At 42.6% G+C, this 72,089-nt stretch overlaps 1 long non-coding RNA gene across 1 annotated transcript; it reads right to left on the reverse strand.

Moving 5' to 3' along the window:
• Positions 1–20,907: 20,907 nt before the first annotated feature.
• On the reverse strand, positions 20,908–60,309 carry LOC137657116 (uncharacterized). The gene is made up of 3 exons (XR_011047113.1): positions 60,180–60,309; positions 37,496–37,619; positions 20,908–21,913 (listed from the first exon to the last, which is right to left on the reverse strand). It is a non-coding gene; the product is annotated as an uncharacterized lncRNA (long non-coding RNA).
• Positions 60,310–72,089: the final 11,780 nt, after the last annotated feature.

Consider the following 72,089-nt stretch of genomic DNA (forward strand, 5'->3'; position numbering starts at 1 on the left):
AGGCTACAAATAAATCTGCAAACGAGTGAATACCAAAAACTGGTAATTCAAATAAAGTTCCTCAAATATCTTATGGAATCAAGAAACTCCTCAAATATCCGCATAGATACACGTGTCCAGGATTACATCATAGATTAACTAGTATCCAAAATAACCCTTTAAAATGTGTAGAGCCTGAATTTCTCCTCAATCCATGGCTAAGTAGTTCCTTAAATAACGCCATAGAGAAAAGTGTGCTACGAAAGAAGTTTTAAACAAATCGGAACTAAGGAGTATGATAATGAAAGCTTGGCAAAGCAAGGGATTACCCAAAAGCCAAACTTTGTCCAGAGAAAATTAATAAAATAAGGGAAACTCTGCAAGAAATTTTCAAAGTGCCCCAAAGCAGCCTGAACACTAAATAAAACCCTTTATACCAGATGTGACTGAATATATATCTTTAAAACAGAATTATCTAAAAAAAAACTGTAAACAAAAATTGCTAGCAAACAACTCTATAGAATAAGGAATGGCCAAACTTAACCGATCCAAAAACAAATAAACGGGATATCAGAATTTACTAAGGAGATACACTAAACTTGGCCGTATCACTCCCTCGGAATAAAAATCAAGGACAAATTTTAAATCTCTTAAAACCAAGCTGGTTCTTTCAAAATTGTCAGCTAAAGTGGCATAAAAATTTCCTTAAGGCAAGCATAATCCTGAAACTTAGAAAAGTCTTGAAAAAAATTTGCAAACCTACAGTAAGTATGAAGGAAATATTTTGAATTGATATAGGAAGACCCTACCTGTCTACATCCCTTTCTTTAAAAAGTTTACTAGTAACAATACGAGTCCCAAACAAGAAAGACAAATATACAGGTGTCCTTAGGATAAATATCACTGGAAACCAGTATAAGAAATTATCATTATTAAGAACTATTTATTGGCTGCTGTGGATTTTACCAAATCATTTAATTCTCTGGATATCCAGGAATATTCTAAATTCCTATTCAATTTCAATACTTTCTTCCAGCAACTATTGACGCATAACGAATTCAACTACTCCTTAAAGAGGAGACAAACAGGAAACCTTTGGAAAGACTTGAGATCTAAAGGGATCTACAGTCTGTGAAATCGTCATTACATCTCTGAATGAGATCCATATTTTCCATACACAGAACTCAATAAACCTATCATGAAGAGAAAAATCAATTCTAAGTCTAAATTATCCCGTTTCAGGACTTAGGAATAAATTTCCGAGCTAGATAACCTTAGAATCTCGCAGGAAGCTTTAAGTCCTTAAAATGTTATAATTTCCAACTAATCAAGCAATCAACAATTAACCAAAGATAAAATATCAGCCTTAAGCAAGATACATGAAAAGAGCCTTCAGAAACTTTTGTTAAAAGTATCCGACCACAGATTCTACTAGAGAATATCTTTCTGGACAGATCCTACATATATAATCAGATACTAAAAACATAAATTTGATAGCTTAGGAAAGCTTACCATCTAACGTTCAAACCAGTCAATCATCATAATGTAAGAATTTTAATTTAACTAAATAATGTATATCATGTGCATTTCTCCAGATTATTCAAAATCATGAGTAGGCTTCACATGAAGGAGGGTTGAAAAGTGAAACTAGATTATTGCTGCTGAAACTGGGTTATTAAAAAAACAGCACCTAGACAGAGAACTGAAAAAAAGCATAAGCAAACGTCATAGGTCTCATGTCAACAAGGTGCATATTATAATTATTATTGCTACAACCTTAGTTGGAAAATCAGGATGCTATAAGCCCATGGGCTCCGACAGGAGCCTAGTGAGGAAAGGAAATAAGGAAACAGACAGAATAGCGTGCCTGAGAGGTCCTGAGTGTACCCTCAAACAAGACAACTGCAACCAAAGACAATGGAAGACCATGGTACAAAGGCTAAGGCACTACACAAGACCAGCGAACAATGGTTTGATTTTGGAGGATCCTAGAAGAACTGCTTACCATAGCTATAGAGACTCCTCTTCCCTTAACATATGGAAAGTAGCCACTGTACAATTGCAGTGCAATGGGTAACATCTTGAGCGAAGAATAATTTTACGGTTATCTGAAGTGTTGTCAGGTGTATGAAGAAAGAGGAGCATGTATAAAGAATAGGGCAGACTACAGTATCTGGAATATTTGTAGGCAAAGGAAAATTTAGCCGTAACCTGAGAGGAGTCCAATGTAGTACTATCCGTCCACTCAATGGGCTCAATAACTCTCTGATGGTAGTACCTCAACAGATTGCTGGTGCCTTGGTGAACCTATTACCTACAAAACTTGCAGTTGGAGAGACCCACTTTAAAGAAGCCATTGACGAGAGTGGTTCCATCTGATTCTTCATACTATCTACTGATCTATCCCAGTACTGGTTGAAATAAAGTGAAAAGGCCTTATTCTGAATTCTGCATGAGGAATGAACATCTCCAAAGATGCCTTAGTTCCTAAGAAACTCATCTGTTTGTGTGTGGAGAGATCTTTTGTTTTCTTGAACTCTGACCATAGGGAGAAAATAATTCTGTTTTCCAATGCAGAAGCCCAAATAAAGAACCCTATAAAAAGGAATCAACTCGAATTCTTGAAATTTACTAAGATTCCCAGTCTTAATAACAAATTCCATAGAACTTTTGATATTGAATTAGGGATTCCAGATTGCTGTTGAGGTCTAACCAATATCATTATCATTACTAGATAAGCTACAACCCTAGTTAGAAAACCAGGATGTTATAAGCCCAAGGGCTTTAACAGAGTTAAAAAAAAAAAAAAAAAAAAAAAAAACAGCGAGAGAACTCTAACCTAAGACATTGGAAGACCATGGTATAGAGAAGATATGGCAATACCCAAGACCAAAGAACAATGACTTTATTTCAGCCACGTCCTTCAAGAAGAGCTGCGTACTATAGATATAGAGACTCCTCTACCCATTACTAGGTGAAAAATAGCCACTGAAGAATTACAATGCAGTAGTTAACCCGTTAAGTGAAGAAGAAATTTTCGAATATATTAGTGTTGTAAAGTGTATGAGGAAAGAAGAGAATGTGTAAATAGTATATCAGACTATTCGGTGCATGTGTAGGCAAATAAAAAATGAGCCATAACCAGAGAGGGTTCCAATGTAGTACTATCTGGCCAGTCAATGACCCAAAAACTTTCTAGTGGTAGTATCTCAACGGTTGGTTTATGCCTTGGCTAACTTACTACCTACAATACGCTATGTTCCAATTAAAGGCAAAGCTTCATAACCAAAAATATTTACAGAATAGGAGGGCCTAATGGAAAGTAAGGATAAAAACAAAACCTTATAATGTTATAAGCTAAAGCACAGTAAAACCCCAGAATTATTGGGCAGCTTTCCAATCTATCAGCCTCAGTTCAAAATCCTCAGGTGCCACCAAGAGAACGGTATCACAGAAATGCAATGAACAACAGAAACTGCTGTATAAAAGAAAGAAAAAGATCTTCCCCTAGTAGGATCTCACCTGACTGAGAAACAGGTCAACAGTTCAACTTTAGGTACAAAATATATTAAGATTAAATATATGGACTTGTGGTAATATATGGCTTTAAAATAATGAATTATATCATAAAATCGGACTGAATATTTTCTGTCATTTCCATGGAAATAGAAAAAATTACCAATTAATACCACAATGCTTGTGTGTGAAAAATAAAAAATTTAATAATTATTAGTACCAAAAGTTTTAGCTAATATGTTTTCTGGTTTATGATAGAACTTCCATGAAGTTTTTGTATCACTTCAAATGCTATACTGAGATTATAGTTATTAATTATCCAAAAGCACAAATTAAGGTAGCATAAAATCGTTATCCCAAATGCGCTTAGAAAAATGGCAAAAATACAAGCATTATGGTCAAATCAAATTAGAATTACGCGATACACAACTAAAAATCATGTAACCGTTTTCTATAGTCCTGATACAATAACATATTACCAACATTCTTATACCTCGTATAAATACCAAAAAAAAAAAAAAATATTTCAAGTAAAATTTTCAATTGATGACAATACGTTAGTAAGAGGGAGATAATATTGAGGCTTCAAGTAAATTTAGTATGACACAAGATAGCAAAAGACAGATGGTGATCAAAGTGTGTTGAAATGGTGATTCAGTGATATTTCAAGTTGTAAATAAAGTAAAACTTTGTTTTTTGTTGAAATTTTTGAATAAAAAATGACGTTAATGTTTACGATAGTTAAAATTTAAGCAATATAATTTAAAAAAGAAAACTATATATTGCACAGATAGAAACAGATATTAGGATTTGCATAGAACTATAAGCTTTGCAGTCGAATTGTAACGGCTAACTTTAACAAACTGATTTGGCAATATCAAGGTACTTAGAGCCTCACTGTAAACGTATTTACACAAGAATTTGGAAAATTGTTAAATCTCCCCACACCTAAAACCGTGGAGTATTTTTTTTTTCTTGAGGTCACAAATCCTAAATTCCACTTTCTCAGTAGAACAGTAGTTTTCTTGTAATTATGGACATCATCATTATATCTGATGTCAGTCATTTGTTAATTTCAAACAATCGACCAGCTGTATCCTGAAATACAAAAAGATATTAAATACTTCTCTTACAGTTTAGGACAAATAAGTCGCTTTGATAGGCGAACTAAAACATACTGGTATAATAAGATGTCATTTGAAAACAGATATTGGGTGAGATTATGTCAACATATTTTCGCTTTTCATAGCTATTCTTTCTTGAAAATCAGTAGAAACAGGCACACTACGTTTAATTGATTCATTTATATAAAAAAAATATTTATCATGCGACCTAAATTAATGATTTAGTGTTTTCATAGACAATGTAGACTTGATTCACGCGTTTGCTAAAAACAGTGTTCTTAAATAAGGGTAGGAAAGAAGAAGATGGAAACTAGCTTTAAATGAAAACAGGAATAAGGTAAGATTATGGCAAGAAAATATTTTCGCTTTTCATATTGATTCTTTCATGAATATCAATAGAAACAAGCACACATGCATTCAATCGATTCAGTTTATATATAAAAAATATATATTATGTGACCTAAATGAATAATTTAGAGTTTACACAAACAAAACAGATTTGAATCATGAATTTGCTAAAAACAGAGTTCTTAGATAAGGGAAATTCGTTTATCAATTGCTATGCACAAAATTGTCTATGAATTATAAAGAACGTTTCAAATAATTAAAGGAGTAGCAATTAGAATATAAAATTCGAGACATCAATATGGAAGTAATTGATTTATTGATATAAATTAATGAACGATTATATCCGTTATTGTTTTATTTTGAAATTGACTTACTTACATGAACTGGTAAAATGTTCACTATACAAAAAATCTAAGTCACACAAGCGTTAAATTTCAATATTCAACTGATTTGTTTATGTAACTTTTATGTACATAAAAACTTGCAAACTTCACAATTCTCAATAACTTGCAAGAATTTCTTCAAGGTATGTCTCATTTATTCCCGTTTTCAAATCATAACAAAAGTGACCGTGAATAAATATACGCTTTATCTAGAAGGGTTGTTTACTTCTATAAAATATTTTAAAGAAATTACAACTCGTATATACAACCGATAGCTGGATTATTAACACACACACACACACACACATATATATATATATATATATATATATATATATATATATATATATATATATATATATATATATATATATATATATACTCAACAGTAATTGCAGCCGTTTCTAGTCCACTGTGGAACAAGTTCTTAGGCATGGTCCCTTATTTATGTCTAGGGATTGGTGATGGTGAGAGACTTTTGTCTGATTGCTCACAGCAAATCGACCTAGTTTGTTTGGCCCCGACTAGTACAGCTTTGCTGATCATGACAATACACAAACATTTTGATCACATTCAGGTATTCTCTCTCAAAAAGCGTTTCATAGTTTCCCTAATAATGTCCTCTTTTGACTAATATTACATATATTTAACTATTCCTAAACAATGTTTGTCATTTATTACTCGACGAGATATTTTCAGAGATTACAAAGCAGTTCAAAAGGTGATATTCTAGTCATTCTTTTGAACGAATCTTCAAAACATTCAGCATAGAAACCCTAAACATACCTATAAAAGGACAAATTTGGAGATAATTTGTATTTTTCCGAATTATACAAACCTTAGCTATTTAATATGGGTATTACTTTCGGCGTAGCTGAAATGACGAGCCATTAGAATTTTAACGAGGGTTTACTACCCCCATCGCTAGTTAGCGGGGGGGGGGGGGGGTAGGGATGGGTAGCTTGCTAGCCCCCCTGCCCCCCTCACACACCTGTGTGGTGAGCTCACTTTGCTTAGAGGTAGGACTTCACGGTGGATAGGGTTGGCGGGCAAGTTTGATTAAATAGCTAAGGTTTGTATAGTTAGGAAAAATACAAATTATCTACGAATTTGTCATTTGTTCCGTAACTGGAATACAAACCACGCTATTTGATATGGGTGACTCAACCCTTAGGAAGGGTGGAAAAGTCCCAGCCATACTGGCTTTTGGCTTTGCTCGGGGACTCATTATCTGAGTTTGTCAGCACTCAACAATAAAGAGTCCATGCACCTCGCTCGCACCTTGCTATGCAAGGGCTGCGGCCTACATAAGCTGTGTTTGAAGGATTATGTGTGACTTGTCCTAGGAAGTTGTCCCGAAGTTCTTAGATGGAAAACTTTAGGCTAGGACTTTCCTAATACCACCTCGTCAGGGTATGGGGACGTGACAGTATTAACTTAATACTAGGAACACAAGGAAACATGGTTTACCTGCAGTGGTTTGAGGTCAGCTGTGCAGAGAACCCAGGATGCTGCTTTCCCCAAGAGAGGAGAGGATGAAGAAAAGAATATGGGCTAGGCATACCTTTTCTTTCATGCAGAATAAAACCGGGTAACAATGCCCTCAACCCTCTGCTACTTGTCCATTAAGGAGCCTGAGGTTTAAACCAGCTGTTGTGCAGCCACCACAGGGCCGATAGAGAACGTATCGAGCCTCCTGTGGGTCACGTCTTGCAGGTAGTGGGCTGTGAAGGTCATCTGACGCTTCCACACCCCTGCTTGTAGAACCTGCGTCACTAAGAAGTTCTTCTTGAAGGCCAGGGGCGTAGCTACGCCCGACATCATGCGCTTTAAGGCGACATGATGGAGGAGGGTCAGGATTCAGGGACAGATGGATCATCATACGAATCCAAGCCGAGATGGTATTCTTGGTGACCCTACTCTTCGTTCTCCCAGTGCTCACAAACAAAGCTTGCACTTGGGGACAAATACAGCCGTTCTTTGAGATATAACCTCAGACTCCTTACTGGACACAGTAGGGGATGGTCTGGGTCATCTGTTACAGAACACAGACTCGAAATCCGGAAAGAGTTGAATCGAGGATCCGGCACTCCCGGATTTTGTGTTTTAGCCACAAACTCAGAGACGAATCTGAACGTTACCTCCCCTCATCCCATTGCATGGGCGATGTCATACGAGAGACCATGAAGTTCACTGACTCGCTTGGCCGAGGCCAAAGCTAGTAGGAACACCGCCTTCCAAGCTAGGTAGCGATCTGAAGACTGCGTAATGGTTCGTAGGGAGGTTCCATGGAGGAGGTCTCACTTCCGACTGAGGGCAGGTAAGATCTTATTTTCGTATGAGTAGGGAAAGTTCTAGCGAGGAAAAAATGTCCACTCCTTTGAGCCTGAAGGCTAGACTTAAGGCTGAGCGATAGCCTTTCATTGCCGAGACTGAAAGGCACATTCTTCCCGCCAATATACGAAGAACTCTGCTATCGCTGGAATAGTGGTATCGAGTGGAGAGATACCCCTTCACGACTCCAACCACAGAAAACTCGCCACTTTGCCGGGTAGACCCCTGCGGATGACCTATGCAGGTGTCCAGACATCCTGTTCGCAACTTGTTGCGACCATCCTCTCTTAGTGAGGAGATGCTGGATAGTCTCCAGTCGTGAGGTCGAAGCGAAGCTACGGCTTTGTGAAAAATGTTGGCAGTGGTTGTCTGAGTAGATTCTGTCATGGAGAGAGCACTCTCGGTAACTCTGATAGGAGTTGCGGAAGGTCCGGAAACCATTCTGCGTGATGCCATAGCGTAGCTATAAAGGGTCATCAAAAGATTGACTGATATTCTGGTCTTGTTGAGCACCTTCCTCATCAGACAGAATGGGGGAAAAGCGTACATATCGGTGCTGTCCCACCGTTGTTGGAAGGCCTCTTGCCAGAGTGCCTTGGGATCTGGGATTAGGGGGCAATACAGCGGGAGCTTGAAGTTCAGCGCTGCAGCGAACCGATCCACAGTCGGGTAACCCCACAAAGTCAGGACTTTGTTGGCTACTGAATGATCCAAGGACCACTCGGTACTCATTATCTGAGACGCTCTGCTCTGACTGTCAGCGAGCACATTCCCTTTGTCTGGAATGAAGCGAGCCGATAGAGGAATCGAGTGGACTTCGGTCTATCTCAGTATCTCTACTGATAGATGGGATAGCTGCTTTGAAAAGGTACCTCCTTGCTTGTTGATGTAAGCTACTACTGTGGTGTTGTAGCTCATCACACCACAGAATGATCCACCAGGTCTTTGTTGGAACTGTTGAAAGGCCAGGAAGACGGCCTTCATCTCTAGCAGATTCATATGGAGACACTTTTCCGATTCTGACCACAGGCCTGAGGTACTGTGGTACAGAACGTGCCCCCCCCCCCCCTTCTTTTGTGGTGTCCGAAAACAGCATCCAATCCATGGGAAGGAAACGAGAAGATCCATTCTTCTTCGTAGGTTCTCACCTGTCACCCACCACTGGCGGTTCGCCTGTTCCGCAGGATCCATAGGGATCATGATGTCCGGGGAATCGCAGTCTTGATTCCACTAGGACCTGAGTCGCCCCTGGAGAAACCTCATCCTGAGGCGACCGTTGAGAACTAGACGAGCCAAGGGTGAAAGGTGACCGAGGAGACGTAACCACGATTGGGTTGGAAACTCTTCTCGCCTGAGGAAAGGGCTTGTGACTCTTCTCAGCCTTGCTATCCTGTCGTCTGATGGAAGGCCTTATGGAGATTGGTGTCTATAATCATGCCTAGGTGAACCAGTCTCTGATTGGGCAGCAGAGCGGACTTCTCGAGAGTTACCCTGACCCTTAGGTCCTGGCAAAGTCCTAGAAGTTTGTCTCGGTGTCAAAGAGGGAGTGACTCCGAGTCTGCTAGGATCAGGCCGTCATCCAGATAATGGAGGCGACGGAAGTCGATCCTGAGTGCCCACAAAGATATTAGGGTAAAAACTCCGGTGAAAACCTGTGGTGCTGTGGAGAGACTAAAACACAGCACCTTGAACTGGTACTCCTTGTTGTTTATGCTGAATCCTAAGTACTTCTTTGAAGACGGATGGACTGGGATCTGGAAGTACGCGTCCTTCAGATCCAGTATACACAAGAAGTCTTGCGGTTTACTGCAAGACTGACTGTGCCTGCAGTCTTCATGCTGACCGGAGTTTGCTTTAATCTGGGCCTCTGCCCACAGAGTTCGCCCCTTTGCTGATCCCATGGCAAGGGTGCTAAATGACACCGGATTCGTCCTCAGGGGAGGTAGAGGTGTTGTGAACAGGACGCGATATCCCTGACTGATTGCGGAAATCGTCCAGGAAACGGCCCTGAGTTGCCGCAACCTGCCTGCGCAACCTTGTAGGTATCCCGCCACTGGTGGACATGCAGGGGAACTGGCAATCCTAGCATTTGCGGCCTCGGCTGCTCCTTCTAGGATTCTTCCCTCCCCTGGGGGACTAATTGCCTTTCTTGTCCTTGACCGGAAAGAGCTTAGACCCCACTGTCTTAGCTGCCGTTGTTTTGGTGGGACGTGGTTGCTGAGGTGCTGGAGGTTTATAGGGCTTGAATGTCAAAGCCCCATATAGGAGGGAGTCTTGGTGACTTCCTACACCTCTCTGCCGCCTGCTTCACGTCCTTAGGCTCAAACAGATTTGTTCCCATAACGAAAGAATGTCTGAGCCTGTAGATCTTGTTGCTAGGGGACTCCCATTACTGTCTTGGAGTCCTTTGACTCCTTCCCAGGAGGATGCAGGACTCCAACCACGACGGAGGCAGGCTCTTCTTCACCCCTACTTGAGAAGACTTTACCGTGCAAGGTGGGGTTTCCCTTAATGGTGTGATTGGGGAACGTCTCACCTCCCGTGACTCTCCTGAGGGTGGGAAAACTTCATCCAAAGGTGAGGGAGAAAAGTCTGAGGGGGGAGAGTGCCTGCCTCGAAGACTTACGAGGAGACAGCTACGTCCTCGTAGAAGTTACCTCGTCCGAAACTCCTCTTTTCCTCCTCGGGGGAGTGGATGTAGCCAAGCATTTGTGGCTCAAATGAGAGAGAACAGCTTAAAAGCCTGTGCTACCGCTCTAATTAAGAGTCCCAAACCAGGCTGCCGGCTGCGCTGTCAGACACTTCCTCTGGAGGGGAAGTCCCCTGTAAAAAGATAAGGAAGGCATGTCCCTGGGCCTTTCTGGAACCTTCCCCCCCACCCGCAAGCGTGCTGTTCTGTGCTTGGGGTGGGGGGGGATGTGGCAATGGCGCCCTTACCGCGCGATGTCCGGCAGCCTTGCGCGGGGGAGGGTATTGGTGAATGCGTTAGGGAGCGCGCTGGCGCGGTGGGGAATACCCAGGGGTCGCGCACGAGAGACTGTCGAAGCGCTGATGCGGGCGCGCGGGAATACCCTGGGCTCGCGCGCGGGAATACCCTGGGCTCGCGCGCGGGAATACCCTGGGCTCGCGCGCGGGAATACCCCGGGCTCGCGCGCGGGAATACCCCGGGCTCGCGCGCGGGAATACCCCGGGCTCGCGCGCGGGAATACCCCGGGCTCGCGCGCGGGAATACCCCGGGCTCGCGCGCGGGAATACCCCGGGCTCGCGCGCGGGAATACCCCGGGCTCGCGCGCGGGAATACCCCGGGCTCGCGCGCGGGAATACCCCGGGCTCGCGCGCGGGAATACCCCGGGCTCGCGCGCGGGAATACCCCGGGCTCGCGCGCGGGAATACCCCGGGCTCGCGCGCGGGAATACCCCGGGCTCGCGCGCGGGAATACCCCGGGCTCGCGCGCGGGAATACCCCGGGCTCGCGCGCGGGAATACCCCGGGCTCGCGCGCGGGAATACCCCGGGCTCGCGCGCGGGAATACCCCGGGCTCGCGCGCGGGAATACCCCGGGCTCGCGCGCGGGAATACCCCGGGCTCGCGCGCGGGAATACCCCGGGCTCGCGCGCGGGAATACCCCGGGCTCGCGCGCGGGAATACCCCGGGCTCGCGCGCGGGAATACCCCGGGCTCGCGCGCGGGAATACCCCGGGCTCGCGCGCGGGAATACCCCGGGCTCGCGCGCGGGAATACCCCGGGCTCGCGCGCGGGAATACCCCGGGCTCGCGCGCGGGAATACCCCGGGCTCGCGCGCGGGAATACCCCGGGCTCGCGCGCGGGAATACCCCGGGCTCGCGCGCGGGAATACCCCGGGCTCGCGCGCGGGAATACCCCGGGCTCGCGCGCGGGAATACCCCGGGCTCGCGCGCGGGAATACCCCGGGCTCGCGCGCGGGAATACCCTGGGCTCGCGCGCGGGAAACTGCTAAAAACACTCGCGCGCGGGCGAGACTTCACAGAGTCCGCAGGAATCATATTGATATGCAGGATGAGAATGAAGAGCCCGTGTGGACCAGAATGTTGGAGCGTGCTGCAGCGCGTAGGAGTTTGTTGGCGCGCACGCGGTAGACAATCGGCGCGCACGTGGAAGACAATCGGCACGCGCACGGAAGACAATCGGTGCGCGCGGGCGCACAAGACTATTGGCGCGCGTGCGGGAGACCATCGGTACCCGCCTGTGAAAAAGATCGTTTGCGCTAGAAGATCGTCGGCACTCGTGCGAGTTAGAAGATCGGCGAGCACGCGCGGGAAACCATCGGTTCCCACACGCAGACGATCGTCGGCGCTTACGCGCGTAGGAAGGTCGTTAGTGCTTGCGCGCGAAAGAAGATCGTCGGTGCTTGAAGATTGTCGGCGCTGGCGCGTAAGAAGATCGTCGGCGCTGGCGCGTAAGAAGATCGTCGGCGCTGGCGCGTAAGAAGATCGTCGGCGCTTGCGCGCGCGAAAGAAAATCGTCAGCGCTTGTGTGCGAAGGGAGATTGTCGGCGCTTGCGCGCGTACGAAGATCGTTGGCATAAGAAGATCATCGGCGAGCACGCGCGCGCGTGCTAGTGCGCTAGGATGCAGGGTCAGCTGACAGGACGATCAGGAACTGGGATGTGTCCTTAAAAAGGGCGGTCATCCCCCAATGATGACCGTGGGCAGGACTGCTTCAGAGTCCAGAGCCGAAGTCCTTCGTTGCAGTACATTGTTAAGCTGGTAGATCGGTAGGTCAGCTGACTCAACACTGGAAGATCTGCTTGATACTCCGAGGAAGTGTCTCTCTGAGAGACCTTTCCCGCAAATGGGAGAGGTGCCCTTCGTAGAAGAGACTAGGAGACACTCGCAGGCTGAATCATTGGTGAGCGCCTGTGCGCTATCTCAGGAAACTCCAACGATGTGTGCTGATGCGCAGGTGAATGTTGGCGTGCAGTCCCTGGAACAGGATGTCTCTGGATGGCAGTATCAGGAACAGCAGGCGAGCGCTTGCGCGCAGGAGAACGTTGGCGCGCAGGCAATACCTGGCACTTAAGGGACTTACTCACAATGTGAGAAAGCCCCTTTTGCCCCGAAGGGACCAGTGCCCGTTGGATAACGGGGTGCGTGGGCGCCCACAGCGTCAGCAGCCAGGAACGGAGACGGCAGGTCAACAGGTCTAGGAGATGGCTGGTCTAATCAGGAACAATCCTCCGAAGAGGGGTCTCTATGAGTGGCCTCTCTCGCGAATGAGAGAGGTGAACACTTCGTAGAAGAGACTTGAAGACACAGGTGATGGCGCCCCTTAGGGCCGTTGGATCAGCAAGCTGACCTATAAGGAGCAATCCTCCGAAGAGGAGTCCTTAAGGCTTGCCTCCCTCGCGAACGAGAGAGGTCATAAGACTGATCCTGCAGCTGCTCAGCCCCTTGAGCATAGCTGCAGGTGCGACCGCTCAGCCCCAAGAGCATAGCCACCTGAAGTTTTCATGCGCCCAGCCTTGCAACCGCTCAGCTCCTTGAGCATGGTTACAAGTGCGGTCACTCAGCACCAAGAGCATAACCGCCTGAGGACCAGGAAAACCCATCCAGAATTATTAAGGTATGAGAAGTTCCCCCTCTGCAGGGGGAAGCTCTCACACCTGGAAAGGGAACCTCCCTCGGAAGGGAAGTTACCTATCCCTGGAGGCGAACCTCCTTAGCATTCTAAGATGAACTGAAGAGCTGACAGTTGTCACGGGAGGACTTCTAAGAGAAGGGATAACGCCCATGACGAAGTCCTAGAGAGACGGCAGCGACAGCAGACTCCCCTGGCACAAACACGACAGCTCTGCTTCGTTGGCACACTTTAGTCAAACGAAGAAAAACTAAATAGTTAACTGGGAAAATAGAGTTAAATAATTATTTAACAGGAATTCCCCCGGGAGGAACTCCGAAGAGTAACCCCGAGGGAATAGCAAAACATAAGAATTAAAAATTAAGTATGCGCCCTCCTCCCCCACTGACATTCACGGGAGAAGGGGGAGGGCGGAGAACTGTAAAAAAAAAACAGAATTATAACAGAATTATGATTAAGTAATTCATCTAAGAATGATCACAAATAGTAAGAACCACTGACCCCCGAAGAGAAGTGTTCTCCACAGAGAAGCTGAAAAGTTAAAAATACAATTAGATTTCATTAAAATTAATTGAGACAAATAAACAGAATAGCAACCCAACCCGCAACCGGAAAGAAGCTTCCGTAATAGTACGTAGTAATAGTAAGGGGTGAACGACCTGAAGTAGAGAGAGAGACCGTAGTCAATCTAAACCCTCACATTCCCTTCGCTGAGAATCCAAGTTCCCCGTAGGAAAGGAGGAATAGTGAAGATAATAGATGAATGAAGAAAGTCCAGCGATGACGATTCCCCAACGGCAGCCGAGTTAACGGAAAGCCGAAGGAACGACCGAAGGACCAAGAGGGAGACGTCGCACCCCATGACGTGAAACTGCGGTGGCCTAGCACTACGCCGGTGACGTTGTCGTACACTACACACACAGCACAAACACTGAAAAGAAAACTTACTACATTTCTAGACACAAATATATATACATAAACATAAAGAATGTTTATATACAGTATATATTACAAGTAAAAAGACAAAAAGCATTAATGGCTGTCAAAGAGGCGAGGGTGAAAGCGGACAAGTCCGATCACCACCCGAGCCAAAGTAAAAGTGAGCTCACCACCAGGGCTGCCACTCACTTATTTTACTTTTCCCCTACAGGTGGAGTCCATTTTCCCCTACTTTCCCCAACACAATAAATTTAAACACCCTGTATATTTTTTTTTACTTTTTATTGCATTTTTGGGCCACTCACAACTCAGTATATATATATATATACATATATATATATATATATATATATATATATATATATATATATATATATATATATATATATATATCCTCCAAATACACAGTTATATACTAGTATGTCTACTATTTAGAAATAAATACATTAGTTGTTTTTCTTTGGTATATTTATTAATGAAATAATCTTTGGCAGTATATCTAAGAACCTCATAGAAAATAAAAAGTGAGAAATGAGAAATGAATGAAAAGAAAAGTACTTTGGTCAGGAGGTAAATAACAGAAGCTCTGCATTTTTTACAGGAAGTCTTTAGAACTGTCATCAGCCTCAGCATGGATTCTATCAGTTTCAATATATTTTTCCATATACTTTTTTCTAGCATTAGTTTACAGTTGTTAGCCTTTGAGTTACAGCAACTTAAGCAGGGAATGTTTCTGAAGTCCTAATTATTGCTTCTAATATGCGCACAGCCAAGGAACTCCTTAGATTTGTTTTATTAGCATTCAGTTTTGAGAAAGTTCTCTCTACTTCTGCCGTGCTTTGCGGCAAAGAGGTAATTTGAAGTATGAAAATGGCAATATCTTTTTACTCTTCAAGGCTTCCCATACCTTGCCAAAACTCTTCAGTACTATTTTTCTCCCATCCTCCTTTTTTACATGATCATCTATTAGAAGAGACCGCCATTGTCGATCGATAGTATGGATATTAGAAGTGATTTTTGGGAAACCTCTACCAAGAACTGATCCTGATTTGATATCAGCAATGCCATCAAGTATCTCCACATGATTCACTTCTTTCAGTGCATGGAGAGTTGGGTCAGAAATATCAATCCTTTGAACAATTTGTCGTACAGCTTCCCTACACCAATCCCTACAACTGGTCAGAAAACTCTCCTTCTCATACGGAAGCATGGTCTTAACGGATTCAAGTGCCATCGTGCCTGGATAAACTTCGTCAACTGGTAGCCATTGGGATTCATCATCAACATTAATATTGGATAGGCACTGAATTGGTTTTCTGAAGTTATGACACAGCATCTTCACAGTACGTTCAACTTCTGTCACAAGACGATGGAGCTGAAATTCATTTGACTGGAAAATGACATTTAGTCCTGTCAAGTCTCCAAGATCTTAATCACAGAACTCTAATGTTGCCTTGACGTAGGCAGTTCTTGAAGCTTATATATTCTCTATACTTGAAGAGTTGAGCTTTTGTCATTTACCTCTGCAGTGAAGAAGAGAACAAGGGCTGGCCATTGTTCTAGAATTTGACTAACACATCGTGCCACAGATAACCATCGTGTTTGGCATGGCATCAGGATCTGGTAAACATCAACATTCACAAACTTCTGGAATTCAGCATAACTTTTTTGCTTATTGGCAAAATTTTTAAAGTAATTGTAAATATCGTGTATTAATTGATCAGCTTTCTTTGACAGAAATTTACTTGCATGCTCTGCAACAAGATGAAATGTATAACAATAGCATTTAAGAACAATCAAACCAGGTGCAGCCTTTTCCATTCTTGTTAAGAGTTGTTTCCTCCTTACATAAGATTTTCTCCATCGGATGCATAGCCAATAACTTTGTCCTAGTGAAGATTATCTTGCTTCAGAGCACCCTCCAGGGATGCAGAGTCCAGCAGCATCGCCTTCTTTCACAGCAATAAGACTGTAGAATCATTTTACTGGATCTTCATTCGCATTCAGGAAACTGACATTAATACAGAAGACTTTGTTCATTGTGATGTCTGTAGCTTTGTCACTGTTAGAATTATCTAACTCAAATCAATATTAGGCAAGTCTATTTTTCAACTTACCTGCACTAGATTCCAGGAACGGACGTCTTGGTTTTTTCGAACTTTTTGAATTCACTTTTAAAGGCAGAAAGAACACTCGTTCTAAAGATGCGGCGACTGTTTGGTACCTCTAACAGTGAGGCATTTGTTGATCGAATGCTTCAATTATTAGGGAATAGATATTTATTTGAGGCTCGAGGGGAGGGTGGCAGGTTCATCCTTGCCAAGATTCTTGGACATGATGTGTCCTACTGTGCAAGTGGCATTTTTAGATTTATTTCAGAAGCAGATCTTCTGGATACTATTTAACTTTTACAATGACATTAAACTTTTAGGGTTTTAATTGAATATTCTTTTACTTTTATATATATATATATATATATATATATATATATATATATATATATATATATATATATATATATATATATAGACTAAATTATATCGGCGTCAATGATCTTAGATGTCAGGATGCCTGAAAACTTTAAATCAATCAATCATTCTAAAGATGCGGCCGGTACTGTAATTCTGCATTGTGTGAGACTCCAAGTCGGACTCAAACATATCATCAACTCCGTTTTCTTTTCCCTTGTCCGAAACTCTCGAATAACTGTTGAAAAATAAAGACGGGAAAACAAAACTGTTTCCTTATAAGGAATACATTTAACATTAAATTAATTAATTCAATTAGAATACAAAAAGGGGAAAGTTGGAAATTTACATTTAATATTAACAAATGGCAATCATTCAGTTTACTTTGCGTCCATAAACAAACACCAAAAATAAGAACGAAAAGTAAGAACGAACTAACTAGTCAATTCGACTATTTTCCCACGAATGCAATTACTATTCTCCAATCAACTATTTCTACATCATACAATATGGAAAATCCTCTTGATGTTTTCAATTCTTCAACAAGCTTCTCGTGGGCATATTGAGACAAGCACTCAGTAAGTAGATATGTACCTTTGGTACGTTTGCAACTCATCTCCTTAATGGCCTTGGAGTCATCTGCAATATTATGTAATGTTGCTACGAGAGAATCTAAGAAGTTGAGAGAGATGTTTTTTCTTGCAATAAGACCTACAGTGTTCAGTTCTGCCTTGATAACGGAAGAATTGCTGGTGACGACAATAGATGCTAGGGAACGATTTTCTTGGCATGTCTTGGCTTGTATATGAATTTTCGTTTTTGAGAAGTTCAGATTTTCCTAGTTATAGATCTTTATCACAATATGAGCAATATCCCTTTCTTGGATAGTGTTTTGATGCAGAAAGCCATCCCTTTGCCCAACTCTCTTTTTCCCAGTTAGGGCGATAGTTTTGAAGCCGATATTTTTGGCAGCTTCCTTTGGCATGCTGCTCGTTAAAAAGAAAAAAAGTTATAGGAGTATAGATAAATAATTGGATAGATGACATGTAGCCTTTAGCTGCATGTATCAATAACGTTAAAGTAAATTAACGTAGGCACTGCTTGAGTTTGATGAAACTCATAAATAGCCTTTAGGCCTAGTAGCAAAACATATGCACTATTGCTAAGCGCCACTTAGGTTTTGTCTTTACTTTGTTTATGAATAATATTTGAATTGAGAAATATGGCAAAATCCATCCCTAATTACAGAAAATAATATACGAACAATCACAAAAAAAAAAAAAAAATTATATGCACTAAGTTCTAGTGATATCTGACGTTATAAATGGGAAAAGAAAATTATGAAATCACTTACAGTCCAGGTCACAGTCGATAAATGAACAGGTTGAAGAATTGTAGATTCGTCTGTCTTGTCTCGTCTCTTAGAAAACCCTTCATCTTGTTAAGAGCAGCAATTACAGTGTACACTTCTCCTTGGAGGATTACGATTAATAAAGGCCAATGCGAACGGAAAAGTAGCAGAGTTGGAAAGGCAGGAAATAATATCACGTAGATATGCATATTATGTGTTTGTTAGGATGCACAAAATCATCGATAGAGAAGACAGCAATTGATGAAATAAAATTTAATTAGTACCAAACAGAAGATCATGAAGTGTTTGATGCATTTATGCAAATAAAACATAACTTTAATTCTGTTTTGAAGAGGAAATTCCAAATATATAGGAAAATTATCTCCCTAACAGGATGTCCTATTGTTTTCTGTGATAGCATACTATCTAGAGTCCGAATAAAAGCTTCATTAATCCTACTGTAGACCGAAACAATCCCTTGCTTTACCAAATATATAGTTAGGATTTTTACTTTCTAATCCGGGCCTAGGGGGCCAAACATCCTTCTTTAGGAAGGACAGTCCTGTTTCTGAGCATTCTGCCCTTTCCTTTGTCCTGCTTCACCTTGGGAAGGACGCTAATTTGTCATACTTTTTGAGTCAAAGTAAATTAATACTAAAATATAAATAATTACAAATAAATTTACCGTTTTTTGGCTTTGCAATAAACACCAAGCTTAGCCAACTTACACCAGATTTGTCGATGAATTGTAAAACAGACTTCATTGCTTTCTATGAAAGAGTTCTAAAGTAATTAAGTGAAAGGTATGGCTTCTCTGAAGACTTTCATAGAAAAGTGTCACAATTGGGTCTAACAAGAGCAATCAATACCAGTCGAAGGATTTTGCGATATAATCAAGGCTTATAATAATAAAAAAATTAACATTGTTCAATTATATTAAGTATGGGATTGTGGAGGTATTTATCAATACTCCTGAGAAGATAGATAGCCACATTGACGAACGTTATTGCAAGCTATTCAGTAAATGTATAGGTCCCCATATCAAATATGAAGAAGGCGAGTGCTTATATTTTCTCTATTCCATGCAGCAATGTTCACACATCATGTATCTTCAGCTTGTACAAATGAGAGAAACCGTTTGCAAGTAAACTCAGTCAAAGCAGAGCTCCAAATTTGTAACAGTCTTTTAGAAGTTTGCCCAGCCATGTTTAAAATACTTTAGATAACAGAAAATCATAAGAGATGGCAAGGCAAGGGGCGAAATGCAAACATTAGATTGCCAATTCCTTTAGTTTCGGAAATAATAACCTTTTTCACCCCAGTTATGTACTAAATTGATCCAACATGGCTAAAATTTAACTTATTAGTTAATTCAAGTTCTTTATTCATTCATTATTTGACATTTAAAAACTAGCTATATATATATATATATATATATATATATATATATATATATATATATATATATATATATGTGTGTGTGAATTTTGTATTTCACATCCTCAATAATCATGTTTCTAGGTTAACAATTGGTGTGGGAAAAAGTGGTCCTTCTTTTTAGGAATTTAGAAATGGCCACCCTACGACCCAAGTCTTCTGTACATGATTAAGATTTAGGATCTTCACTGACTGAACCCATCTTTAGATTTTATCTCACTGTACTTGATAAAGCCTACATTATTTCCGTTTTTTTTTATTTCTTGGTCCACCGTCAATGTCCCTACAAATTTTAATTTTACCCCTACATTTTATCATTTTTCCCGTAGAGATTCCCTACGCCCTACATTTGTCTAAAATCACCTACGGTGGGTATTTTCCCCTACGAGTGGCAGCCCTGCTCACCACACAGGTGTGTGAGGGGGAGGGGGGTGTAAGCAAGCTACCCCTCCCTACCCCTCCCTACCCCCCCCCCCCCCCCCCGCTAGCTAGCGATGGGGTAGTAAACCCTCGTTAAAATTCTAATGGCTCGTCATTTCAGCTACGCCGAAAGTAATACCCATATTAAATAGCGTGGTTTGTATTTCAGTTACGGAACAAACAGATTTAATAAAATAGAATTTTTTTTCCATTGAGGATGATTCTATTCTAAGAAACCCCTTATGTTTATTCTATTCCTTGTGGATATTTTGATTTATTTATCTTGAAAATTACAAGCTTAGTACGGTCTTGTCAGTAAAACTGTACTCGATCTCATATTTACCAATATTTACCACGATTACTGTTTGTAGAACTCATGAAGATCTTTTTGCGTCCTTCACTTTTTTTTTTTTATAGAAAAAAGCATCTTATGTCATTAAATTACCGAAGAGGAAAAGCCCGTGTAAACCTTTATTTCCTGTGCATCATAATGTTTACCTTACCCAACTCCATGTAACATAAAACCTACTCGAATCAAAAAATAACAATGCCTTAGGAATCAAACTTAATCTAAATAATTTCCCATCAATATAAACTATTAGGATCCGTTTTATGAACTACTTTTTAAACACCTGCTATTGAGTCTATTTTAGAAAACTGTAGCATCCTTACTCAAGTACCATTTTTATTTAATATATCCTTCTTCTCTTATGAAAGCAATAAATTAGTATAAAGATGGTTGACTCCAGATTAAGATAGGCCTGATTCTAAGAAAATCACTTCGCTAAAATAAAATTCTTGTGATAATTGATAATTACTAATACCTTCTAATTAGAAAAAAGAAGAAGTGCATATTTCCCAATTAAAGTTATATTTGTATGAACATAACGTGAAATACAATTCCATTCTATCCTGAAGATTTTTTTTTTTTTTGCAAGAATAAAATCCATATTTGACGTAGGCACGTAACACAGGAAATTTCCCTTAGAGATTATATATTAAAGATGAAGTAAACTTGTAAATTTAAAACCTTAACTAGAGACTAAATTTTTCTTTAAACCTGTTCCATATCATAAAACATGCTAACATTCCTTGGTTATGTACGAAGTCACATAAAAATGATTTGGTACCTTAATTGGCTTGTGTATTTTCCATTGAATCTGGAAGCCTAGGCCTATTGACAAAAATAGTTATAGTTCAGTGCTGGAAGAAAAATGGTAATATCAATTAAATATACCCTGGCCTTGCCAAGGTCAAATAAGTTTATGAATAACATTTGGGAGTATGGGAAGTGAAATACTAGACATAAAAATAACCTATCCTTCATTTTCACTAAAAGTTTATGAATTTCACGGCAATACTACAATTATTAATTATTCATCAAGTATCATACAACAGATTTAAGAAATATAGCATTTTATGCCCCTAAGGCAATGCTTAAAATCTATGACATGAACGTATACTACCTAATCGTACATCAGTGATACGACTTTTTGAGAATTATACTCATGAGATACATTTGTATATCTAAAATGATCCGATAGCATATAGACAAAAGGCTAATAATGTATAGTTATGACAAAATCTATAACCATCTGACCAATGATAATTTGACAACTATATTAATTCAATAAAATTTCTGCGATACTGGACTTTTTCAGATAGGGTATACTTAACACTATATTATACTCTGTACATAAGCTATCTTCCAAAGCTATTTATTACCTACTCTGTAACCTAAATTATTTGTAAACTTCTGAAAAAAAAAACTTTAAATGAAAATTTTAACTTATCTTTAAACTGATGTCAGTTAAATCTTATAGCCTCCTCCCCTATTATCATCTTTGATTTCGATATGAATAATATGATCTTGTTCCATTATAGTTCCTTTAGCTTCAATTTCCTTCCCATATTATTAAGGGAATAGAGTTGCTTTCTAGAGAGTTGCTGTTCACCGGCTTCGGCCTTTTGGATTTCAAATGTATACGTAAACAAAAGCATCTGAAAGCAAAGAATAATATTTTTACTGTGAATTTTCTTTACCTTCAAGTCATAACCTGACTCTTGATAGCTGATCTGATACAGAAAGAGTAACTTTTTTATGATTATACATTAGAATTACTGCCATATTCAATTTCATTTTTAGAGATCAATATAACATTCACTTGTGAACTTTAAACTTGATTATGCTGAGATTAAGGTCTGAGATGTTCTTAGCAACAACATCTGAAAGGTGATCAGTGGTAATAACCAGAACTCTTGAAAAAAAAAAAGAAAAAAAAAGACAAAGCCAACATAATATGAGATTGGTACTTTCATATCAACCATGTTCTTTAAACAATGGTTTTATGAATTCTAATCTTGATAATGTTGCCAGTATCATTATTGCATTGGCAAAATTGTATGTGAAGCATTAAGAAGTGAATAACATTAGAATATGACAAACTGTTAAAAGTCTATCTATATACTAAGGCACTTCCCCCAATTTTGGGGAGCTGCCGCCATAAAAGAAAAAGGAAAAAAGGGGGACCTTTCCTCTCTAAGCTCCTCCCAGCCTGACGAGGGACTCAACAGAGTTCGGCTTGTACTGCTAGGGTACCACAGCCCATCCTCCCCCGTTATCCACCTCAGATGAAGCTTCATAACGCTGAATCCCCTACTGCCACTACGCAGGTGACCGGAAGGAGCAGCTAGGCCTACCAGAACTGCGTCACAATCGCTTGCCATTCATTCCTATTTCTAGCACGCTCTCTTACCTCTCTTACATCTATCCTCCGATCACCCAGAGCTTCCTTCACTCCATCCACCCACCCAAACCTTAGCCTTCCCCTTGTACTTCTCCAATCAACTCTTGCATTCATCACCTTCTTCAGCAGACAGCCACTTTCCATTCTCTCAATATGACCAAACCCCCTCAACACATTCATATCCACTCTAGCTGCTAAATTATTTTTTACACCCGTTTTCACATTCACTACTTAGTTCCTAACTGTATTTACTCGAGATACACCAGCCATACTCCTCAGACACTTCATCTCAGACATTCAATTTCTGTCTCTGTCACTTTCATTCCCCACAACTTTGATCCTTACCTCACAGTTGGTACAATCACTTTCTCATACAGAACTCTCTTAACATTCATGCCTAACCTCTTCTTTACCACTCCCTTCACTGCCCCCAACATTTTGCATCCTTCATTCACTCTCTGGCGTACATCTGCTTCCACTCCGCCGTTTGCTGCAACAACAGACCCTAAGTACTTAAACTGATCTACTTCAAGTAACTCTCCATTCAACATGACATTCAATCTCGCACCACCTTCCATTCTTGTACATCTCATAACCTTACTCTTACCCACATTAACTCTCAACTTCCTTCTCTCACATACCCTTCCAAATTCTGTTACTAATCAGTCAAGCTCCTCTTCCAAGTCTGCAACCAGTACCCTATCATCTGCAAACAACAACTGATTTACCTCCCATTCATGATCATTCTCGTCTATCAGATTCAATCCTCGTCCATGCACTCGAGCATTCATCTCTCTCACCACTCCATTAACATATAAGTTAAACAACCATGGCGACATCACACATCCCTGTCTAAGCCCCACTCTCACTGAAAACCAATTGCTCACTTCATCTCCTATGCCCCATGTGGCAGCGAGGCCATAATAACAAATGGAATAATGCCAACGTATCCCTGGGTGTCGTAAGAGGCGACTAAAAGGGACGGGACGAAGGGGCTGGGAACCTCCTCTCCTGTCCTGTGAGACATTGAAGAGGTGGAGCTGTTAAAAGTAATTTGTATTTTTCTAAACTATACAAACTACACTCCTTTATATAGGAGAATGATAACAGCAAACCTAGGATATGGCTGTTAGAAATTATGATAGCGAAAATGAGGCCTATGTATATTAATGAGTTTGTTGGTTTCAACCACGTGGCAAGTGTATACTAATAAGTTTGCCGGGTTCCCACCATGTGGCCTATGTATATTAATGGGTTTGTCTAGTTACTACACAGTACCCCTAGTAATAAATGTGAGCAATGCTGCTTCTATATTACATTATAGAACCACTGAATGGCTTACCTGCAGTCAAATCAACTCCAGCTGACGGGGTTTAAGATGATGCGCTCCAAGAGAGGGGAAGATTGAAACGAAAAGAAAGGCCAGTCATTCTTCACTTCCATCCTCGATCCGATGCTAATAGTCCTATAAGAAGAACCGAGATAGATATACCATCTACTGTGCAGCTAGTACAGACCATAAGGAAAAGGTGTCTAGAGACCAGTGGGTCAATTCCTGTAGATAATGAGCAGTAAACGTAGTTTGACATTTCCACATTCCTGCCTGCACCACAGAGGGATTCTTTCTAAAAGCCAGGGTTATACTAACACCCCTGACATTATGTACTCAAACTCGATCTCTACCTAGGGTGGAATATGAGGGTGGCAAGAGGGTACAGATGATTACCTCCCTTAGCCAAGAGAAGACTGTATTCTTGGTCACCTTTTTCTTAACTCCCAGCACTGATGATGAGGTGTTACAGATGTGCTTGAATTGCATGTGTATGTTTTAGATAACAACTCGGCACCCACACAGGACACAAAAACAGCTGATCAGGATTGTTGATTATCTCTCTATGGCTCGTGATCTGGAAAGATAAAAACCTGGAATCAGGAACTGATGAATTCTGGGTTTTGGCAATGAACTCGGGGACGGAGATCGGTACGTGCCTTTATCCCCAGGTATAAGAGATGTTAAAGGAAAGACGATGCAGCTCCCTTACATGCTTAGCAGAGGCTGAAGACAGCAAGAAAGTCCCTTTGAAAGTGATGTTTCTACCTTTGGCAAGCTTCAACGGTCTGCAGGGTACCCTCTTTAGGGAACGTAAGACCTTGGTAATGTTCCAAGGTGGTGGTCTCATCTCCAACTGGGGCAGGCCTTTTCAAAGCTCCGTATGAGAATGGAAAATTCTACTAAATAGGAAATATCTCCTTTCAGCATAAAGACCTGGCTCAAGGCTGAGCAATATCCTTTCACCACTGTTACTGTACAGTGCTTTTCCTTTTGGAGATAAAGTTAAAATTCGGTTATCGATGGGATAGAGGCTCTGCGAGGAGAAACATCCTTCCATGACACCAATGACAGAAGATGGCCCACTTGGCTTGTTACACAGAGGTTGAAGTCTTTTGGAGGTATCCAGACAATTTCACGCAAAAAGTCTTTCTATGCGAGATACTGGATAACCTCCATAAGTGAAGCCAAAGTGATTGATTGATTGATTGATTTAAAGTTTTCAGGCATCCTGACATCTGAGGTCATTGACGCCGGTAACATTTAATTTATGTATACAATAATAAAAAAAATAAAATAAAAAATAAAAGAGTATTCAATTAAAATCATAAAAGTTAAATATTTTTCAGAAGACCTGCTTCTGAAATAAATCTAAAAATGCCACTTGCATGGTAGGACACATCATTTCCAAGAATTTTGGCAAGGATGAATCTGCCACCCTCACCTCGAGCCTCAAACAAATATCTATTCCTTAAGTTGTTATAATTTGGGCATTCGGTCAACAAATGCCTCACTGTTAAAGGTACTAAACAGTCGTCACAATACGGTAGGTGTTGGCCCTTCAGCAGAAACTCATGTGTCAACCGAGTGTGACCAATACGGAGATGACAAAGAGACGTCTCCCATTTTCGGGGAGATATGACATTTGTTACCTCTCGCATTTTATTCCCATCTAGGCTATCCCATTGCTGTTGCCATTTATTGCAAACCAATTTCTTGATGTCAGGTAAGAAATCATTACAGGCAATGGGATACCTTCTTGGCAGCAACTCGGATGCAGCATTCTTAGCCAGTGAATCTGCCTTCTCATTCCCACACACACCTACATGTGCTGGAACTCAACAAAATTGAACTGTTATACCTCTCTGTCCAATAATAAAAAGCCATTCTAAAATCTTTAAAACTAGAGGGTTATTAGAATTAAAAACTTCTATAGCTTGAAGGACACTCCTTGCATCACTAAAAATTGTAAAATTACCCTCCTTCTCCAATGCTATTTTCTCAATAGCGGTTAATATGCCATACAGTTCGGCAGTAAATATGGAAGCGGTCCGAGGAAGTGCACCTCTACAATTAAAACCATTACTATGTACCCCAAATCCAATGCCAGCATCAGATTTGGAGCCATCAGTATAGATAAAAGTTGATCCTCTATGTTCTTTAACATGTTTATTAAAAAGAGACCTGGCTTCTAGGTCTGACATATTCTTCTTATCTCCTATAAAATATTTACAAAAAGATATCTCTGGTAATTTCCATGGAGGCGTTGATGATACCTTGAATGGAAGTACCTTACATCTAATTATATCCAGACTGTTTAATAATTGTTTCACCCGAAAGCCATAGGGTTGAGGAGATTTTGGGTGCATTTCAAAGTATGTTGGGTGCCTTACAAGGCTTGCAGTCTGGAAGGCTAAAGAATTAGGGAGTCTTTGCAATCTGAACCAATACCGAAGAATAGAAGACATCCGGTAAAGGTCTAGTGGTAACTCTCCAGCATCAACAAGGAGACTTGGGATAGGTGATGTTCTGAATGCTCCCGTGGACAATCTAATACCTGCATGATGTATTGAATCTAATATTTTCAACCGGCTTGGGGTGGCTGAAGAGTATATTTCACAACCATAACTAATTTTGGAAAAAATCAAGGACTTGAATAATTTTAAAATAGTATTGCGGTCTGCCCCCCATGATGTATGGGACAATACTTTTAGAATATTCAGAGCTTCAACACATTTAGCTTTTAGCACTTTTAGGTGAGAAACCCATGTAAGTCTACAGTCAAATATCAAACCTAAAAATTTGGTTTCCGATACACATGGGATCCGTTGACCTTTAATGTATGTATCCAGGTCTGGATGCGGTCCCCGGATACGACAGAAATGTACAATAGTAGTTTTACTTGTCGAGAACTTAAATCCATTCATATCGGCCCACTGGATAATTTTGTCAATTTAGAGCTGCCGTTGCCATTCTGGCTCCAGCAAATGATATGGAGAGATCATCCACAAATAATGTTGAGAGAACATCCCGGGGAATTGCTGAGGATATCCCATTAATTGCTAGTGCAAAAAGGGTTACACTCAGCACACTACCCTGAGGAACTCCTTCTTCCTGGAACTTACTCTCTGATAGAGCTTCCCCAACTCTCACTTGAAAAACTCTATGTGAAAGAAATGCCTGAATAAATAGTGGCAGCTCTCCTCTCAATCCGATTTCATGAATGGTTTTAAGTATACCATATCTCCAAGTGGTATCATATGCCTTTTCAAGGTCAAAAAATACTGTAACATGGTGCTATTTGGAAGCAAAGGCTTCACAAATAGAAGACTCAAGTCGTATCAACACATCAGTCGTTGAGTGCATTTTTCGGAATCCACATTGAATCGGTGATAAAATACCTTTCTTTTCAAGGTACCATATCAGCCTTGCATTGACCATCTTCTCCATGATTTTACATAAACAAGATGTCAATGCAATAGGACGATAGTTTGCTGCTAAAAACTTGACTTTACCGGGTTTTAAAAAGGCTAAAATAATGGCTAGTTCCCAAACACTTGGGTAACTATGATCATGCCATATTCTATTAATAATGCTTAAAATAAATATCTTTGTATTAAAATGTACATGTTTAATCATTGCATATGGAATTCCATCAGGTCCAGGGGCTGTATCATTGCAATGAGCAAGTGCGGAATCAAATTCTCTTTCAGTGAAAGGAGAATTATAAGACTTCCCTTCTTGAAGCAAAATTTAAAATTTTCTTTTCTTCAACGCTCCTATACTGGTGACCAGGGGCTCCTACACACTTGCTGGATACATTTGAAAAATGACTAGCCAGGGCATTGCTAACATCATTTGCTTCAGTTACATACTGACCATTCACCTTCAACACTGGTGGTGGGTTGGGGGTGAATTTGCCAGCTATCTTTTTTACTTTCCTCCACACAGCAGATGGTGGTGTTCTACTGTTAATGGAGGAAACAAAAGACATCCATGACTGGCGTCTTGCTTCTTTCATGGCACGACGGAACTGTGCTCTACATTTCTTGTACATAATTAAATTCTCATCAGTTCGGAGTCTACGCAATCGTGTTTGAGATCTTCTTGTGGCTCTGTGGAGGGCAGTTAGTTCTGAAGACCACCACGGGACTGGTCGTCGTTTGAATAACCCTGTTGTTTTGGGAATTGAATTGACACCTGCTGTATGGAGAGTTCCATTCAGTAAATCTATGGCATCATCGATATTTTCAACCTGTTTAGCATCCCCCTCAATTTCGCTTAGCTCACGAAATTTTTTCCAGTCCGCCTTGTCAAGATTCCATCGTGGCGGCTGAAGGCTGTACAGCAGGGGGCAATGACCTAGTGTTAATACACCGTGGTAAAGCCTCAGGAGGTAATATGGTTACCTCGTTATTTGACATTTTGTCAGATAGTATACTTTTTTTTTGAGCTATTGGCAGTGCTAGGTTGGTTTGATTTTAATGCCTTAGCATATGTATTTGATTTATTTAATAGTCTTTTGGCATGGGTCACACTTATATGTTCTAAGTTTGATTTGTTGAGGGCAGCTTCCTCCAACTTATATTGCTCGCAGCTCTTGTCTGTGGATTTGTGATTCGAGCTGCAATTTAAACACCTGGCTCCAAGTGCACACTCTCCATGGTAAGATTTGGAGCAAATACCACACATCTTCTCATTTTTGCAAACTTTGGACGGGTGCCCAAATTTAAAACAATTAAAGCATTGCAATGGCTTCTGCTTGAAGGGTCTTACTTTAATCCTTTCGTTCTCGATAATAATATGAAAAGGTACATCAGCATCCTGGAATGTAAGGATTATCATTGATGTACCTGTGACTTTATGAACTTTCCATACATTTAATGGACACATGGCCAGTATCTCCTCCTCTGTAAAATCATATAAATCTCTCTTAAAAACTACGCCCCTTCCGTAGCTAAAATTTAGGTGGGGTTTGACATCTAACTTAATGTCATCAATACTTATTTTCAAATTGGACAATATTACCGACTGTGTACTGGATTTGGCATGGATAAGGAAACTATTTTTTCCGAAACGAGATATATCGCCTGGTGCAATAGTTCCTACTTTTTTCTGAATCAATTTGCATATTTTAAAATAATTCCCTGTAACCCCCTTTGATTCAGCTATAAGCCACATCGGTGGTTTTGGATTTCTCTGGGAGGGCTTAACCAAATCTGCGTCTTTTTCCAACCAATCGGCAGGCCTATACACATCCAAATCTTTTGGTACCTTATCGCAGAGAGCAGCCGCGACATTCAAGTTATTAATTTTAATATTATTCAAGTTAATTATTGCACTAAATGCTTCGTCATAACTACTATAAGATATCCATGAATCCCAAGTTTCAGCTTCAAGTTTTATCCTTATTTCTTTTATGCATCCATAGCATTCAAATGCTTTACATAGATCATCATAATTTGTCTCTATTGAAATTTGTGTAACATGGAGGATTCGAAGTTTCCTCGTGTTACCCAAATTACTTGATTTAGAAATATCAGTAGAATGGTCCTTTCCCATTCCGAGGTCATCAACAGAGCTTTCCCTTATCACATTAGCAGAGGTCGTCAACAGTGCCGGGGGAGAGTCAGCGTATCCAGGGGATGGGGGTTCGTTCCTTATAGAATCCATTAGATGAAAGAGAGAGAAAAGGGTAAGTTTGATGTACCTGCTCGAGAATGTTAGGCCATCACACGTCGGAAACGAAATTTGCACTCTCCACTATCGGCACAATGAGAGTATACTTCCCAGATGGTCCACTCCATACCCTACCCGAAGGATAGCATTAAAACAGATATAGAGGCACAGGTGTTAGCTGAACCCGCCTGTTAGGACTGAGACCAAGAAATTATGGAATCATCCTCCCCATATCTATAATGACGGGCTTCCGGCCAAAAGCCGAGAGTCCTACCCCAAGCATTGGATCCCCCTGGATTCCGAAGACCCAACACTTGAGAATAGTTCCGCCAAAAAGGTCCAAACCATCTTCGGGATGGCTGAAATCATCCAATACTCTCACATATAGCTTTGAATGCAAACACCTCCCAACCGTGATACCTCCTCCCACTCATCAAAGCAGGCAGCAATAAAGGATGTATGAACATCCCCGCCGGGGCTACAATGGATGTAAAAACATCCAAGCCATAGGAGAAAAAAAAAAAATAAAAAATATATATGTACATAATATATACACACATATAGAGGGAAATTTTTCTCATAGAGTTTGGAAAGCAAGACTAAAGAAAGTTTATGAAATTAGGATAAGGTCGAAGTAATATTGAGAAAAAGAAAAAGGTGAAAGAGAGAAATTTAGATTCAAACTGGGGGAGCAATTTCCCCAAGTTCGAGAGCCCACTTGCCCGTCACCAAGTTTCAGCACGGGAATGAAATGCCGTGCTGAAGCTCAATGACTTCTTCAAGGCATTCTCTCATTAAAAGGGAAGCCAAAGTGATTCCACTGTGTTATGGAATATCTGGGTATGTGGTTGGCATAACAGGTCAGGAAGAGGAGGCAATTCTCTAAGAGTCTCTATCAGGAGAACTTGAATGTTCAGATACCATTCTGCTTGGGCCTCATTTCTGTGCTATTGAAGTTTAAAGTGATTCAGACTTGATTTAGGACACCCTTCATCAGGCAGAAAAGGCAGAAAAATACATATGTCATCAAACGCTGCTTCTGCATCTGGCACAGGTGCATAGTATACCGTGAGTTTCTGGTTTAGTGAGGTTGCAAACAGGTTGACAGTTGGTGAACTCCAAAAAGTCAAGATCTTGCTCGCTATCTGAGAATACAGACTATTCTGAGTGAACTATTTGCATCTTTCTCAGTTTGTCTGCCTTGATATTCTTTCAGCCTGAAATGAAGAGGTCTGTTAAAATGTTTGAGCTGAGCACCATCCACTTGTCAATCTCTTCTGATATCTGGCAGAGCTTCAGAGAAGCTGTACCTCCTTGCTTGTTTACATATGGCGCTATGGTGGTGTTTACGCTCATCAACACTGAGTGACTGGTCATGAGAGGACAAAAGTGCTGGAGCAAGAGAAGAGCTACTCTAAGCTCTAACATGCTGATATTGCAATATCGATCTTAGTTGGACCAATATCCTGACGCCAGATGTTGAATGTGTGCTCCCCAACCTCCTTCGGATGCATCTATGAACAAAAAAAGCTCTGGTGGAGGTATCAGAGGAGGAAAGCCCCTTAGAAGGTTTGTTTCTTTCAGCCACTATTCCAGATTGTGTCTGGAGTCTTCCCTTATTGGGATCAATGATGAGAGGGGATCGATATGCCGAGACCAGTGTCTCTTGCATCTACACCAAAGAGTGCAGATTTAAGAGTAGTCCACCACCTACGTTCCAGAGTTGTACCAGAAAGGGTTTCTTTTATGGTTAAATTGTATTCCTTTTCAGTTGAACCATAAACTCTCTGAGCAAAAGCTCTAAGCTGCGTATAATTATTCCAAGTCAAATCTGATCTTTTACCTTTCCAAAGAGGATAGGCTTCCTGCTTCTCCAAATAATTGCATCTACAATCATCATTGAACTACAGTTTGTCCTTCACTCGGTACCTTAGCATACGAGAAGGGATACACTTATCAGTTATGCTGACTAGATTCTAATTCAAAGGAACAACAGGATCAACACTATTATACAAATGTGATCACTTAATATACCATTCCAGTCTGCTTGAGATTTTATATAAATCTTACATGACTATGAAGCATCAGAGACAGGCTGCTCAGTCTTCACAAGTAATGAAATGATTGCATGATCAGATATCCCAACTGGAGAACCACCCTTACTTGTTATACCACCAGGGGTCCAAGTAGTTACCACACTTGTGAATAGCTTCACTTATGATTTACTCACAGCCTGATTTAGAAGCAAAGTCTAAAGCTCTTAAACCATGGTAATTAGTAGGAGAAACAGAATTCAACCAGAGTGGTTTAGGTGAGCTTTGAAATCATAAACAAAAACAAAAGAGGCCTGTCTATCATCTTCTTGTACCTTAGCCATAACGGTAAGAACACAAAGATAGAATCATCCATGTCTGGATTCCTGTAGATCAAACACAAATAGAAGTTGTTATGCCTGCCAAAATATTTATTACCTGAATCTCATAACATCCACATTCAAAGTAGGACTTATGTGAAGTAGGGTACTCAATCCTAATACACACCGATATTTCCTTGGCCCTAGGAATGATATCCCATTTAAGAATGATCATCTCCTTAAAGCCAGTAATAAGGAGCTAAGATGCGTGCCTCATATTAGAAAGAAAAGTTTCTGAGCACAAAAGAGTATCATATTGGTTGGATGCAACTGCAAGGTCTTGAATATTCAGACTTTGACCAGAGTCCTTTCTTTTGATGCATCTGGAGGGAGTGTCTAATCCTAAGAAGAGCCGAGGAGGTTGACTCCTCAGCGGAGATTTCCATTTATCAACAATCTTCCCAGGTCCATCTCCTGCCTGGGTCTCATAGAGACCAAGGAAAAAACGGGTGCCCGGTTCCAACTCCTGGCCCTACTCGTGCCCCAGAAGAGGTTGGATTTGATGGAATCTAATGCAGGGTTGACAAACCTGAGTGAAACAGTGATTTCAGAGATGCAACCAACACTGACTGAAAGTGTGTCCCGTAGGAGGAAGATTCCTGTCATTCTCCTTCTAGGATTCCGTTGATCTTCGGAAAAAATTCTGCACGACGATGATGAATCTAAGGGTATCTTTCTCTGATAAGGAAGCTGGGGTATCTCTCAAGCTTCATGTCAATTCTCCGATCTTGGTATTGGTAAGCTTGAGGAGAAGTCTGGGTGGTAGCGAAGGTCAGCCATCGAGTCTGCTAGGATCAGTATGTCGTACCGGGGTCTTCAGTGAACAAAGCCGATCCTGACGAACTAGGTTGACACTAGGATAAACCTTTTCATGAAAACCCGTTAGATTGTCGAAGATGCTTCCTCGATAATGATATTCTGGAACCTAGGAGTGAGAGTCCTGGTGATCGAATGTACCCAGGAAGTTCTGTGGACTAAGTGCTTGTCTGACTGTATGTCTTCTCTTGTCGAACAGAGTTTGATAAGCTAACTTGTTCCAGGAGGAGAGGATGGAACTTGAGACTATTTATTGGAGAAATTGACTGTAGAGGCTTGGAGAGACCTCAAGAAAACATGTTGTTCTGCCCAAAGATGTAACGTCTGAGACGGGCGTATGATTGGATGTTTGCATCGCGAAGGTAAAGAGAGAATTGGCCTCAATTCCACAGGTGGGAGTAAGAGAAAAAGTGTATTCTCTTGTAGCTGAGCTGCAATTCTCTGTCCTCGTTGGAAAGAGATGCATACTCCAAACTCATTGGAGGGGACCCGCCACGGGGCAACCTCCTTGACAACGAGAAAACAGGGAGTTATCTCTTGGATAAGAACATCGATGATGTCCCCAGCATCCCTTTCCAGGCCATGACCAAGAGGCATCTTTTCTTGGTGAAGCAAGGGACAAGGAAGTCCACCTCTGTGCTAGAGTAGCTACAACCAGAGAAGTAGCACTTCTTCAACACCAAACACAGCGGTGTTCCCAGGTGGTCCCCAATCCAAGTACTGACCAGACCCCACGTTGCTTGTCTTCGCTGATCAGAAGAGACAGTGTTTCAACGTGGTATGGCCGTTGATAAAGCAAACTCTGACTGCAGGAGGGCGTCATTGTCAGAGGGTTGAAGGAAAAGACCGAGGTCAAGCTAAGAGTGGGCCAAATATGCTTCTCTGGAGGAGAATCTCCTGGAACAGAGGGGAGGAAAAGGGGGGAATCACCCCACAGCATTATGTCTCTTTGTGCAGGTAAGAAGGGCCAAGGAGAAGGATCCATGGAGTAGGCTCAAGAATCGTGATAAGAGATCGAACAAGTTTTCAAACTTGTGGAGAAAGGGGAGGCAAATACCCCCAGAATTATGTTCACAGGATTCATTCAGTCATCGGAGAGGAGGCAGAGGCGATTGGTCGGAAGACTTCTATTGTGGCAACCGCTGTATAGAAGTATGTTCTATCTATCTGGTAGTGGAAACTAGGCAAGACTGCCTGCGCAACTAACAAAGCTCTTTCATTCAATGAAGATGTCGACTTGTGAGGTAACCATGTACCACAAGTGACAAAAAAGAAGACACAGGGAGCAAAAGAAGCGACCTAAATCCTTTAGATACACTCTGATGAAAACTTTCGCATGGGATGAACGTTTGAGTGCCAACGAGATCTGGCGTACCGACGAATGCATCGGGAAACCGATAGCACTTCGCTTGTGTAAAACAACAAGTTCTCAGAGGCGAGTAAGGTATTGAGCACTAAGGTTAAAACTTGTGCTTTACCCCTCCCATCAAAGGTGAGTGCTGCGTTAGGTTCCACGAGGGTAAAGTATGCTTAACTCCCTTAACTGCATGTCATGGTAATCAATACCGGAGTACTGTCACTCATAGAAGGTTACCTGGCCCCTCAAAGTTCTATATCAACTGGATAAGGAGAATCGCTTCAATACTCTAAAGTGATCGAGCAAGCCCAACCGGTAGAGCGCTCTGCATAAGATAAAGAAAGCAGGAGGGTCTCGCTGGAAACCAGAGCGCATGCTGGTAGTGAGGATCGCAGCCGGAAGAGATCTACGATCCTGACCAGAAAGATCTCTGTTGAATGAAGAAGGAGAAACACACCCAAATGGTCAAGGCTTCTCTGGTGGCTGGAAGTGATTCTACCCACAAGGGGAAAGAGCTGTCAGAGGTTGCTGGATACCAGAAACGTGTTAAGAGAGCTAGTGAGCGATTGCTCGCTGACGAGCGATGAGGTGACGGTGAACGACAAAAAGTTGGCGAAGGCCTAAAGGCTGCAGAGTACCTATAACCTGGCAGACATTGAGCTAGGAAGGGGGGAGTCCAGAGAAGCGGGCGAGTGACGAGCGTGAGCTGGATGACAACAAGACTGCCAATGACGATCTTTCGCTGGCGAGGGGTGAGGCGAGGGCTGAAAGTCACCGGGTGATGAGTGACGCACTCCTGCCCCTGCACCTGGTGTAAGATGATTGCATGAAGGCGAGTGGTGAGCAGTTGGTGAGTGACGAGGGCTCGAAGCCGAATGTCTGACAAGTGCAGGAGAAGATCGTTGGTCTTAAGAAGGACCGAAGAGACGTATCCTTACAGAAGGGGAAGGAGAATGTCTAGAACGATGAGGACGACTACATTCCTAGGAAGAATGAGGGTCATCCCGAGGGGATCATCGTCGGCGGCAACGTTCCTCCACAGAGAAAACCTACTCCAAAGGCATCAGCGGAGAGTTATGGTGGTCTCTAGAAGATGTGCTCCCCCCTGAGACAGGGTAGTCTTTGGAGATGAGTCTGCAACTGCTGTGATGAGATGAAGCTGTCAGCAATGCTTCCTGCAAGCAGGAAAGTTGCTAGATGGAAGCTGATGAAGGGAAGTTCTCCCTCAGAAGGGAGAGCAGCCCAACACCTGAGGAGGATAACTCTCCCTTGGAAGGAAACGTTGTCAAAGCCCTGGAGGTCGACATCCGGGCAGCCCCCTCTGCTTCCTATCAACAAGCATTGTTCAAGTTGAAGGTCGGCATCAAGTGCTACCTGTGAAACATACCCAAAGCTAGTTTCTGGGTTCACTTCGAAGGGATCCCATGACTGGAACACCTGAAGGAACCCAGCAAGCCTCATTTTTATGCATGAGCATGAGGAACGAAGGAGTATAGGTAGAGGGGGTTCCAAATGACTGTACCACTCGTGGATAGGACCACATCCTCATAAGGGAAAAGTCGTAGTCAGCATGCCAATCAGGAGTTATCACAGGCATAGGAGAACAGGACTGAAACGGGGCAGGGAGAGCAGATTTCACAGTAACGGACGGCTGTGCTCTTCTAAATTGGCTGACTTAGCCGAACAAAAAAGAAAGGCATTGCTATCTGAGGAAAAATAAAAAAAAAGAAAGAAAAACTCCCTTGGGAGGATCACCTAACCCGCAGTCAAGAAAGGTGTCCCCCGAGAACAGAAACATACTAAGGACTGCACACTCCCTTTGCCGGCTATCGCCGTCTAAATCCACCAGTGATAAAGGGGTTCCCAGAAGGGGAGCAGACAAGCTAAAGACTATGCACTTTCTCTACCGCCTAAGAATGGCTGTTGGCGCATCACCATATACAGTGCAGTGTCGAGTGCTGTAAAAGTTAAGTTACAAACAGTTATTATTTTAACTTAATTGCTGAAGAAAAAGCATCCGGGAGAGCAACCTAAGCCGTGTAATGGGGAAGGTGTTCCCTCACAGATCTGCCAGTGGCCCATGTAACGAGGGAGACCAGCATCCTGAGCGAGGAAGAGCAAGATTGAAGTCAAGCACCATGTAGGCTGCAAGCGGTCTTCCTCCGAAGAAGGAGTATTCACACGAAGGTGTCACTCAGGTAAGGCCACCAGCCTACGGTATTTTGGTGTCCAAGGGAGGAAGATCGTAAGAGAAGGCTTTGAACCCTCGATCACCTGGTACATTACACTGGCACACAAACAGAAAGCTTAAATATACATAGAAACAATGCCTAAATGTTTTCATATATAAAAACGTCTATAATTATATAAGAAAAAAAAGTTAAATGGCCAGTTAATTTTAGGGTGGAAAGAGAGGTCTCTCTCACTGAGCCAAAAGTATAGTGGGTGCTCATCTTTCACCTTCCCAGAAAGTAATATCCCCTACAGAGAACGCTTGTATAGAGTAATGGAAAAAATGCTATTTCTTAGTGGGCAAACACAAAAGCACCAAGGAAAGCCACAAATGACATAAGTCATCAAGAGAGCTAGACTCCCCATGAGTAGTGGACTCCGCCACTTCCCTAGGGGAAGAGACAGGGTTCTCTGAACCTCAATGTTGTCCAGGGGTTAAATGGCCATTTCTCTTGCTTGATTGTGAGTTGGAGGAGCCTAAACGAGCAGTCACCTGGAAGATTACGAGATGCCAGAGAAAGAAGTCAAGACTTCTTCGACCTGGAGGAAGACCACAAGGTCAAAGAATCACTTTTAGACTTCTTTCATCACCTACCATACCACTCCCACTGAAAGGATGTATGCAGGAGTATTGTCTGCACACAGGGAGAAGTCTGTGAGGATCCTTCTCCATAACGAACATGGACATGCTGCAAGAGCCGTCCACTAAACTCGGGCAAACCCACATTGCTCATTCTTCAAAAGACCAGATAAACCTACAAAATAAAAAAAAATAGTTACATTACGGCCTTGTAAGATTACACTGGGCGAGTGTGAGCAGGGTGGCTGGTTTAGCCCTGCAACCTTTGCTAACTAGTGGAAGGTCATTAACACTGTGTTAAAGTTTATGGCTATATTTAAGCTGTGATAGAAATACATATCCATCATAAAGAGCAAATGGTTTGTATTCATGTAGGAAAAACTACAACTAAAACATTGGTCCATGTAACAAATTTAAATTGTTCCTTACCTAAGTCTAGGTAGTCGAAGACAGGTCTTTCTTTTATTTACTGGAATCCACTTTCAACTATTAGATGAAAGTATAATGTAGCTACTTCCAACACAAAGCTGTGGAGCTGGTCATGCATCTTATTCTGTTGAATTGATAAATTTGTATAACTTCAAGAATCTAACAGGAAAAATACATGGTATAATGATACTGTATTGACGTTAAAAATACTTTTACCTGGTGAATGAACATACAAAGTGATAGTAGTTAAAAAATGACAAATTTGAATGTAATTTTTATTTTTCCTAACTATACAAACCTGAGTTCTTTACATATGATAGGTAACAGTGAAGCTGGATGACATGGCTATTATAATTTATAACAAGGTATAAACAACTGACTGGTAGTTACCAGTTGGTATTGGTGCATGCATCGCCACCATGCTGGCAAGCTGGCTCACTGACAAATCACTATGATTACAGTTGGGATTTTCTAGGGGGTTGTTGATGGTGTGTAAGTGAGAGTAAAGACTCAGGTTTGTATAGTTAGGAGAAATGCAAATACATTCAAATTTTCATTTGTTCCATTACATATTCAAACACTCGTCCTTTATATAGGAGACATTTTTAGGAGGGAGGAAGTCATCATTACAACTGGCTGGAAAGTTTAACCTGGGATACCCATCTTCAGATTCTATGTAACAGATAGAGTGATGGATCTTTACACCTCATGTTCCCGTGGTTTAGTAACTCCAGTAGTCCAAACAACAGAGAGTAATGAGCAGAATTCCTCTCTGTTGTAACTTCAGGCAGCCTAATGGGGTGGCATATCTCTGGCACTCATAAATTAATGGGTTTGCCTGGTTACATCACACTCATCCTCTCAAGGAGTGTGAGGGCAAGACTTGTATAAAACAACTATACGCTGAGTGGGGCCTTCCCGCAGACCAGATTGGATTCACCTGATAAGGAATCAAATGCTTTGCCTAAAAAGAGGGGAAGGTGAAGGAAAAGAAAAGGCCAGTCATTCTTATACTCACGCCAGGCTAATACATAACCACTTTCCTCATTCTAGAGCTAATGGTCCTGCGAGAGGCTGCGAAAGTCGCCTGACATTTCCAAATGCCCGCTTGAAGGACCTGCGACACAGAGAATGCTAGGGTACTACTAATACTTCTAACGTCATGTGCACTGACTCATGTCCCACCTACTGAGGAAGGGGACGATGGACTAACCGTGCAGTTAATGACCTCTCTGATCAAAGCAGAAAGTGTTCTTAAACACTTTTACTTTTCCTCTACTCACAAAAAAGATGTTTAGTATGGGAATGGGCTGTGAGAGTTTGCTTGACGTAGCGCCTTAGCACTCTCACAGGACACAAAAGCAACTGATCAGGATCATTAGTTGCTTCTTGAAGGGTAGAGATCTGAAAAGAAGAGAATCTAGAATCAGGTACCAATAGGTTCTGTGTCAACGAAATAAACTCAAGGATGAAGGAGAATAAACCTGACCCTATCTCCTCGAATGAGTGATGCCAAGGAGAGACCATGCAACTAGCCGACCCTCTTAGCCGAGGCGAGAGCAAGCAAAATTTCTGTTTTCAATTTGAGGCCTCTATCCATAGCTAACATCAGTGGATCATATGAAAACCTTTTTAAGGTAGACAGAACCCAGTGTGGTGGTCTCCCCTCTGGGGGAGGGCAGGAATGTTCATAGATTCGTATAAGCATGGACAATTTCACCGAGGAGGAAACATGACAAATTCGGAGATAATTTGTATTTTTCCTAACCATACAAACCTTAGCTATTTACATTGGGTTTACCTTTTAGCGTAGCTGAAATGGTGAGCCATAAGAATTTAACGAGGGTGTATTACCCCCGCGCTAGTTAGCAGGGGGGTAGGGGAGTGGTAGCTAGCTACCCCTCCCCCCTCACACCGGTGAACTGGTGACTCAGAATCCGAGTGAGTCGCACTCGAGAAAAGGAGTCCCTGCACCTCACAAGTTCCTTGCTCTGCAAGGAAACGTGTGGCCTACATAAGCTTGTGTGTGAAGGAAGAAGTGTGACCTGGAGTTCCAGAAGGAACTCTGGGTTAGGACGTTCCCAATACCACCTCGTCAGGGTATGGGGGACGCGACAGTATTGACTCAATACTCGGAACACAAGGAAGCATGGTTTATCTGCAGAGGTTTGAGGTCAGCTATGCAGAGACCAGGATACTGCTTCCCAGTAGAGGCGACGATGAAGAAAGAAGTAAGGGCCAGCCATACTTCTTTCGTTCATGCAGACTAAAACCTGATAACAATGCCCTCAACCTTCTGCTACCTGTCCAAAAAGGAGCCTGAGGTTAGACCAGCTGTTGTGTAGCCACCACAGAGCGATAGAAACGTATCGATACTCCTGTGGATCATGTCCTGCAGGAAGCGGGCTGTGAAGGTCATTAGACGCTTCCAGACTCCAGCTTGTAGCACCTGCGTCACAGAGTAGTACTACTCGAAGGCGAGGGACGTTGCGATGTATCCGACATCGTGCTGTAGGGCGACGTGACGGGAGAGGGTCTGGATTCAGGTCGAGATGAATGTCCTTGAGTCCGAGCTGAAGAGGTATACTGGTGACTTTCCCGTGTCCTTCTTGTGCTCCCAACCTGGCTGCACGTGAGGACAAACTGCAGCTGTTCCCAAAGATAACCCCTCGATTCCTTTACTGGCAAGAAGGAGAAGCTTTGGGTCATCTGATACAGAATGGTGACTCGAAATCTTGAATGAGTTGGACCGAAGGGCCGGGCCCCCAAGATTCTGAGTCTAGCAAACAACTCAGGAGCGAACCTGAATGTTGCCTTCCCCTATTCCTTAGAAAGAGCGGAGTCGTACGAGACCAAGAAGATTGCTTACACACTGGCCGAGGCCAGAGTGAGCAAGAGCACTGTCCCCCAAGACGGAATACGATCAGAGGCCTGACGTAATGGTTCTTGAGAAGATCTCTTAAGGGACTAAAAAGTCCGAACCATGCTCCATGGAGGAAGTCTCACTTCGACTGGGGGCAGGGACGTTTGCAGCTTCGCATGAGCGAGGAAAGGTCCAGCGTAAAGAAAAAAGTCTATTCCTTTCAGCCTGAAGGTTAGGGAAAGGCTGAGCGACAGGCTTCACTGCCGAGAGCGGAAAGGAGTTTCCTCCAGCCAAAAAGCAATAAGTTTGTTATTGCTGGAGAAGAGGCCTCAAGGGAAGAGGTATCTCTCCCACGAAACCAACCACAGAAGACTCTCCACCTCGCCTGGTAGACCCCTGCGGATGACTATCGCAGGTGACGCGACCTCCGCCCCGCGACTGTAGCGGGTTCTCTCTTCTTGAGGAGGAGGCGTAGTGTCTCCAGGCGTGAAGCCGAAGCGATGCCCTGGCTTGTGAAAGATGTTGTAGTGTGGTTGTTTGAGTAGCCTGTGCCGTGGGAGAAGCTCTCCCGGGAGTTCCGTCACGGGAAGCAGAGGGTCCGGAAACCGCTCCGCGTATAGTCACAGTGGAGCTCTCAGGACCATCGAAAGGTTGACAGACAACCTGGTCTTGTTGAGACCCATTCTCAACACACAACAATGGTGGGAAGACGCAGGCGTCGATGTTGTCTTACCATCACCGGAAAGCATCTTGCCAAAGAGTCATGGGGTCTGAGACTGGGGGGAAGAACAGCGGAAGCTTGAAGATCCAAGCTGTCGCGATCAGGTCCCCCAGGCCAGGACTTGCTGGTTACTAAAGGCCAAAGACCCCCAGGTACCCTCTATCTGCGAGGCTCTACTCAGATAGTCGGAGAGAACATTCCTCTGCCCGGAATGAGCGAGCCGATAGTGGTATTGAGAGGATCTCGGATCATCTCAGTATCTCTACTGCAAGATGTGAAGGTACGAAAATGCGTCCCTTGCTGGTTGGAATACGCCAGTACCATGAAGTCGTCGTGCACGGAGCGACTCGGCAGGAGCTATAGGATCTGTAGAGGGGCCAGACTACGGCCCCTAAGTCTGCCTGAATGATGGAGTGGTATCCTTCAGGTCCTGACCATAGCCCTGAACCGGAACATGCCCCCCCCCCCCTTTTCTTTGACGAGTCTGAGAACAGCATCAGAGTGATACTGATACTGACCGGAGTTTTTCCTCCCAAAGGTAAGGCAAAAATTTGATCCTCAAGGGTATAGAGGCTTCAAGAGGCTTCATGGGGTGACGCTCCTCATAGAGCCTGTATATCCTTGATAGCCAACACTAACCATAAAAGATAGCCCACTTATCTTGGCAGACTGAAGCAGATGATGATATGTGGTATTCCGATATCTGTTTTACAAGTTTCTGAAAAAATCCTCTCTCTAAGAGGAGATACTGGATAATCTCCACCGAGTTTTGAAAAATCTGGGCATGTGGCTGGCATAGGAGGACCAGTAGAAGGTTTGGATACCATTCTATCTGCAGCCACTTTGGAGCAATTAGTGTCAGGTTGAGGCTGGAAGATACTAATGTCCCGTTAAGTATACTTCTTATTAGGCAAAAGGATGGAAAAGCATATACAGTACATTAAGGCTCTCCAGGGGGATGTTGTAAGGCGTCGTTGAACACCGCTTCTGGATCCAGAACCTGTGAGCAGTATACGATACCGGTAGTTTCTGGTTGAGTGAGGTCACAAACAGGTCTAGTGTTAAGAACCCCACAAAGTTATGATCTTGTTCTCTATACGAAGATGCAAAGATGACTTGGATCAAACTATTTCCATTTTCCTACTCAGGTTGTCCTCTAGGGTGGTCCTTTTGCCAGAGATGATGCAGGCTGACAGTGGGATCGCATTGATCTTCATCTACTCAAAATGTTCACTAACACTTAGCAAAGCTGCCGTGAAATAGTACCTACTTGCTTGTTTATGTATGCTACCAAGGTGGTGGTGTCACTCATCAACACCACAAAGTGGTCTGTCAGGAGAAGAAAAAGTGTAGGAAAGCTAGAAGTGCTGCCTTGAGCTCCAACACAATGTGTTTCTGGTGGTCTTAGTCAAACTACCGGCCTGGTGCAAATGCTGCAGACGGTGTGCCCCTCTCCCTTCTTTTGCTGCATCCATAAAGAGTCTTGACTTCGAAGGTGGAAAGAGAAGGGCTGAGCCCTTAAGGAGATTAGATTAGTCTAGCCATCTCTCAATGACTCGTCTTTGCTCTTTCTTACCAGAACCTGCTTCTTGGGAAGATTGCAACTCTGAAACCAGTGTTCCTTCAGTTGTCACTGAATGGAATGCATCCAGAAACTTCCTTTGGGGACTAGACATGCAAAGAGCCCAACAGCCTCTGCCACTTATGTATTTGCAGCTGAGAATGTCAACCGAAGGGAAGTACCACCTTCCATGGACAGGCTAAACGATCTTAAGAGGGGAAGACTCCCACATATCATGTCTGTATATAATCCGAGATAAATCAATCTCAGTCAGGGCAAGAGAACTAAGTTCTCTCAATTTACCACAATCTCAGATCGCGGCAAAACGAAAGAAGCATATCCCGGTGAAGGAGAAAGGTCTCTCCTGAGTTGTCCAGGCAATGTAACAGACCTATCCCGTTGGGATGAGTCCAGATAGATAAAAAGGTGAATACCCTGATGAATACCTGCGGTGCTTTCAACAGACCAAAACGTTTCACTTTGAACTGGTAGATTTTCTCCCATATGACAAACCAGGGGTACTTCCTGGAGGAAGGATGTATTGGGATCTGGGTGAAAGCATTCTTCAGATCAACTGTCGTCACAAAGTATCTGTAGAAGGCCATACCAGTGCACCTGAAGAAAAATATGCAAATGCTCAGAAGAGCTAGCATTCTCCTGTAAGAGTAAGCTCTCTAGTGAGAGCTTGTGCTCAGGAGCAAGCGAGTGCTCAGGCGAGAGTCCTTCTTACACCTTGAGTGCACACATCTAGGCAATTTGCAGAAGTCAGGGCCAAGAAAATACCTTCTTTAAGGGCAAGTCCTTATCCAAGGCTTGACGTAGAGGCTCATAAGGGGCTCCTTTCCATGAATGTAAGATCTTGACAACATTCCAAGGAGGTGGTCTAACTTTTGACTGAGGGGAGGAACGCTCAAAGTTCCGTATGAGGAGTGACAATTCCGTCGAAGAGGAAATATTAACTCGATTCAGTTTGAAGATCATGTTCTGGCTGAATGAAAGCCTTTTCCCACTGACACTGAGTAGGTTATTCCACCTTGAGGAACAGTAGAAATTCTGCTACTGCTGGAATACAAGCACTGAGGGGAGACTCCCCACGTCCATGAACTCCAAAAGAAGGACCACTTCGCCAGATACACCGCAGATGAGGATTCCCAGAGGTATCTTGTCATGCACCTAGCAACAGGCTTCGAAAAGCATCTCTTTTTGAGTAGTTGCTGGATAGCAAACAGGTGTGAAGACATAGCGATGGTATCGCTTGGTGGAAACTCTTGCCGTGCAGTTGTCTGAGTAGCTCGGGAAGTGGAGGGAGCTCTTTCTGTGCCTCTCCCAGCAGATGCAGAAGGTCCAGAAACCATTCTGCATGCTGCCACAGTGAAGCTAAGAAGGTCATTGCTAGATTGGCAATGTCCTTACCCTGTTCAATAACTTCCTTACTAGGCAGAAGGAAGGGAATACATGGATGTCCATTTGTTCCATAGGTGTTGAAAAGCATCCTGCAAGAACGCTTGTGGTACCGATACTGGTGAGTAGTACACTGGATGTTCCAGTTTAGGGACATCGTGGACAGGTCGATTGCCCACCTGGAGCCAACTATCTGACTCCTCCTGCTCAGATTGCCGCAAGTACGTTGTTCTTGCGCAGGATGAAGCATGCTGTTAAAGATACCAAATTCCCTTCTGTCCACCTGAGGATTTTCACAGCAAGCAGGCATACATGCTCTGACAATTTCACAGCAAGCAGGCATAGGTGCTCTGATATGGTCTCCCCATGTGTATTTAAGTGGGACACTACTGTAGTGTTAACGCTCATCAGCACTACAATGTCCTGAAAGGAGATGATGGAAGTACATGAGGGTCAGGTAGGCTGTCCTCATTTCCCGAAGATTATGTGGTTAAGTAAGTATGTTGAAATCAGTAAACCCAGACTAGCTAGTGCTCCTTAGAGGAAGCTTTTATTACAGCTAGTCTCCTTAGTGTTCGCTTACGGGTAGGAGACCGGTCGGTAATGAGCAATCGAACAACTACTTCCATATTTCCAATCTATTGTTGGACAAGTAAGTCCATCTACAGACCCGTAACACAGACCAGGGAAGCGGACAAACGTATGGGCATAGCTCAAATTATTAATAGTTTCTGGAACTCGGTGGGCGAATGTTGAGAAACGTTCGTAACTGAGACCTCCTCCTTTCTGTGAACGATGAAAACGTTTGTATTTCTTCGTCTCCAATCGGCAAAACTGGAATAAGTTTCGGATTTTCCCTTTCAGGAAACTGATTCACTTATGTGAAGTTTCTAGTCTCAGAATTTAGAAAAAAAAAAAAAAAAAAAAAAAAAAAAAAGAGATCTCCGGTCGAAAATTAGGAAAGAACTGCTTGGGATGAAGGAAGACCGCATAACCAGTATATCTGGTTACGGGAGGGAAAGAGTAATGCATAATCTGGTTTCCCATTAGGAATATATCCATCAGCACTAATGATTTATTAGAAGGGGATTTCTAACTGTAAAATTATCTATAGTCCTCGTCGGCAGTAAGATTGCTTGCTCGCATATGTGCATGTCCGTCTACGGCTGCGCATGCGTAACCTCTTTGCCTCCGGGTAATCGTTTGACAATGAGTCTAATCTCGCTTGAGGGAATAATGTATGTGCGACGAATCGCAACATTATTGCCTAAGGAATTTGATCATCGACTAGCTGTAATATAAGAAGTGAGTTCATGCCCTCGCGAAAACAACGCATACAATTAGGTTAGCGATCATACCTCCATTGTTTGCCTGCCTGTCTTTTGGGCCGGGCTTGCTAACGTTGATAAATATATTAAAAAGCTGACAAAGTTTGTCTGGTAAACGTTATGAAAAGCTGACAACATTCATTTGGCCACCTTTTGTACGAAGCTTGCTATTGCTCGTAATCGTAAGCAGAAAATAACAATTTTCCATTGGGAGTAAAGGCTTGAAAGAAAAACCTTGTGAGGGTATATATCACAAGCCCTTTGTGCTAGTGCTACAAAGAGCTCTCCATTTCCTTGGGCTACAAAGCCCAAGAAAATAACGCAGAACAATTATATTTTACAAAACTCGGTGTCTAACAAAAACTCGTGTCCCTGGCCGACGCATGTGGATGACTCAAGCCATTGGTAATAAACCACATTTGTGGCAATAACCCTGAGGTTTTGTCTTGGTGAGATCGCATGCGCCATAGGCGTTCGTTTCAGCCTTTTATAGAGGTTTTATGAACTTCTATAGTTATGTAAAAACTTCTTAGGGAAGAGAAATACGAGGGGGGGCCCCAAAAGTAACTGGAATTGTGTCATAGAATTTTATTCAGCTATTGTTACATGTTTATAGTCTTATCACCTTCAAAGTACTCTCCATTTGAAGCAATGCACCAGTCCAGACTTGTTTTCCACTGTTGAAAGCAGTTCTGGAACTCTTGTGAAGTTATTATTTTTAATGACTCCGTCGTTTTCTTCTTAACCTCTTCGACGTCTGCAAAACTTTTTCCTTTGAGGACTTTCTTCATTCGGGGGGGGGGGGGGGGGAGTCACAGGGAGCAAGATCGGGTGAATAGGGAGGGTGGGTAAATAGGGTCACGCCATTCTTGGTCAGAAACTGTCTCATACTCAAGGCTTACCAAGGACACTCCAAAATCAAACCAGTGTTCTCTAGTCTTGGGTAGTGCCATAGCCTCTGTACCATGGTCTTCCACGGTGTTGGGTTAGAGTTGTCTTGCTTGAGGGTACACTCGGGCATGCTATTCTATCTAGCTTCTTTTTCTCTTGTTTTGTTAAAGTTTTTATAGTTTATATAGGAAATATTTATTTCAATGTTGTTGCTATTCTTAAAATATTTTATTTTTCCTCTTTTCCTTTCCTCACAGAGCTATTTTCCTTGTTGGGGCCCCTGGACTTATAGCATCCTGCTTTTCCAACTAGGGTTGTAGCTTAGAAAGTAAAAATAATAATAATAATAATATCCCATAGGATGAAACATGGGTCCTTCACAATAATCCTGAGACTAAAGTCCAGTCAATGCAGTTGAAGCACTTTGACTCACCACCCCCAAAGAAGGCAAGAGTGCCACCTTCTGCAGGAAAGGTCATGCTTATCTTCTTTTGGGACCAATACAGAGTAGTGGTGATGGATTTCCTGGCCAAGGGTACCACAATTAGTGGGACTTACTATGCTTCCCTACTGCGTAAATTGAGTAAATTGCAAAAATTCAGCAAACTTAAAAGGCGTGGCATGCTGACCAGAGAAGTTTGACTCCTGTAAGACAATACTCCTGTCTACAACTCGCATATTGCCAAGATAGAAACGCACTCTTATGGATGTGAAATTCTTCCTCAACCCTTTAATCTCCTGATCTGGCATCATCTGACTTTTGTCACTTTTCAACTATGAAGTCATTTTTGAAGGAAACACGTTTCTCAGATGATGAGACACATTCCTAAAGTGGAATCATGGTCTGAGGCTCAACCCACCGACTTTAACAAGGTCTCCAGAGTTACATAAAATGATGGGAAAATACACAACCGGTGGTGGTGCCTATGTAGAGAAAGACTAATAACTGTTCCAAGTTTTGTCTGTCTATATCTGTTGGAAGTGGGTCAGGGGAAATTTTTTATGAAAACCCCTGGTACATTGCATATCATTATTTTAGGTTTTAATTTACCAATTTATCTCTTCTCGGTGTCTGCAACCAGGGTTTGAATCTTGTTTGCCGCTTCATCTCTTATATTTTCATCAGCAAAGTTGAAAACAACATTTCCATTTGAAGTGGACCTTATATTAAAAATTGGTGTATCCTTAAGTGTATGTTCAGCCTCATTTTCCTGTCAGTGATTGTAGTTGATGCTTTAGTTGTTTTATTTACCAATAGCTTTTCCCTTAACTTTGTCAACATATATCAATTTCTTCTTTTTGGGGTCCATCAATGTTAGAAGCGTTAACTTAATTGATTTCATACTCTTTGCTACATAATCCAGCTTCTAAGTAACATCATTTGTTATTGGGTCAAAATTCTAGGTGGAATTTGCTGCATCCACAGTATGCGCAGTGAAATGATATTCCAATTCGGCGATTCTCCCTTCATGTTAACCTCTAGTGAGGTCCCGCGTCTTTAGCTTTCTCCATTTTTGGCATATTCGTCATTGATATTTTGCCTTCACCTACATACTTGGGGCAAAGCCATTTCTTTTTCTTTAAGTTAACATCACTGGTCTTAGTGTCTATAGAGAAACCCTTCTTGTGGTGGAGGGTCCTTTCCCTTCACAGATCCATAAGCAAGGCAATTTCCTACCATGGTGTAATTTTATTTTCACTTATGTTCCTCCATAAGAATAAATGACAAATTCGTAGATAATATTTATTTTCCCTAACTATACAAACCTTAGCTATTTAATAGGGGTACTACTTTCGGCGTAGCTGAAATGACGAGCCATTAATTTTTAATGAGGGTTTACTACTCACACCGCTAGTTAGCGGGGGTAGGGGAGGGTAGCTTGCTAACACCCCCCCCCACACCTGTGCTTGAGCTCACTTTGCTTGGAGGTAGGACTTCAAGGGGATAGGGTTGGCGGGAAAATTTGATTAAATAGGTAAGGTTTGTTTAGTTAGGAAAAATACAAATTATCTACGAATTTGTCTTTGTTCTGTAACCGGAATACAAACCATGCTATTTAATAGGGGTGATTCACCCATTAGGAAGAGTGGACGTCCCAGCCAGTCTGGCTTTTTGGCTTTGCCCGGGGGGCTCCTTATCTAAGTGTGTTAGCACTCAAGAAATAAGGAGCCCCTGCACCTCGCTAAAACCTTGCTACACAAGGTCTGCGGCGTACGCAAGCTGTGTGTGAAGGTATGAAGAAGTGTGACTCCTCATAGAAAGTTGTTCCGAAGTTCTTTAGATGGAAACTTGTAGACTAGGACTTTCCCAATACCACCTCGTCAGGGTATGGGGACGTAACAGTATTAATATTAATACTAGGAACACAAGGGAGCATGGTTTACCTGCAGTGGTTTGAGGTCAGCTATGCAGAGAATCCAGGATGCTGCTTTCCCCAAGGGAGGGGATGATGAAGAAAAGAATAAGGGCCAGTCAAACCTTTTCATTTATGCAGACTAAAACTGGGTAACAATGCCCTCAATCTTCTGCTACTTATCCAATAAGGAGCTTGAGGTTTTAAACCAGCTGTTTTGCAGCCACCACAGGACCGATAGAAAAAGTATCGAGTCTCCTGTGGGTTACGTCTTGCAGGTAGCGGGATGTGAACGTGGTCTGCCATTTCCACTCCTCAGCTTGAAGAACTTGCGTCACTGAAAAATTTCTTTTGAAGGTCAGAGACGTAGCTATGCCCCTGACATCATGTGCTCTGTGGCGACGTGACTGAGGGGGGTTTGTATTCAGTGCCAGGTCAATGACCCTGCGAATCCATGCAGAGATGGTGTTCTTGGTGACCCTCCTCTTAGTCTTTCCTGTGCTGATGAATAGTGCTGGCACACGAGGACGGGCTGCGGCTGTTCTCTTGAGGAACAGCCTCAGGCTCATTACTGGGCATAGCAAGAGATGGTGTGGGTCATCTGTTACAGTAAGGAGACTAGAAATCCGGAAGGAATTGTATCGAGGATCCGCTACTCCCGAGTTCTGAGTCTTAGCAATAAACTCAGGGACGAAGCTGAACGTTACCTCCCTCCATCCCCTTGAATGGGCTATGTCATACGAGAGACCACGAAGTTCACTGACTCGCTTGGCCGAGGCCAAAGCTATCAGGAACACCGTCTTCCGAGTTAGGTGGCAATCTGATGCCTGGCGTAATGGTTCATAGGGAGGTTTCTTAAGAGACCTGAGAACTCAAACCACTTTCCATGGAGGAGGTCTCACTTCCGACTGAGGGCAGGTAAGTTCATAACTCCGTATGAGTAGAGAAAGTTCTAGCGATGAAGAAATGTCCATTCCTTTCAACCTGAAGGAGAGGCTTAAGGCTGAGCGATAGCCTTTCACTGCCAAGACTGATAGGCGCATTTCTTCACGCAAATACAAGAGGAACTCCGCTATTGCTGGAACAGTGGCATCGAGTGGAAGAATACCCCTTCCACGACACCAGCCACAGAAGACTTTCCACTTTGCCTGGTAGACTGCTGCTGATGACTTCCACAGATGTCCAGACATCCTGATTGCACCCTATTGCGAAAATCCTCTCTCAGAGAGGAGATGCTTGACAGTCTCCAGGCATGAAGTCGTATTGAAGCTCCGGCTTTGTGGAAGATGATGACGTGTGGTTGTTTGAGTAGATTGTGTCGTGGAGGGAATTCTCTTGTCGGCTCCGTTAGGAGTTGCAGGAGGTCCGGGAACCATTCTGCGTGATGCCATAGCAGAGCTATGAGGGTCATTGAAAGAATGACTGATGTTCTGCTCTTGTTGAGTACCCTCCTCATCAGACAGAACGGGGGAAAGGCGTAAACGTCAATGTTCTCCCACCGTTGTTGGAAACCATCTTGCCAGAGAGCCTTGAGGTCTGGGACTGGGGAATAGTACAGCGGGAGCCGGAAGTTCAGGGCTGTTGTGAAGAGGTCCACAGTCGGAGAATCCCACAAAGTCAGGACTTTGTTGGCTACTAGATGATCCAAAGACCACTCGGTACTCACTATCTGAGATGCTCTACTCAGGTTGTCAGCGAGCACATTCCTTTTGCCCAGAATGAAGCGTGCCGATAGTGGTATCGAGTGCATTTCGGCCCATCGCAGTATCTCTACTGCTAGATGGGATAGTTGCTGCGAAAAAGTACCTCCTTGTTTGTTGAAGTAGGCCACTACTGTGGTGTCGTCGCTCATTACCCCCACAGAGTGACTTGCCAGGTACTGTTGGAACTGTTGAAGGGCTAGAAAGACGGCCTTCATCTCTAGGAGATTTATGTGGAGGTACTTTTCTGACTCTGACTAGAGGCCTCAGGTCGTGTGGTGCAGGACGTGGGCCCCCCACCCTTTTTTAGAAGCGTCTGAAAACAGCATCAAATCCGAGGGGAGGACGAGAAGATCCACTCCCTTTCGTAGGTTCTCGTCTGCCACCCACAACTGGAGGTCCGTCAGTTCCGCAGGTCCCATGGGGATCTGGATGTCCAGGGCCGGGGGGGTCGTAAGCTTCATTCCACCGGGACTTGAGTCGCCACTGGAGGGATCTCATCCTGAGGCGATCATTGGGAACTAGACGGGCAAGCGATGAAAGGTTACTGAGGAGACGTTACCACGACTGGGCTGGAAGTTCTTCACATCTGAGAAAAGGTCTTGAGACCTTCCTCAGCTTTGCTATCCTGTCGTCTGATGGTAAGGCTTTGTGGAGAGTGGTGTCTATTATCATGCCTAAGTATAACAGTCTTTGAGTGGGAAGCAGGGAGGACTTCTTGAGATTTACCATGATCCCCAGATCTTGGCAAAGTCTCAGAAGTTTGTCTCGGTGTTGAAGAAGGGTTGACACCGAGTCTGCTAGGATTAGCCAGTCGTCCAGATAACAGAGGAGACGGATGCTAATCCTGTGTGCCCAAGATTATACTAGGGTGAACACTGGTGAAGACTTGTGGTGCTGTGGAAAGACCGAAGCACAGCACCTTGAACAGGTGTTTTCTGTTGTCCAGGCTGAATCTTAAGTACTTCCTTGAAGAAGGATGGACTGGGATCTGGAAGTATGCATCCTTTAGGTTCAGTGTGCACATGAAGTCTTGCAGTCTTACTGCTAGTCTGACCGTGTCTGCGGTCTCCATGCTGAAAGGAGTTTTTTTGTCAAACTTGTTCAGAGCTGAGAGGTCGATGACTGGTCTCCAGCCTCCAAACGCCTTCTTTACAAGAAAGAGTCGAGTGAAGAAGCCTGGGGATCTGTCGAGGACCTCTTGGAGAGTGCTCTTCTTCAACAGGGTCTGGACTTCTGCCCGAAGGGCTTGCCCCCTTGCCGATCCCATGGCAAGGGAGTTCAATGACACTGGATTCGTCATCAGGGGAGGTAGAGATGTTATGACCGGGACGGGATATCCTAGATTGATCACAGAGATTGTCCAGGACTGTTTGCGCAACTTTGTGGGTATCCCCCCCACTGGCAGACATGCAGGGAGACTGCCTATCCTAGCGTTTGCGGCCTCGACTGCTTCCTCTAGGATTTTTGCCTCCCCTGGCTGACTTTTTGTCTTTCCTCACTTTGACAGGAAAGGGTTTAGACACCATCGTATTCGCTGCCGTTGTCGTCGTAATAGTCTTGGCTGGATGGGACTGCTGTGGTGCTGGAGGCTTACAGGCTTGGATGTTAAAGTCCTATGAAGGAGGGAGTCTTGATGTGACTTCCTCCACCTCTCAGCAGCATGTTCCACATCCTTAGGCTCGAATAGAAAAGACCCCTCCAAGGAGGAATGTTTGAGCTTATTGATCTCAGCGCTAGAGACCTTCTGATGGAATCTCTCAGCTACTGTATCCCGGCGTTTCAGGATGGCATTTGCCCACAAGTTCGAGACTTGGTTGGCCAGAAACTCGATCGTGCAAGTACCTGAGAGTAGGAAGGTTTCCATAGCTTTCCTGGTACGTTCCTTGGAGAAATCCCTACCAAAGGTCCTCAACCAGATATCAAGCCACGAAGTAGCTTGCATAGCACACTTTGCGACCTTCTCCTGATAGAGGATCTTGGCTGCCGAGAACGAGACCTGCCGGTTGGAGTCTCTCTCAAGAGGGACTCCCCTGGTTAGCTCTTCCAGCGAGTGGTGAAGTGGAAGAGCTAAACAAGGCTCTTCTAGGATCTCGAAGTACCTCCTCTGCTGTATGCGAGGAGGTGGGAGGAGCTTGTTGGTGGTGCCGGAACGGTTGGAGGAGGACATCTTGGAGAGCTGTTGGTCGATCTTGTCCCTGGTACTCTTTACCCCTTGAGACCAGGGCAGGGGTGCACTGGTCTCAGAGGGCTTTTGATTACCAAAGGAATGGTCTAAGACCGTGTCTTTGCCCTCTCGAGGAGGGATCTCTGGGTCAGAAAACCCATTGAGTGCCCTCATTAGAGTCAGAACTTGCCAAAACGCGTGTTCTGACTCTTGCTAGTCTCCTCCTGTTGTAAGACTTGCAGTGAAGTCTCCTTCTATCCCCGAAGGCTCTTCTTGGGGAGAATCGCGAACATTCCCTGAGTGGCTACCTGGCTCCATCCTAGCCCTAGTGGAGGACTTAGGCAATGGTTTGAAGTCTTTGGATTCCTTCTGGGGAAGGATGTAAGACTCCAACATTGATGAGGGTGGCATGTTCCTTCCAATCCGGACTGTGTGGAACTCTCGACGCCAAGAGAGGATTCCTCTATTGGTGCGATGGGGGAGAATCTTTCTTTGCGTGATTCCCACGGAGACGGGAGATCTTCGTCTGAAAGGGAAGGAGAGGCAGTCCGAGGAATAGGAGGACCTTGCCTCGAAGGTCTGGGTGGAGTCAGCTTCGTCCTCGGGGAAGTGACCGCATCCAGAACTCCTCTTTTCCTCTTCAGTGGGGTAGAGGAAGCCATGGTTCCGTGTCCTAAATTAGAAAGGACAGGCTTGAAAGCCTGAGTTACGGCTCTGATCAGGGCACTGAACCAGGGCTGTTGGCTGACAGACGCACTGTCCGACATACCCCTTGAAGGGAAAGGGACTGAAGGATCCCTGGGAGGAGTCACTGGAATAGGTGGGTTCACCTGTGGTAGCTTTGGTATCCTGAACCCTTCTGGAAGTTTCCCTTCTCCCACAATGCGTGGTGGTATGCGCTTGTGGGGAGGGGAATGAGGCGATGACGACCTTACCGGACGTCGTTCCTTGCAATGCGTAGGCTCGGGCGCGAGAGAATATTGACGCTCGAGCGAGGGAGAATAATGGCGCTCGCGCGAGGGAGAAAAATGGCGCTCGCGCGAGGGAGAAAAATGGCGCTCGCGCGAGGGAGAAAAATGGCGCTCGCGCGAGGGAGAAAAATGGCGCTCGCGCGAGGGAGAAAAATGGCGCTCGCGCGAGGGAGAAAAATGGCGCTCGCGCGAGGGAGAAAAATGGCGCTCGCGCGAGGGAGAAAAATGGCGCTCGCGCGAGGGAGAAAAATGGCGCTCGCGCGAGGGAGAAAAATGGCGCTCGCGCGAGGGAGAAAAATGGCGCTCGCGCGAGGGAGAAAAATGGCGCTCGCGCGAGGGAGAAAAATGGCGCTCGCGCGAGGGAGAAAAATGGCGCTCGCGCGAGGGAGAAAAATGGCGCTCGCGCGAGGGAGAAAAATGGCGCTCGCGCGAGGGAGAATATTGGTGCTCGCAAACTCAAGACTGATGGCGCTCGCGCAGGAGAATATACACGCGCAGGAGAATCTCGATGTGCGCGCGGGCTAAGGGCTTGGGGAGCACGGGAGAGCGTTCGGGCGCATCTGCTAAAGGCTTGGGACGAGCGGGAGAGTGTTCGCACGCATCTGCTAAAGGCTTGGGGAGCGCGGTAGTGTGTTCGCGCCCATCTGCTAAAGGCTTGGGGCACGTGGGAGAGTGTTCGCGCGCATCTGCTAAAGGCTTGGGGTGCGCGCAGGACAATGTCCCCTAGCGCGTGGGCGGGCAGTAGATTCATGATGGGCACGCGGGAGCATGGGAGAATGTTGGCGCGCATCCCTAGGAGAGGGTTGGCGCGCGTGCGCATGGCACGCGCGTATATCCTTGTGAGTGCGCGCTGGAGAAGGTTGCCGCGCTGGAGAAGGTTGGCGCGCTGGAGAAGGTTGGCGCGCTGGAGAAGGTTGGCGCGCTGGAGAAGGTTGGCGCGCAGGTGAGCGCTGGCGCGTTGGTAAGGGATGGCGTGTAGGTGAGGGCAGCATGGTTAACTCATCTTCAAGCCTGCTTGCAGGAGAAAGTTGGCGCGCAGGGTTTACCTGGCGTGTAGGATGGGGCTCCGCATGGCGCGTAGGAGAGTATGATGTAGGGCGCGCATGCGCACGTTCAGGAGAATGTTGGCGCGTTGGAGAGTGCTGGCGCGTGGGAGCCTTAGCGCGCGGGAGCACTGGCACGCAGGAGAGCACTGTTGCGCAGGAGAACGATTGCGAGCAGGTAATTTGTGCGCAGGAGAACGTTAGAGTGCAGGTGAGTATTGGCGCACAGGTGGGCGCTGGCGCGTAGGAGATCGTTGTCACGTATGCGTAGGGTGCGTGGGCGCAGTGTGCGCAGGGTGCTCGAGAGAGCCCTGGCATGCAGGAGATCGTTGGCACTGGGGCGCATGTGCACATGAGGGCGCGCATGTGCGCATGAGGGCACGCATGTGCGCATGAGGGCGCGCATGTGCACGAGGGCGCGCATGGCGCGTGGTGGAGCTATGTTCTTGCTGGCGCGTATGCGCATTTTGGCGTGAAAGCACTTGTTGGTGCCCTGAGTTAGGACGAGCAGGAGGATCAGCGCACTGTAATGTTGGGGCCTGACAAGCTACTGATGAGCGCTGGTCAGGTTTCGTGGGCACGTAGCGCGTAAACTGTTGGCGCACAATAGCACATTCAGGTGGAGCCTTGTTAGGCCCATACAGGAACGGCGATGGCAGGTCGGCAGGTCTGTCGGGTCGAAGGTCAAAGTGTCCTTTAAAAGGACGATCTTCCACCGAAGGAGATCGCGAACGATCTGCTGAGAGGTCCAGGACCAATGCAGGTGCAGTGATGGAAGATGAGTCTGGAGGTCCTCTGCGGGGGACTGCATAGATGTTGAACCAAAGAGGCGCCTCCTCACCGCAGGTGAAGGAAGGCCTCTATGGCGAAGAGGAAGGCGAGCCTTCCGACGGATGCACCCCCTGGGGGCCGTTGGATCAGCAAGCTGACCTTCAGCAATCCTCCGAAGAGGAGTCTCTGTAAGTGAACTCCCCCGAGGGAGAGAAACACTAGCAGGAGAGACTGACAATGGACTTAGTTTCCCCCTCATAGGATGATCAGGAATGGGGGAAACTAAGCAGTCAGCTACCGTAGAGTCTGGAGTGGAAGAGGAGATGGGTGAAACTGCATTGGATACCTTTGACACTACAACGTCGACAAGAGACAGAGGATCAACCTCTGACGGTGACGACGATTGCTTAACAGCAGCACCCAGGCGGATATAATCAAGCAAGACCTCTTTGGAGGGCGAACCCATAAGCCCCAAGGAGGACCAAAGCTGAAAAAGGGAAGTTAGTGACATGTCCTCCCCCTGGGGGAGAGATGGAGCTGCTTCACAAGGGGAAGCAACGTCATCTCTCGAGACCCGAGGTTGGTTAGAAATAAATCGGTCTACGCTACCACTCGACGGTCTCTCAAAAGAGACCGACCGAGTGGGAGCTTCAGAGGAGGTTTGGGCAACGGAAAAGGAAGCCCAGGGTTTTCCTTCCTTAGAAGCAATCTTCGAAGGAGAAATATCCCGCTTGGACTTCTTCCATCGTCGAGAAAACCTCTACCACTGGGAGGCAGACCAGTCCCTACACTCACTACACTTGTTGACACTATCACACCGTTGGCCCCTATAAGAAGGACAAAGGGCGTGAGGATCAGTCTCGACCGCCGACATGAACGTTCCACAGGGGCAGTCGGGAAAACCAGGGCCGGTGCGCATGGTCGCAGAGGCCAACTTAACGTACACAGTAACTAGAAAAAGAAAGAGCAAAAAGTGTTAATGGCCGCCAATATGACGGCGAGATTGGCGAGGATGAGAGCTGACACGTCCGACCACCATCTGAGCTGAGAGCAAAGTGAGCTCAAGCACAGGTGTGTGCGTGTGGGGGGGGGGAGGTTAACGAGCTCCCCTCACCTACCGACGCTAACTAGCGGTGTGGGTAGTAAACCCTCGTTAAAATTTAAGGGCTCGTCATTTCAACTACGACGAAAGTAATACACCTATTAGATAGCGTGGTTTGTATTCCAGTTACGGAACAACTACGACTTAAAATCTTTCATCTACAAATTTGAATGAATAAAAAGAGAAAGAGAAAGAGAGAGATCGTGCTGCACCGGTGATATGTCTACACTCTAGCATGATGCACACAGACCTTGCCTCGCGGTCAGCAATGCAAGGCAATTGGCTTCCAATTAGTGAGGTTAAGAATATTGAATCAACAGCACTGGCTATGAGAGCTGCTGCTTGCATGAACAAACAAAGTAGGAAACAGAATTCCTTCAGGAAGGAATCTGTTCCTTCAACTTCAAGGATGACTAACTCCAAGGCGACAAAAGTAAGAATCCTGCGTTCACCTTTGGCTAACCTGAAGAGCTGTGGGAGACATATTATCATTAAGCATGTCTCAAACTCGAGGACAATATACCAAAGCGCGATAGTGTCATACCTGGAACAAATCCATGAGTGCTGATAAAAAATGCTGAAAAAAGCTTGAAAATTTGCCAAAGTCCCTCGTGAGTTGAAGAGCATGCCTCCAATGGCATATAAAAGGGACTACTTAGTGAGTAAGCAGGGGTTGGCAGGGTTCCATACTTTTGGCTGGTAACTACCGGCCAACGCTTCCATGTCACTTCACCCCAAGGCTCTTCACCTTAAGTTACTTCACCCCAAGTCACTTTGTACTAAGTCAGCTCGTACCCAAAGTGCAATGCAGCAACAAGCGGATACCTTATAAGTACCATAGAAAATGGCTGTTATCTTCATGAGAAAATCCATTAGAACTTACAGCTGATCCTATTTTATATTTATATTGGGTAGGTTTGCTAATTAACATTGAATATTAACAAGCAGGCCACTTGCTGTACGGTGGTACGCAGTTACGAACATATCTAATGAGCACCAGCATTATGAACATTGAGTCGAAGCGACATGAAAGTATGAAATAATGAGAAGAAAAATCGCAAACGTATAAGTTACTTTAATTGTATCTACGAATATGTTGGCTAATTTGGCTAATGCACTAACACTAATTATACACTAACAGGCCTTTGCTCCACCGTGGCTCACTTTGCTCAATCAAACATTATGTTACTGCTCCTCTGTTCTGATAAGTGGTACATGTTGCTCTACGTGGGTTGGCCGTGTGGGCAAGTATTTTCCGGACAAAATTCAGTGAACCCATCACCTATTCACGACCCAACAGCCTGGAATAACTGGTTATTTGGGTACGATGTGACTATGGTACGAGTTGACTACGGGACACAGTGACTCGGGGCACAGTGATTAAGGTACGAAGCGACCTAATCCCCCGGCTAACTACCTATATCTTATTATAAAGTTTTATCTGCAGTATTCAAGCTTTGCTTTTGCATGTTTGTTATCATTCGCTTGTGTAAACGACATGGTTTACATTTCTGCTGGAACCATTAGATATTACATCCTCCTCTTTCAGGGGACAAACTTGGCATATTACAAATCTAGTGAAACAGAAGACAAGGTTGTAAAAAAATATAAAAACATGTGTGAAATGATTCATAAGAATTTAAATTTAATTCTATTGTTTCTAATTGTTAGGCAATGACTGGACCAGAAAAAAGCTTCCACAAACAATTGTGAATACTGATGAGCAATAAAACACTCAACTATCAAACATCAACAATAAAATTTGAAAACGGCATTGATGTTTACATTTCATTTCACTGATACAGAAACACACAAACCTGAACATAACCATATCTTATTTACCATGATATTAAAGTATCATACCATTACCCATCTTACTACATATATATTTAAGTAAACTGTTCAACTTGACAATATTAGTACTTTTTCCATCTATATCACTCAACACCACCAAAACCAGAACCAAACTCAGCAATCAACAGCGACAAAAAAAAAAGAAAAAAAAAGGAGTTACTTTTTTTTGTCTTAAACAATTTCTGTAAGTGCAACATTTAAACTAATTTGTTACCACCTCATTATACATTAATAGTTTACTTATATTTTCATACAAAATTCAATTAAGCGATGTCAAAGTTGGAAGTGTTTGTACCCAAAGATAATTAAGCCCAAGCTTCATATTTAAGTTAGTCAAAGGCTCTCCTTTTATTTATCTTTGCCCGAAGCTGTAGATCGGGTTTGGTTATGGATCATGCAAGACCAAGTAAGAATTAGAGGAGCTTTTAGGCTAAGGTGCGTCTATTTCTTTCATTCTATGGGTTAGCTAAAGTAAGGTAAGGTAAGGGTAGGTTATGTAAGGGTAAGATTAAAGAGTAGGAGAGGCAAGCTACTGGTAGGAAAGGGAAGCTAAGGGTAAGAAAGGCAAGCTAAGTGTAAGAAAGGCAAGCTAAGTGTAAGAAAGGCAAGCTAAGGGTAGAAAAGGTAAGCTATGGGTAGGAAAGGTAAGCTATGGGTAGGAAATCTAAACTAAAGGTAGGAAAGGTAAGCCGTGGATTGGGAAGGTCAAACAGGGGTAGGTAAAGTTATGGTAGATAAGCCGTAAGGGTAGGTAAAGGTAAATATGAAGTATGGTATGAGTAGGTATGGTATGAATAGGAAGGTATGAATAGGTGAGGTAAGAGTAGGTGAGGTAAGAGTAGGTAAGGTAAAAGTAGGTAAGGTAAAAGTAGGTAAGGTAGGAGTAGCAAGGTATGAATAGGTATGGTAAGGGCAAGTAAATTGAGGGTAGGCAAGGTATTAATAGGTACTGTGTGAGTAAGTAAGGTATGAGTAGGTAAGGCAAGGCAAGGTCAGGTAAAGTATGGGTAGGTAAGGTGATGTTTAAATTTAGTGAGGTAAGGGTAGGTGAGATCAGGTAAGGTAAGGGCAGGTGAGATTAGGTAAGGTAGGGTCAAGTTAAAGTGAGGTTAGGTAAGGTGAGATTAGGAAAGGTAAGGTGAGATTAGGAAAGGTAAGGTGAGATTAGGAAAGGTATGGGCCGGTAAGGTGAGGTTAGGTAATGATGGCTGGCAAAGTAAGAGTAGGTAAGGTAAGAGTAGGTAAGGTAAGGATAGGTAAAGCAAGGATAGGAAAGATATGCTAAGAGTAGATAAGGAAAGGGTAGGGAAGATACGCTTACGGGTAGAGAAGGCAAGGGTAGGAAAGATTTGCTAATGGTAGGGAAGGTAAGCTACGGGTAAGAAAGATAAGCTAAGGGTAGGGAAGGTAAGCTAAGGGTAGGGAAGGTAAGCTAAGGGTAGGGAAGGTAAGCTAAGGGTATGGAAGGTAAGCTAATGGTCGGGAAGGTAAGCCATGTACCGTAGGGAAGGTAAACTATGAGTATGGGAGGTAAACTATGGGTAAGTAAGGTAGGTACAGGTAGATAAGGTAAGAGTAGGTACGGTAAGAGTAGGTGAGATGAGGATTAGGTGAAGTAAGAGTATGTAAGATAAAGGTATGTAAAGTGGGGTTAGGTAACTACAATATTAACAAGAGAGTTTATTTTGTTAAAAAGAAATCGTAATTTGGTTTAAATCAGCTTTATTGCCTTTCTAGTCATATTTTTAAAAAATTCCAAGATAGGCCCTACGCAAATTCTCACAGCTAAGCCTACTCTGACGGTCTGCCTAACCTAGTATGAAGTTGCTAATCTTGAAACAAAAAAATATAAGCCTAGGCTATAAACTACACTTCTATCAGACTAGTTTCACACCAAGAAAGAAGACCATTTTCTACTGTAAAATCATTTAATATCAATAAAGTTCTTACGCATTACCTTAATAATAATGGGAAACTGACGAATTGCGCAGTAGTTTAAAATATAGCCGTTCCTTGTTGCAACTTGACAGGGATGAGAAACAAGTGATGGGAGACATTACTGTTCCAAACTTGCGGCAACCTCTTACACCCTCGAAAAGGTTCCAACAATGTTTAACCAAATTCAACGTTTTTTACCTTATTTATTCCTTAATCATGTTGACCATTCTATTTAATTAAAAACTGCACTGAATTGCTGGTATAAACTGGAACTAGAACTAGCAGTATTGAGATTGATAGTACTAAAATAAATTATTACTATTGAAAGATATATGAAAGATATACAGAAAGACTTCGGAAGAGAATAGAGAAGATTTTGTAAACTTATTAAGCAAAGTAATCTACTTTTTGAAGTTCTACGACAATAATGAAAATAATACATATTTCGATAATATAATTTGATACTGACTTTATTAGCTATTCTCTACTAATATATATTTCATCCCATAATTCATAGAGGTTGACTAATATGAAATTATATGACTCCTGTTACTGCTCTTTCTAAATATAAAAGAATCTTTTCTCTTTCGTTCGAACTCTTTCTATATATCTTTCTATATCAATAATTATTTCTACTACTATCGATATTACTATTGCTAGTTCTAGTTCCAGTACAGAGAGAGAGAGAGAGAGAGAGAGAGAGAGAGAGAGAGAGAGATTATGGGTTAGTTATTCTTCGGAATGATATGGCCTTATATCAGTACCTAACATGTCTCGGCTCAAATTTCTGTAGGATGCTAAAATAACTTATCAAAATTAGCGTAGACCTCCTGTCTGTTCTCTGACAAAGGAGAGAGAGAGAGAGAGAGAGAGAGAGAGAGAGAGAGAGAGAGAGAGAGAGAGAGAGAGAGAGAGAGAGTGAGAGAGAGAGAGAAGAGGGGTGGTAATATTGTTACATTCACAAGGCCTTATGCCACCCTGGGTAAGTGTCCTAAGTGTGTTGTAAGGTACGAGGAGTTATGTGAAGTCTTATGTGGACCTCTAGACCGTGAACAATATATATATATATATATATATATATATATATATATATATATATATATATATATATATATATCATTCACCAAAGTCGTAACTAGACCTTCAGGGACCCTCCTTCACACCCCTTCATCACTCATTTAAAGGTTTAAAGGCCGCTCATGAATGGCAGGACAATGCCCTTGAGACTGACCATATTACATATGCTCAGCACCCAAGATCCCTCTCCAAGGAGGGTCAGGCAATGGCTGCTGATGACTTAGCAAATAGACCTCTAGGTTCCTCCAAACCCCCCATCACAAGGACGGTGAGTTGCAATGACCAAAGAAACTAACGAGTTTGAGCGGAACTCGAACCCCAGTCTGGTAATCACCCGGAAAGGACGCTACCACCAGGCCACCACCGGCGACACCGCCTTTCAAGAGAATAAGCATATGCGTAGTAAGATTTTGGTCTGCAGAAATAGTCTTTTTGATCCTTAATGATCATATGTTGTAAGTGAAAAATAATTACCGTCAGCTGCTATATTTAATTTGTACTTCACATTAGCATCTTATTCATTCGATTGTCCCGCCATATCTTGAATAATTCATAACCTAACCAATATGAGAAGTTAAAATCAAAACGACAATCCAATTTGTATATATATTTGTGGGCGCAAATCACGACCTCTGCATGGAATTTTTTAAGTAAAATTATTGTATTTTTGCCGAAGAGAACGTCTGTATTTTGTCTCAAATATAATTTTTAATGAAAACAATTAGTTGTATTGCTAAAAAGAGTACTTTATATATATTTACGCAAACGCGTTCGGTCCCATACACGACCCTCTTCTGACCTGGGTACCTATTTATTTACTTTTTCTTCAAGAATTCGAGGGAAAGGTACTCATTTTAGTATCCTATATACAGTAATATGATTTACTGAGGGAGAGGTTATCAGTTTTCTTAAATTCTCTGTGATATTCGTAAATAAAAGTTTGCTACGTCTCCCTTAATTATATTCATCGTATTTCTTTCCCTATTCGTTTATACATTTATATTTTCTATGTTGAAATTATGCTGAGAGATACATAAAGTGTAAGAGACGATGGCTAAATATGTTGAAATATTAAAATTTACTCCCAAAAATACGCAGATGAGAATATGTTATACTAGCCACGTCATACTCATGTGTGAGCATTAGGCAGGTTACATGTAGCGCACATATTTCTCGATTTGAGGGAATATGATGATTATGTCCTTATGATCCCCCCCAACCCCCCCCCCCCAAAAAAAAAAAGATCTGAAGTCCGATTTCTGAAGACGTGAAATTTTCGTGGGTAAATTGCTATTACTTTTTTTTTTTTTTTTTTTTTAATATTGACCATTTTTCACATTTCAGTAAGAATAGATAATAAATCCCATACCCTACAATTTGCACATTTACTTAAAAAAACGAAAAAAAAAAACAATCTAAAAAATATAGTCTCCTTTGAAAGTAACCTCTATACAGTATATATTAGAATAAATAAAAACGCTAAGACAGTTTCCAACGTATAACTATTAGATCACAGAATCATCTTTAAAATGGTTTCAAATAAAAATGTAAAAGGAGTTTGAAATAACTTCAAAATAACATTGTTTTAATGGTGTTGCGTCGCGCCCCTTAACTCTGACACGTACTAGTAATATGAAACAAGGGAAATTTTGACCAGTTACGACCAGTTACATAAAATAAAACGTTCAACGAATAAAGAAACCTTTTGAAATAAATGGGTGATAGTGATATATTAAGATTTTATCAGTAGTTTATAAAGAGAAACAAATCCCCAAGACTACAGTAAGCTCCCCACTAGACATCCGAAAGACAGGATATTAATGCTTTCAAGAGGAAACTGAAGACTTTCTTGTTTTCTAAGTGCTTTGATAATGTGGATTTGACAACAGACGAGAAAAATGAGGTGTGAAATGCTGAGTACCTTGGATTGCATAAGATGAAATGAATTATGAAAGTCCTGTAGAGAGTAGGGTTCCTGTGCATTATATGGCCAGAAAAGCAGCCCTTAAAGTAATCTCCGACTTGATAAATCCCAGTATAAAGCTTGTACTTCTTAACGGATATCGAAAGACAACTAGTTAACTACTGGGTGATGATACTACCACGTATCCAATATCTTTGAGCGAATGGGTATTCGTAGTTACTGATCATTATAATCTCTACACCGACATAAATTCTTTTATTACCTCCGCCAACGAAGTTGGAATGAGGTTATGTCTTACCCCCTGTTTGTGTGTGTGGTTGTTTATTTGGGAAAAGCTCCCTGGCTACAATTTTAATCGCAGAGTAATGAAGCTTGCAGGGATTAAGTGTTATGTAAAATGTTGGAAATGATAAAATTTTGGAAGGTCGAGGGCAAAGGTCAAGGTCAGGGTTAAGCAAAATGTCCAATTCACGTAATCAGCCATAAGTTTGGACATCGTTGTCACAGAGACTTCAAACTTGGTTCATATATGAATGTATGAAAATCCCCGCCAATTAATACATGTTAAGGTTGAAGGCCAAGAGCGAATCGAAGGTCAAGGTCAAGCAAAATGTCAAATTCCGTTCATTAACCATACGGCCACAATTTCAATCGTAAAGTAATGAAACTTGCAGGAATTTAAACTGTTATATAAAGAGCTGGAAACGATTAAATTTTGGAAGGTCAAAAGCCAAGGTCACGGACGAGCAAAACGTTCAAAATCAGACCAAAAGCTCGAGAAAAAAAGCTGCCCTGGCGGAGGTCTGCGCTATACTGAGTGCCCTTCGAGCTGTTAATGTTATTACCATTGATTGTCAAACGGGTGTTACAAAAATTCAATTAAGCAGCGTGATTTTTTCTATTTTGTATTGGTCTTACTTATAAAAACCATAAATGGTGATTTGAATAGAAATATAGTATAGGACAAATCTACAAATAAACAATGACTACCGAAATATACAATGACTACCGAAATATACAATGCTCGTGATAAATAGTCGTATATTTTCTATTTGTAAAACATAATCAGGCTTTAAAGTATTCTTCTCGTGAATCATTTATTTTCTTTTATAAAATGTTTCCCCATCTATTTTCGGTTTCTTTGTTTCAAGTTCCCCGTTCGCTTTTCATTTTGACTTTTCTTTGTTTCTTTTGGCCTTTCTGTTTCTGTACTAATTTTCTTTCTCCATTTCCATTTTCTATTTCTCCATTACTTATTTTTGCTTTTATAAAGTGTATGATTTTATTTTCACTTCTTTCATTCCTTCATACAGTTACCTTGTAGTGCCCTTTCTTTCTTTTAAAACAATAATAATGTCTTTTCTCATTTCCTATTCTTTATTGTGTATCATTTGCTTTCCTACAGTTTTATTTATCGTCCTTTTCGGAACCTTTCTTTTACTCTAACGCTTTTATTCTTCGTTATTTTCCTCTCTTTTCATAACATTTTAGCTCTATTCCTTTCCTGTTTTTCGTATCAAGCTAATATCAATTATTTTTCTCTTTATATTCACGGCTAAAATCGACTTTCGTCTTTATATTTGTTTAGGTACAATATATTTCACTAATTCACCTTTATATATATATATATATATATATATATATATATATATATATACTGTATATATATGTGTATGTATATTTATATATATATATATATATATATATATATATATATATATATATATATATATATATATATACTGTATATATATGTGTATGTATATATATATATATATATATATATATACTATAAATACACACACATATGTATATATATATATATGTATGTATATATATATATATATATATATATATATATACATGTATATACATATAAACACACACACACATATATATATATATATATATATATATATATATATACATACATACATACATATATATGTATACACACACATATATATTATATATATATATACATATAAGTATATATATATGTATATATATGTATAGTGTATATATATCATATACATATACTGTATATATATGTATGTGTATATATATATATATATATATATATATATATATATATATATGTGTGTGTGTGTGTGTGTGTGTGTCCTAATTCATGTATGCAGAGATGTCATGTATGACAAGGTAAATGAACTCAATATTCATGAGTATTCCACAAAAATCTATGTCTCATCATATTATTGCAATGGTTGCATTTTGGTAGCGAAGGGAGTTTTAGTTGCCGGTGGGCGCTCGAGTTGACAAGTCCCTCACCTGAGAGGGTAGTTGTGTATAGTGTACTTACGAACGAACCTTTTGTAATAAATGAAGAAAACCCATATTCCGACGTCTCATTATCCGTTTACACGGGTCATATTGGTGTCAGGTGTAAAAAATACGTCTGTTTGTGTATGCTGTGAGAGAAGTTGTTCTTTGAGCCAGCAAAATAGAAGTTCAAGATGCCTAGATACACAAGGACTAACATAGCAGACGCTGCTGCTGCAGGAGATGAGAACGAAGGAGCAGTGGGTTATAGCATTGCCGATGAAGAATATAGACAGGAAATTAGAATGCAAGAATTGGAAAATAAGTTAGATAAATTACAACAGTTAATGAACAGACTGTTGATGGAACGAGAACAGGAGTGGCGCGCAACCACAGCATATCCGACGTGCATGGACGAAGTTCAAACGTACACAAGTGTGTACACATGCACAGCCGAGTGAAGATACGCAAATCGTAGTTCGGAAGTTGCCAGAACTCCAGGCAAGTGTTAGGCCTTTTGATGATCAACGACCTAACGAAGGGTTTCAATCGATTATAGTGTTTTTGAGAGACTTTGAAATAGCTACATATAGGTGGTCAGAAAGAGAAAAACCTATTCAAGTAATTAGATTACTGAAAGATGCTCCGGCAATGGAGGTAATGTGTTGGCCACAAGACAGTTTAAGAAGTTATACTGAAATAAAACGGCATTTAATTGAGAAGTATGCCTTGCTTGATGCGAGAAAGGGAGACCTAAAAGAAAATTACAAACCCAAAATACGGGAAGGTGAATCCGTTCTTTGTTTTGCAACTCGCATTTTTCGGGATTGCAATTCGTTTGCTACCCGGAGTGCCAATCTCCCAGAAGGTGATAAAAAGGCAATTGCCCGTAAACGTATTCGCAGATTAGTAAACCCGTATTTATGTGGTTATTTGTTCGATGACAATCGCTTGTTAGCAGACATAGTGAGTACGATTCAAAACATTTTAGACAGTTTGCCAGAAGAAAAAAGGACTAGGAATAACGGGGCTGATTCCGAGAAGTTGGCAGCCATGACAGGAAGTCAACCTCCGAAGAGTGGTAAGGAGGAATGCAGTCAGCAGATTAGCAGTCTTGAAATGTTGGCACTGTGGGGGAGAGGGCACCGACGAGTGGAGTGCCCCACCCAAGGATCACCCCGCTGTTACACTTGTCAGGCCTTCGGTCATCTATCTCGAGAGTGCACAGAAAAAAACGCCCAGGCCGGGCAGGCTGTCGCACACGCACACCTCCCCCAGCCCAACATCCAAGGAAAAGGAAACAGAGGAAGGGGGAGACGAGGGAGTTCGATGCCCCCCTGCATGACATCACAAGCAGTAGCCGAGGAAGCAGTGATGACAGACGTGACAGAGCAGGCACTGGGACCTCCATCGGTACCACCGACCTCACCCCCGCAGCACTAAGGGCAGCGGCATAGCAGCTGAGGTCATTGGCCCGTGCCCCATATCTCGTAATGGCCGTCTAGGAATGTTAGCAGTTAGGATCGACCTGCAAGATAAATCCATTCGAGCGCTGATTGACACAGGAGCCAGTGTTTCATTGATTGAAAAAAGATTCTCATCAAATCTACTACAGCCAGTGGCATCCATTGTTCTTGACACGCCAGGAGGAAATACACTACACATTAACCATACAACAATCGTCAAATTTAAGGTGGGGTCTTGGAAGTTTGCACATGATTTTTTTGTCTTGCCCACTTTGGGAATTCCAGGAATCGAGGCTATCTTAGGAATAGATTTTATCTCTAATAATCAAATTTGCATTTTTTGGGGAAAAGATACAATAACAGTAAAAGCAGGAGAGTACATTTTGCCGATAGAAAGTCATGAGACAGTAAGTGTGTGTGTTAGCTCGGAGAGACATTTAAGTAAGGTAACAGCTGTACCTGAGAGAGGAGAAGTGTTGTCTCCCTAAACCCTTACGAGCATATCTGTGACCCTGTGTCGTCCTCTTGCGGAAGGAACCAAGGTAGTTGTTAAACTACATGACAATTGTGCCCATATGATATTAGAGGGCTTGACAGCAATGAAAGAGAACAGAGCTGATATAACAATAGCTAATTTGTCAAATAAAATAGTTGTTTTAGGAAGTGATTCTGTGTGTGAATTAAAGTTATGTGAAATTGCTTATAATGGGATGTTGGGAGCCACAACTCCAGCCCGCATAGACGAACGCACTCAGAATTTGATTATGCAAGCGCGAAAATTATGTCCATCAGAATATCAGCCTGTAGTTAGTGACATTGTCAACAATTATTCCGATGTAATTGCCGATCGGGTCAAGGCCTTATAAGGTACCCATTCATTTTCAGGGAGAGATTGAAAGGGAAATTGATAAATTAAGGGAACAAGGGATAATTGAGGAGAGCGAATACCCTGGGCTTCTCCAATTGTAGCTGTTAGGAAAAAGGATGGCTCGGTAAGATTGTGTGTTGATCATAGGAAATTGAATGCAGTCACTAAGGATAATGCATTTCCATTGCCCTCGATTGAAGAATTTCTTGTGAAAGTACGGGATAGCAAATATCTTACAACTGTTGATTTAAAATCTGGATACTATCAAATACCAATTCAGGGAGACAGTAAATGTAAAACGGCATTTATAGCTAACGATCAATTATTTCAGTTTAATTTTCTTCCTTTTGGTGTTAAAAATGCTCCAAGTCATTTTTCTAGAGTAATGATGGCGGTTTTGTCGCCCTTAATTGGCCATAATGTTCTAGTTTATTTAGATGATTTCATAATTACAGGAAAAACAGCCGAAGAACATAATAATAATATTCGTAAAGTTTTAGAAGCATTGCAACGTAATGGTATGAAAACAAATTTGTCAAAATGCAAATTTTTCGGTAAACAGGTCGAATTTTTAGGTCACATAATAACCCTAGAAGGTATCCAACCCGGCCCCAGTAAAGTAGCGGCAATTAGAGGTTTCCCCAGGCCACGTAACTCTAAGGAAGTAGCTGGATTCCAAGGACTTGCTGGGTATTACTGTAAATTCATGAGAGGTTTTGGAAAGATAGTGAGACCCTTAGATGCTTTAAAGAAACAAAAAGTAAAATAAAGGGGCTTTAACCATTTGAAAGTTGCCTTAACTAGCAATGAATTACTCGCATATTCTAGATTTGATTGCCCGTTTTTAGTGACAACAGATGCGAGTAGCGTACCTATTGGTGGCGTAGTTTCTCAAGAAGATGATAAAGGCAGAGAGCGCCCCATTTGTTTTGCTTTCCGGCCGTTAAAAGGGCAGAAAAGAATTATAGTACATTCGATTGAGAGGCTTTAGCTATTCTTTGGGTTCTAGAGAGACATTGGTTCTTTTAATTAGGTCAGTTGATAGAGTTGCAAAGTGGTTATCGCCCCTTAAGTGATTTGTATTATGAAAATGATTTGACCTCTCGACAAGCGAGATGGATTGAGAGATTGCTAGAGTTTAATATAAAGGGTTTTCACCACATAGAAGGTAAAGATAACAAGGTAGCTTATGCTCTCTCTAGAGGTGCAGTAATAGGAGTAACAACTAGGGCACAAAAGAGGAACGAAGAATGTAACCAAAATATTGAAGACCCCCATCAAAATAGAGAGAATAGAGGATGGGTTGGGAATTCTCCCGATGAGCATTAAGAAAACGGGGTGAGAGAGAGGAGACTCGAGGGAGAGAGAGAGTAGACTCAGGCGAGAGAGAGAGAGAGAGAGAGAGAGAGAGAGAGAGAGAGAGAGAGAGAGAGAAAGAGATACGAGCGGCGAAAGTGAATATATGTGGGTGGCTGAGGACATGACTAGGGGTGTCCAGAATGAATGCCCTGATGATGCAGGTTTGATTGACTTGGGAGGTTGGGACATAAAAGAAGTCCAAGAGGGACAGAAAAAAAGAGGAATGGATGGAAAAAGTGCGAGCAGTGATTGAAGGAGAATCGGAGAGTCATCCGTCATTTCTGAATGTGCCTCGTGAGAAATATTTTATTGAAAATGATATCTTATATTGTGCTTACGAGAAGAGGGGAGGGGAATTTTGTGCAGGGTAGTTCTCCCTCCCTCTTTAATTAAACGAGCCATCCACATTGTACATGCAAGTCCGTATGCAGGGCATTTAGGGATTGATAGAACATTAAGGAGAGCACGTGAATGCTTCTTCTGGTTAGGAATAAAAAAATCTATAGAGAATTACATAAAAGGTTGTCATGCTTGTAACTGTTTCAAAGAACATAAAAAACACTGTACCGGAAGCCAGAAAATGGCCTGTGGTTTCTATTAAATCTTATAGAGTGCATATCGATGTAATAGGACCATTTCCTATTGGGGTAACACAACATAAGTATATATGTGTATCTGAAGATGCATTTACTTGGTACACTCATACTAACGCAATGTTGGATAAACCTGCAAATTCATTAGCCCAGGCGCTGTGCTCTTTCATTACTAGGTTTGGTTGCCCGAAAATTTTGATAAGTGATAATTGTCTTGAGTTTATAAATAAGGTGGTGAAATCGGTCACAGACTTGATGAAAATTGAACTCTTTTCAGTGACCACATATAGGCCTTCAGCGAATGGCTTAGTAGAATCGCATAATAGGGAAGTAGTGCGAATTTTGCGTTACTTAGTAGCTGATGACCCCCTTCATTGGCACGCCATGCTTCCTACAGCTGAGCTAGCTTTGAACATTGTATATAATGCTTCACTCAGGGACACGCCTTTCTTTTTAGTGTATGGACTGGATCCTGTGTTACCATATACGGTACTCATTAATTCGCAACAATTGCCAAATTATTTAACTGAGCAATACCGTGTATATTTATTAAATCTATTGAGGAGAGTAATGAACACCACTGAAAGGGTTTTGAAAAGAGCTAATGAAAATCACAGCTCAAAGTATGATGGTCGGTTCAAAACCTCACCGGTAAAAATATTTGTGGGCGATCGTGTGTATTTGAAACGATTACAACCTAGGAAACAAACTAGAGCCAGCGTATTTGGGTCCATACCGAGTAAAGATGGTTAAGTCTAATACAGTTGTGATACAAAGCATTGTTGATGGCGCAGTGTGTGAGCATCATCAGGCACACATACATGTGGTGCCTGAATAGGTAGTTTTCAAGTGTTCCTCCTTACCCCTACATACGTGACATCCCTCGAGTTGATGAGTAGAAATTTTTTTTTTCCTTTGCTGTTGCTGTTGTTTGAACATGTTTTAAATAAACTTAATGATAACATTGTGTTCTTATGTTGATGCTAAAATACGTAAAAAGTTGTGATAATTTGGCTGAGTGTGGAAATATGTATAACATTGCTGAGTGCACCTAAAAACAATCAGAGGTTAAATAGGTCAAGTGAGATCCGTCAGGCGGATGCTGTATTATTCATGTATTTACATGATTCCTGGTTGCTTGGGCCGAGGCAGTTCCCGAGTGGCAAGTGGCTGTGGGATTAAAGTTCAGCCTCAAGGATAGGCAGTGTTACAGAATGTGTAGATGTGAATATCTTATACTTAATGTTATAAGAGAAGGGCGGGAAGATGAAAGATTTTCTCGGGAAAATGGCTAGTGGCCACCGGTTGAAAGTTGCAAGTGCAAGTGTTGTAGTGATTTAATTAAATGGTGAAAGGGTGGTGGTGAGTTGTGTTGCAAAATTGTGCCCTAAGCCCGGACAAGTAAAATCGAGGGATGAAGGAATATCTATTCCCACCCCTGTCCTGCCCAAGAAGCCCGTATTGCCCGCAACCAGAGAGAGAGGTTATTGATGAGGTTATGTAAAACTGATATTATGATTTTTTTTCACTGTGGGTATTCTGTGTTTTGGTTGCAGAGGCCTTAAGAAGAAATGAGTGGAGTTATTTATATTGTTTTGTGTACATTTTTATATGCAATATTTCATTTTTTATTTTTTTTGTGGAAGATGCGTTATTTTTTTGGGGTGATTTCTATATATATATTTAGTTGCATTTCTGTTTAGTACATGCCATGCCTATTCCGGGTTGGAGTGTCCTCCATATATCATAAACTAGTGAGGGCGAGTGCGCACCTCCTCCCGGAGTGAGGAGCTTAGTGGGGGAGTAATGTCGTAATTCATGTATGCAGAGATGTCATGTACGACAAGGTGAATGAACTCAATATTCATGAGTATTCCACAAAAATCTATATCTCAGCATAATATTGCACTGATTGCATTTTGGTAGCGAAGGGAGTTTTAGTTGCTGGTGGGTGCTCGAGTTGACAAGTCCCTCACCTGAGAGGGTAGTTGTGTATAGTGTACTTACGAACGAACCTTTTGTAATAAATCAAGAAAACCCATATGCTGCGTCTCATTATCATTTTACATAGGTCATATATATATATATATATATATATATATATATATATACATACATACATACATATACCAAGGCACTTCCCCCAATTTTGGGGGGTAGCCGACATCAACAAGTGAAACAAAAACAAAAAAAAGGGGACCTCTACTCTCTACGTTCCTCCAGCCTAACAAGGGACTCAACCGAGTTCAGCTGGTACTACTAGGGTGCCACAGCCCACCCTCCCTCATTATCCACCACAGATGAAGCTTCATAATGCTGAATCCCCTACTGCTGTTACCTCCGTGGTCATCTAAGGCATCGG

This window comes from Palaemon carinicauda, chromosome 18 (genome assembly GCF_036898095.1).
Source record: "Palaemon carinicauda isolate YSFRI2023 chromosome 18, ASM3689809v2, whole genome shotgun sequence".
Taxonomy (NCBI): Eukaryota; Metazoa; Arthropoda; class Malacostraca; order Decapoda; family Palaemonidae; genus Palaemon; species Palaemon carinicauda.